General features: G+C 40.6%; 1 protein-coding gene across 2 annotated transcripts; it reads left to right on the forward strand.

Annotated features, from left to right (window-relative positions):
- The first annotated feature begins 6,054 nt into the window (after positions 1–6,054).
- On the forward strand, positions 6,055–47,042 carry LARP1 (La ribonucleoprotein 1, translational regulator). Of its 2 annotated transcripts, none has more exons than XM_072400473.1 (19): positions 6,055–6,419; positions 24,608–24,669; positions 24,781–24,846; positions 26,174–26,333; positions 27,167–27,292; positions 27,477–27,623; positions 27,750–27,912; positions 28,747–28,891; positions 30,297–30,468; positions 30,876–31,048; positions 37,903–38,289; positions 40,323–40,446; positions 40,560–40,765; positions 41,387–41,493; positions 41,962–42,119; positions 42,206–42,350; positions 42,669–42,778; positions 43,128–43,255; positions 43,680–47,042. In XM_072400473.1, exons 1-19 carry the CDS (start codon positions 6,227–6,229, stop codon positions 43,875–43,877), a joined length of 2,970 nt encoding a protein of 989 aa, XP_072256574.1. In that variant the 5' UTR covers positions 6,055–6,226; the 3' UTR covers positions 43,878–47,042. The 2 variants fall into 2 exon arrangements, with proteins under 2 accessions (XP_072256574.1, XP_072256575.1); XM_072400474.1 differs by having other exon boundaries at positions 37,906–38,289.
- The last annotated feature ends 25,047 nt before the right edge of the window (positions 47,043–72,089 follow it).

Consider the following 72,089-nt stretch of genomic DNA (forward strand, 5'->3'; position numbering starts at 1 on the left):
AAAAACATAATGTTAACAAAAATAATGTTTAATAAATACATTTAAAAAAATGTAAAGCTTCTTCATACCCAAGTACATGGACAAGAATGCCAATGGACATATCTTGAGTGCAAATACAAAGTATTGTTCTTTGATTTACAGTTAAAGCTGAAAAAAACCTTCAAAGTTAAAAATTTGTGACCAGGCAGGTCCCTTATTGCACAAGGGACAGGTGATGTCCCATCTACATTAAAATAGTCTTACCTGCCTGATCACAATTTTTTATTGCACTCTTCTGTCTTTAAGTACGGGCGCTGCCACCTTCACCCAACCTTTTTCCTGGTGTCTTTGGCCATCTTGATTGGCCGATCCAGGATCATATAATTCAATAATTTATTACCTGGTGGGATACACATATCCCGGCATCCTGAGCTGCACATGCTCAGTGATACTTCATTTTACGGTGTCTTTATCCTCAGAAAATATTGATTTGTTTGAGAGTTTAAATGTATTTTCATGCACAAAGTGTGCATTTCTGGTTCGTATATTTTCTCATGTATAACATACCAAATTCCTGCATAACAAACCCCAACATAGAAGCTTGTCAAATACAATGTAATTACTTAAAGTCAACCTATACTTTTCTCAAGCAAAGCAGCTTTGTATATTATCATTATTTCACTCTGCTAACATAAAATTAATTGGTTTATTTAATTGAATACAGCTTTGTCTCTTACTAAGCCCCATAAACATTTACTACTCTAATAAGATATAATACCAGCCTGTTATTATTGCTGTCTGTATCCCTATTGAGCAAATTTCCCTTTATGTTTTTTTCTACAACAGATACAATAGGATGTACAAAATGTACAAGGTAAATCATACTGTTGACATAGACCACTAAACCAGGTGCCCTTTTTGGAAGAACAAAAACTCAGAATTGTTCAAAAATCAATCAAAATAGTGCACTATAATTGCAGGTATCTACTTCAATTGTTATTAAATTGTAATATGAATTGTAATATTGACTGAAATAACATCACAAAGTGTATGGCTAGGATTACATTAATAAAAAATAGAAAATAGTTTGGGGTGAATTTTATTTACAACTGTTTTTAGGTGTATGCCATTTTATTCTGTAACACTGCAATATGGGCACTAATCTCAATGTGTGTTTAGGTCAAATGTGCTTGAACAGTGCACTTCTTGAGACCCCTTCAGCACTACAGGAATTAGAAGTTACGCGCACAGACACCCAACACTCCTGGAAGTGTTAAAGTGGAACTAAAGTTCCGCTTTACAAATGCTTGATCATGGCAGGCCATTGTTGCAGAAATGGACAGGTGATGTGTCTTACCTACCTGATTGCGCTATTGCAAAGCATTAGCTTTCGGTGCTTGGGAAACCCAGCAGTCCCGGTTTCCCTTGCATGTGCCAAGGATAAGTGTTCTTCCACATGCCTACGTGAGAATTACATTATTCCACGCAGCCAATCAAGATGGCTGAAGATCTTCTATGAGAAGAAGAAGAGAAGGAAGATGGCAATCCCATGTGATGGAATGTGGATAGGTGTGCCATGCAGCTTTAGTTCTTTAAATGCCAAAGACCGTGGAGACTGTAGCACTGGAATGGTGTGAAGACAGGAGACCTGGGCTGCTGGAGAGCTTAGTATACCATATTCAATTGTAGAAAGCTGGTTTTACGTTTCTGAAAACCTGCTGGAGTCTCCTTAGACCACCTTAAAATGTAATAATATAGTATCTTATTTTAGGGATTCTGTTGGTAAGATCTCTATTCTGAGTTCATTGGTCTTCATATTTGCTGTGACCATTTTGATGGAATGTGATATATGTTTTATGTTACAAAGAATAAATCAGAAAGAGCCAGAACAGATGAAAACCCAAAAACAGGGAGTCAGGGTAAACATCACAAAGATATTTAAGGCGACCTCTGGGTTAAGTGCAAAAAGTGAGGCCTCTCTTGCTGTAAAGCATAAATGTCCATTTGGTCCAGGGGTGGGCAAACTTTTTGGCTCAGGGGCCACAATGGTTTCTAAAGTTTGGCAGGGGGGGCGGGCCAGGATTAGATAGATGGAGCGCTGAGACAGGTGTCACTCAACGTGACGTCATGATAACATAACCCCGCCCACTCTCCCATTGCAGATCTGAGCCCACGATGGGAGAGGGATGGGTTGTTCCGCCCACTCCCCCGAGCCCGAGATTTGTACAGGGAACATAGTCCACCTTTGGCTGGTGCGGCCCCCCAGCGGGGTCCTTCTCCTGATCGGCCGGAGTTTGCCGACCCCTGGTCTAAGCTTACAGGACTAAGCAGCTACTTTCACCTTATTCCTCACTTCCCTGAGTGAATGCTCTGCTTTGATTTATGATGCTCCAGTACGTGGGATGGTCCTCCCTGTTCTCATCAAATCCTTGATTGCTGCTTATATATTATATGTGAGGATGCTGAGGAGCCAGTGACCTGCATGGAGGTGAAGAGAAGCATCTTTAGTTGACAACTAGTATAATGTGGAATAGGATAGTGGAAGTGAGGAATAAGATAAGTATAGATGTTTATTGCTCTACCCCTTGACTAAATGAGCATTTAATGCTTCTATTTCTCCAATTCAAAGGTCATCTATCAATAAAAGTGGTGAATTTATAAAGCAGTCAGTCTGAAATTCACCAAAACATTCACTGGCAGAGAATCAGTCACTGCAATAAAAACACATAGACTAGAAAGATTCTACACCAAATTTCACCGAATGTCAGATTCACAGCTTGATAAGTAGACCCCAAAGTGTATCTCTAGACAAAACTTTTTTTTTACCCCTCTAGTTCTGATATCTGATAAAAAGGGTGAGCAGAAATCTAAAATGTTACAGTTGTTCCCAAAACAAAGATAAAGATAAATCTTCCAGTGGGGGCACCTGCTCCGAGAATAACTCTACGGGGTAAAAATTGCAATGATTTTGGAGAGGTTACCTTTCATTTCCTGTGGCCTCTGTAGAAAAGGAAGTGAAGGGAAATTGCTCATTAATCAAGGAACCCCTAGCAATTTCTGGAGGAACCCTGATTGAGAAACACTGGCTTGGAGGATCCAGACAGAAGGTAAATGCCCTGATAGGGGTTTTATCCCTTTCTTGATCTATACCAGGGGTGTCAAACTGGCCCTCAAGGTCCTTTTTTTTGGCCCCCCAAAGAATTCCGAAAATAACTACATCTGGCCCGCCCGCCCGGGTTACCATCTCATATCATCATTTTCAATACATGCAATACATTGACATTATTCCTGTACACCCATTGTGTGCATGACTACCAGGGGCATTGTGTTTGTTTGAATCCATTAGAGACTGCATAGTGTAATATTTAGCGTCAGACAAACTTGTGATGAACAACACACAGCTTGCATAGATAGATAAAAATTAGTCTATTCAACCCTAAAGTGTGTGTGGAGGGGTTTGTTTTTGTTAGGTATGGATGAAGTAGTAAACTTCCTCAATTTTTTTCAATAAATTTCAAGTTTGGCCCCCGACTTGGTCTAAGTTTCTAATTTCGGTCTTCTATGAATTTAAGTTTGACACCCCTGATCTATACAAACAAAAAAAAAAAAAAACGAACAATTGACTGGACATACACCTTAAAGGGAAACTAAACTCCAAAAAAAAAAAAAATTAAAGTTCTTTATTGCAGAAGGGCCTGGCAATTCCTCTTCTGCAATAAAATAGACGTACGTGTTTCTTTACTAAAACTAAAACTAACCTCCCCTCGCTCTGTCTTGGGTACTGGCATCCTCACCCGATCCTCCTTTGGGTTTTGGTCTTCTTTTGGGTTTTGGTCTTTTCAAGAGTGCAGGATTAATTCCCAGCACACACAGGGAAAGTCAAATTGCCAGGTATCCTGCCAACCAAATCATGTGCAGCTCAGCTTTTTTTCATTTGACAGATACCTGGAGTGATCAGGCAGGTTGGATGGAATATTGTTGAAGGGTCTTTGCAAGAAGAATTTATAAAAATGGAATTTTAGCTCTGACTTAGGCCTTCACTATTGTACCCAAAACTAAAAAAACTGAATGATTGGTTTTACATATAGTTTAACATGCACTTCATCTTCTAAAGGGGAACTAAACTCAAAATCCCCCAAAACACAAAAATGACACTTACCTTCTATTCTGTCACCAATGTCGATTTATGCAAGTTACCCGTCCTGAGACCCGGTCTGTACGGATGGATACCTTCTTGCTGAAAACACGATGACAGGTAGTTTTGAAAACTTGTTGCTAGGGACAACAGGTTGACTATACTAACTAACTGTATAATACAGGGGAGATCAGGAACATACCAACACATAAATCATAAGTAAGCTGTTGTGACAGCACACCTTCAATCCCGCAGGGTAGTCCGATCCATGCGGGGGTGTCCTCCATCAGGTCCTGCCTGGTCTCGGCATTCGTCTTCGAGCTGGCGCTCTTTGCCTCTTCTTCCAAGTTCCTCTTCCTACGTCACCCGACCCAGGCGCGAGATCGGGTAAAGTAGGTTGGAAAGAAAATTGCTGATCTCACTGTGCATGCGTGAGATTGCCAATTTTTTTCCCTTTTCACGAAATGCTCTGGCATGCGCAGAAGAAGCACCCAAGAGCCTCCTGGGATAGGTGACGTAGGTATCCCAGGAGGCTTTGAGCTCCCATTCATTATTAGGGAGCTGTGCTGCACCCTTTTTTTTTTTTTTTTTTTTTTTTTTTTAAAGGGTGTTGCACTTAAAAAGAAACAAACAACAGAATGTTTACCTTACATTAAAGAGTTCTCTAACCTTTTATGTAAAGTGAAAATTCTGAGTTTAGGTACGCTTTAAGCCTAAATCAACCCCAGTTTAAATCATCTGAATATATTATAGGGGGACACAATATAAGGATTTAAATAGTAGTAAAATAAGGAACAGGAGAAAAGCAGGATTTTTGGTACAATTAATATATTGTATTATATTCAGTAAATGATAGCACAGAACATAACAGTTCAAGATAGGCCACAATACCTTCTTGTGGTCTATGTAATATCACTTTGTCCCTAAAGGGCACTAGACATACAACATCTAGCCGGTTATACACATTATTCACCATACATGTTTATAACTTCCAATCATAGATAATTGTCCCTTATTTTACTACTGTACTCAATAAGGGTTGGCACATAGTTCTAAAGAACTATTACTAAACTATACCCACCACTCACACTTCAAATACCCCAAGGATTTAAATGCCTTATAGGTTATTTTCTTTTCTTAGGGTTGGTTCACACAGACCTACGAGCCCATAGAGAATGAATGCGGGTGATGGTGACCAGCTGAGTACTACCTCCTGCCTATTCATTATCATATATTTGTTTCCTAACAGCAGGAGACGTAGTTGTGGTTGTTGAATACCTGGCCAGGTCAATGCCATTCCCATTGTCTCTGTAAACAAACCCCTGAACAGCCACAGTCTGGGTAGAAAAGCCTTTGTGTGGAGTATTTGTGTCACGGTCTGTATTCGTCTGTCATTTGCACCCCTTATTTAATGTACAGCGCTGTGTAAAATGTTGGCGCTATAAAAATCCTGTTTATTAATAATAATAATAATAATAATAATAATACTTCTGTTATAAAACCCAATTGCCCTGGGCCCCAACTTCTCCAGGGACCCCAGCTGGCAGGGGTGTATGAAGCAGAATGCTGTACATTGGGGGCCCCCTTTATATTTGCTCAGGGCCATTCTTCTATAAACTTTATTGTCGGACTTTGCACACCTTTAGTTTTATAACACCTGACAATTGCAGGTATAGAGGAATATAGAGGATAGCCATGCTCCTCTATTTATTATGTCCCATCATTGGAGGAATATTATTGGCTGCCTCCTGCAATGCCCCTGGCTTGGCTCCCCTTAGTCTGAGTACATTTGGAAATGTTTAATATGGTAATTACATTCCCTCCAGCGGATGAATGGAGCAGCAGCCTCCCCCCTCCTCTCTCCTCCCCCTCACACACACCTCACGGCCCCGCCCTCCTCCTCCCCTCTACGTAGCCCGCGCACGTCGGCGTGCCTCAGAGCTCGTCCTCGCACTGCCTCATCGCGTGGTCTTCCTTGGCTTCCATATTGCAGCGGTATAACCTCGGCAGGGCCGCCCGGTGACTGAGCACAGACAGCGCCCGCCGTTTAGGCCGCAGTCCTTCGCTTGCAGAGTGAGAGAGAGGAGAGAGCCCGCCCGGGGGTGGTGGGACATGGCAACTCAAGTAGAGGCCCCGCTCATGCCGCCGCCCCTGCAGCAGCCCGCAGCGGTACCGGACTGTGAGGCGAGCAAACAAGAGCTGGCACCGGAGGGAGACGAAGGACGCAGAGACTTTGTGGACGCTCCTCTGCCAAAGGTGAATCCCTGGATCAAGAGCAGCGGGATGAACGGGCAGCACATGGCAGGTGAGTGCAGCGCCCCATGTCCGGGCTATTGGGGGCACAGAGGCGGCCTTACCGCCATGAGGAGCCATGACACACGAGCAGGGACCCATCACCTGGAATGTGTGCACATCATTGCTGCAGGCTGCATGATAGGTCAATCCTGGCATGGCTGTACACAGGGGGGCCTGGACACTGCCAGGGGGGCCTGGGGCACCCCAATACTGACCTTACCACCCATCACCAAGGTGGGGGGTCATAGCATGGGCACGGTGTGCTACAGGGGGAACCCCAATACCCAGCTATGGATGGAAGGGATTTACTGTGCAACCTACAGACCCTCCCCCCCTCTTATATATAATGTGTATTACATTGCCTGGCACCAAGGCCTTCCATCCCATGGGCACAGCAGCTGTAATAACCCCCCTGGGCACAGCTTGTATTCTGTGCCAGCACTGCCCGGGGGTAATGGCCAGGCCTGACCCTACTATACAATAGCCGGATTGTTTACAGGGTGACAACACTGCTTGATATTCACTAGAGGTGAAAGTGTAGTCACCTTGTAAAGGAGGGGGTTGGCAATTTGTTGCATTTATATAGGAGTGCACAATTCTGACTCTTCCTCCTGTGTCGAATATCATATATTGCTACTTTACAACAGTGACATAACTACCGGTAGTGGGGGCCACAACTGGTCCCATCCACACAGAAATGGAAGCCACTACTTTATGCCTTTTCTGGGTGGATGGAGGCATTTTGTAGCCGCCCCTGTCATGTTTTTGTTGGGTAGATATTGTGACAGGGTCTCTTTCCAGCTGTCTATACATCTGTGATTGGTTGATAAAGTTGGAGAAGGTGATTGGGTTTGTAGTAGGGTTGGTTGTCCTGGTTGGAGTGTACATGGAGGACATTTGAAGCTTTTATTTTAGTGGTGACCTCTGTATTGTGTAGGAGGTGCAGGGAGTCTCTGGATTTGGGCTGTAATGACAATCAGGAGGGTCGGCCATTGCTTGGTCACCTGCCTGATCCCCTTACTAGACTTGTGACATGATCTGTGAGGGGCGGGGACTGGAGGAGGGTGGCCATGGCCTCAGTACACCCTTTGATGACAGTGCAGTCTGCTGGGTGCTGGGCGCCTGCTTCTCCCACAAATCTACTGACGGAGGGGGGGTGGTGTGCGGTTGCCATGGAGCCGGCGGGTGAAGGGTTAATGGAATGTGCCAGTCCAACATTCGATCTGTAGAACGATCAGCGTTCTATTAGCCCCGCCCCCGCCGTTACCCAGCATTCTCCATGCAGACAGGCAACGTGGGTTTGTGCTTAGGCCTGCTGCAGCCTGTGAGCACGTTGTGCGGCTCCATGTGTCAGCCGACATGTAACCACCTTCCATGTAAAACACGTGTGTGGCCCATAGATGAATGGCGCTCCTTGCCTGTGCCATGATCCGTGTCCTGCTGGCCATGCGAGACCGGCCAGGCTCTGAGCAGTGCGGCCTCTCCCTGCACTGTGTGGGGATCAGGCATGGGGCTTGGTTAGGCCTTTGGCGTGTCTCCCATCCTCTGTCTGGCACGCTGCAGGCCTGCTGTTCTGTCCCCACTGCTCTGATATAAATAGCCCCCTGTGCTATTCCCGGCCTATATGGCCTTCAGTGGGTGCAATTATAAGAAATCCAAATATTTGTAGGGGGGTGAAGGCAGCAAAGTAAGGAGCAGCCATTGCTTCTCTGCACCTCCCAGATACAACTTACATTTTTACATACAGTCAGGTTGTGATAGTGATGTTTGCAGGCAGAGCAAAGTGACACTTCTTGGGCAATCTTTTACTCTGTATCAGTAGGTCACAAAAAGGATCTGTCCAAAATTGTTATAAATCTAAGCTGTGAAATGGTATAAAAACCCAAAGCTGAACTCTGGGTGGAACTCTCTCCTCTAAGGATAATTATTCTCTTTGCCTAGAGGATGTTGAATAATGTGATTATTAATGTTCCTCTCTTCTGTAGCTTTTACCCCGTTTGAGTTATCTATCCCCCATACCCTCTCCCCATGCTCTGATTCCATTTCGGGCCGGTAGTCTTGCATTGTACAGGGGTATCCCTATGGCCTACCCCCATTCTGGGCCAAGGGGCAACGATGGCTGTCAGGAGTGGCAATAAGGTACGTATATTTACATAATTATCAGCTCCTAGGCAAAACAAGCAGTTTGGGTTTTCTTCCCCAGATTTAAACACATGTAATTTAAAAAGTTGTGTTGCCCAAGACTTTCTGAATGGAGTTTGCAGGTTCTCCCTGTGTTTGTGTGGTTTCCTCCCATGTTTCAAAAAAATGCAATACGATTAATTGGCTTCCCCCCAAAATTGACCTTAGACTGTATATCAATGACATGACAGAGGTAGGAATATTAGATTGTGAGCTTATTTGAGGGGCAGCTAGTGATGTGACTATGTACAGCGCTGCATATTATGTTGGTGCTATACAAATACTGGATAATATAAGTATTTTTAAGAGGTGCTGACAGCTTGTCCTTGCAGGGTAAAGTGATATCATCTATGCAAAGCGCCACATGCTCACCTACACTCAGAAGTGGTGGGCAGTATCACTTCTGTTATGGGGATGAGGACTGCCATCCTTTATGCTATTTAGGTGACAATTTTGTGGCGGGGGTAATACAGGTTGTCCAGGTATTGCCCATTGTTTCCCCCAGCAAGCTGGTTCTAAACAATAATTTGCAACAGATGCAGAGCAAGTTCATGTAAACAGGAAGTGGCTCAGAAAAGTTGAAGGATATCAAATACACCAGGAAAAGATATGTGAAAAAGTCAACTTCTTATAATATAGTGTTCACTTTATATTCACTTTAACATTGGCTCTTGGTAAAGCAGATTACTAAGTTCAGCAAAACTAACAACCGGATGCTATCAGGATACCTACACATTTCTCCTGCTTCCCACAATGCATTGCTTGGGTCCTGAACATCAGTTTTCAGGCCTGGGTAGTATTAGGTGGGTTTTGGGGGAAGGGGTGGGGGGGGTTGGTCTTATGTTAATACAGCCAGGATATTTAGTATGCGGAGGATCTTTGTCATGCAGAGTAAAAAGAACCTGAATACAATGTAGAGATCGCCATGCTCACCTTTTCTAGGTGCTAATTGCTTTGATACTTTAGATTCCTATTCACAAAAGGTGGCTGAAACATTGTGGTGGTTGGGAACCCCTGATATCTAAACTGCTAAGCAAACTTTACTATAACAGGAAGAAGGCTAAAAACCCTAGTTGGGACCTGGACAATAATGGAGAAAGCTGGTTGTGGGTTGTTTTATTTCCATAAAGTATAACCCATCTAGGTGTTTTATTATCTTTTAGTGAACACAGTACTGACCATGCTTGTATCTGCCTTTCACCCCAGAAGAATAGTGCCATATTTGTTTAGGTCTTATTAAGGGTCAGCAGGCATAGAGATGACATGGTCATGTGATTGATTTTTAATTTTTTTAATTTTGAGTTTTTATGAATGATACTGCTGTGTATATTGTGACATTTCTACAATTCATTTCTGAAAGCTCAACTCAACACCCCCAAATATTACAAAGTAACACTTTAAATAGTTCTAACAGCTGTTCAATGAAATCTCCCAGAATTCTAATCTGTTTACCTTCAGATTGAGGAATTCTGGGAAAAGCAACATCTGAGGTTGCACAAGATTTGAGTTCTGTTCCATAGGACACGATAACGTGTAACTAGTGAACTCCTGTCAGCTGCAGCTGGAAACAGCCAAACAGCTAAAGGACAACTTCTGACTGTTTAGATAGGGGTTTGTGCTGCAATCCCTAATTACAACCAGTTAGGACATGCTACTTATTTAGGTCTTGAGACAGTTTATATATATATATATATATATATATATATATATATATATATAATTTTGGACGTGGTCACTAAAAACTTTCACTTAATGCCTGGAAACAGCAGCAAATGCTGTTTCTAAATTATATTTTTTTTTTACTTTTGCCAAATTGAAATGCTAATTGTGCGTTTTTCAAAGTGTTGTACAGCCCCACCCTGAGCTAACAATAAGAAGTCACCTCTGTGTAGTTAGTATCAAAGGGAGGACAATTTACTAGAGAGTCTGCATTGAATTATGTTGTCACCTCACTGTTGCTTTGGCTTCTCTGTCTTTAAGCCTCAGGCAAGAAGTGTCACCTGCGGGAAGGAAAAAGAAATGGCTCCCCATTTGCTTTTAAAGTCACCACACCTCTGGGTAGTTTGCTTTCTCTGTAGGAGGAGTGCATAAGAATGTACGGATACTGCTTGTTTTGTTTAAAAAATAGCATTTTCTGATAACCTTTGCAGTGATTGGATTTGGTATTAGCATTATATTATGATGAATATGTAAAAGGGGCCCCTCCTCCCACCCTATTTTTGCCGCAATAGGAGTAAAGAATAACCCATGTAAAATAAAGGCGCTATGGTGTCCAGTCACCTGACTTTAGTGGGAGGAACCTTTGGGCTGCGGGTACAAAATGGCTCTATTGCCACCCTTTTCATCTGAGATCACATGATCAAATGCCTGAACCTAAGCTCACATGGACGGTGTGCAGTTTGTGTCATGGGAAAGATTTGTTGTCTCATGGCTACGTATCTCATCTTCACTATATTAAAAGCTGAAATCCTCTTGTGTAAAAAAGCTTTTGTGCTGTTCATAAAACCCTTACCTGTCCTCCACATGTACAGGGATTTCAATATATCTTCCTCTGTGTAGCCACTCTCTCAGTATGGCATTGCTGATCTACTAAGTGAGAAAACAAGTCTGCTACAATTTTTTAATAGGAGCTCCTGCTGCTTAACCTGGTGAAAGCATGGGTTCAGAGATACACCAAAGTATTGGTTGGTAAACTCCATATTAGTCTTTAACTCTTCCACTTCTGCCAAGACCAATATTTCAGACACAAGGTATAGTTTTCAATTAGACTACCAGGGTGGTGTAAGCCACAGCGTCAACTGAAATTTCATCGGTTTTAATTTTTGTAGCATAATTTGAAGGGAAACTACGTTTTGAAATAGCTTGGTAGAAAATTTGTTATATGGGTAACTAGGGCTTGCATCTTTTTTTGGTGCCTCGGGTGGCTTATAATTGATCTGCTTTAACACGACATAACGTAAACTGGTGTGAGGAATCGCAAGGATCTAAATAGACCCTAAAAGATTTGGTTTTCTTTAAGGATTACAAACTTTTAAACTGAAGAATATTTTATTTTTATACAAACCTTCCTTCTCTGGTTCCCCTAACCCCCCTCCCAATCATAAAGAGGACTAATATGTAATGAATAAAAGGTGGGCCAGGGACATTAAGGCTAGAATGTGGACTTCAATGGTAAATAGAACTTACCGGAAGGGGTTTGAAATGCTATTCAAATTCTTGATTGCTCTATACAATATGTGGTAACTGAAACATATTTGAGCAGTAACAATTTGTCCACTGTCTTAGTAATTTAAAAAGATATAGTATAGATATTTAGTTTTGTGTTCAGTAAAATGACTTGCTAATGCGGTCTAACAGGTGCTTTACATAGTGGGAACCACGATTATGTGTTGAGTTCAGATAAGCCCTTAATCTTCTCCATTCCAGTTAAATACATCGGCTGTACAGTAAGGGCCGCAGAGCATTCTGATGCTGCTGACGTATGCTCGTTCCGCACTTTTAGATTGTAGCCAAGGCAGGAAAATGTTAATTATATCATATTGCTAGGTCATAGCTGCATATAATAGACCTGCCATGAAATAATTATGTGCGCTGCCATTGAGGACCTGTCCTGGGAATGTTGGTTTGCTGACTCGTGCTGAAGTTTTGGCTTTATTGTGTTACAAATCGCTGACCTGGAGCTAGGTGAGAGCAAAGGAATTCTGACACTCATTTACAGGTCCGCTTGTTCCACATAAATGACTCAAGACAAACTTATCCAGGCAACTAGTTGTTTTTAGAACCTTGATAGCATCAGAAGCTTCTGTAGTTGCATTATAACTTCATAAAGTTGCATTACTTGAAGCTGCCTTCTGGTCCTATATGTCTCTAGGTAAAACTTTATTTAAAACTTAAAAAAGTGATGGGTTGGGCATCCTACTATATTGGTGGCCCCATGTGGAAAGAAAAAACATGGTTGCATGGCTTCCCAAATTTAGACTCATGGAGAATCATTTTGTGGATCTCCTTAGGTACAAGCGTTTTAATCAAATGAGCAGATGTCTCTCTTACAGCTCTTCATGTAAGCATTTCCCTTTTGTGTCCTGCCTTGATAAAAGGGTAAAAGTGCAAACCTCCTTTTACTGAGATCTTCAAAATACTCTGCACAGTTCTTATCTAATAACAGCACTCTGTGGTGTTGTAAGCAAAAAAAAAAAAAAAAAATAAAGGTGACGGAGTCTGTTTCACTGTAACTTTTATTGAATGCCAAGCAGAGTGCGCTGGATCCTGGTGACTGTTGTGATTGGCCGGGTTTTCAGTCTTGTTGCTCCGTAACTCATCATTGTTTTGTTTATGCATTTCCTTGACACTGCTGTGGCTGGCCCTTTCTTGTATACCTTTTTGTTTGTGTACATTTTTTTTTTAGAGGTTGTGTTGTATCATTCCTCTAAGGTGATCCTTCTTTCATTAGAAACTGCAGGCATGTTTTTGGCAGGGTGTGTGCACAGGGCCTTGGTATACAGACTTTTGGCTTTGCTTGTACTGCATTGCCTGTGTGTTTGGGTGGGGGTTGCTGATAGTGTGACCTGGTCTAGCTGTGGAGGAGGGGAGACCCGTTTGACCAGTGTTTCTTTAAGATATTTGGAAGCACAAGGTCACCTTTTGTCACTGCTTTCTGACTGGCCTATTTGTTGTACATTTCTTATTTTCCTAAAGGTGCGTACACACTTCCAATTTTTATCGTTCCAATCGAACGACGAACGATCGATTGGGCAAAAAATCGTTCGTAAAAAAGTAACCAACGACGCCGACGAACGAGGAAAGTCGCTGGAAACGAACGACCGGACCGACGGATCGGATTGGACGACGATCGTTGAACATCGTTCGTGTGTACGGTCGTTCGTTGATCGTCCATGATCTGAGCATGCGTAATGAACGAACGTCCGTTCACTTTCCTGTCGTGCAAATAGTTCCTCATCGCTCAAACGATCGTATCTATTGTATGTACAATATCTACGAACGATCGTGTCGTTAACTCTATGTGTAGGATCGGTGCTATACGATCGGTCGTATATATCGTGCATGAACGTTCGTCGTTCGTTTTCCAACGATAATAATTGGAAGTGTGTATGTAGCTTAAGTTTAAAAACTAGCATTGTTAGATTATTGTACTTTTACTTAACCTAAGCCTAATTTGCTATCTGTAACTCTCTCACTTAAACTGACTTGAAAGGTACAAGTTGCTCATGGCTGAGAAACACTGCTCTAGATGCAGGGAAATTTTCTCGAAAGGCCCTGATAGAAAAAGTCAACCCACCTGCAAGTCTGTAGGAAGACTGCTCTCAATTGATGCCTATAAGGAACCACAATCTTGCCTGTGTTCTCAGAAAAGGGCAAGTACTTTGTCATGGATGGCATTCAGTACACTCAGAGTTCAGGTTGCTCTGGACCTGCATAACAGGGCAATACAAGTAGAAGCAGTCTTTCTGCTCTCTTCTATCATCCTTCTTCCAAAGAAATACAAATTATGCCTTGTCTGGTTGAATAGATGAATTCAGTAGGTAGCCTAGACTCTCTCCCCTTATTGCATTTCAAAGCTTACCTTTCAATTTAAATTTGAGTAACTTTTAAAGAAACTATCGCTATATTGCAAAAATAAATGGATTGCAATGATTAGTATTCCTATTTCATGTCTATTCCTGCAAACTGACATGGAAACTATAACACACAACATTAAGCGAGTGTGGACTTGTTGGGAAAGTGTTGAGAACCGTTCTTGTGTCAGATCCAAGTTTGACTTGTGAAATTAGATTAGTAACTTTTATTAACTGTGATGACTATTGGCTCATTTTAATTGGGGATTCCTATATTTTTTTATTTATCATCAATATAAATACAGGGCAGTTTAAAAGGCATTCTTAAAAAAGAACTTGTAATGTACAAGCACCTCTGAGTTACACATAGCATAAAGGGTTTGGTACTTCCTGAGTCTCCTTCCTACTGTTCATTGGAACAAATCACCATTTTAGTAGATTTCCACAATCGGCTGGTAAAATGAACCTGTGGGGATGCAAATGTGGGACCTGTGATTCCTAAAAAGACTTTAATGAGTAGGCTTCATGCTCTTATCCTAATCCTGGCTTGTGTAAGATGTCAATGACCCTAAGCATGCAAGGTAGAAATTCAGATGTAGGTGACTATACTTATTCAAAATCTAGGATCAGCATTCTAATGGCTGCTCCCATATCTTAGTCCTACAGCAGCACCTACCAACAAAGCTACCGGTATTTGTGTCGGAGTAAACCAGAGCCCCTGGAGGCGACTCTTAAAAACTAAAAAGTATCTGTAAAAGTATTTAAACAAAGCCCCAGAGCTGCTAGAGATAAATGTTAACCACGGATTGTAAAAAAAAAAAAAAAAAAAAATGTTTTTATGGTGCTAGCCACTTCATTACCATGAGCATTGGACAGCAGTTCTGATATGCAAGCAAATGTCAGTGGAGGAATAATGTAGCTAGTCAGTATGCTTTAGGATTTTTGTGGGAGAACCAGAGCAATTGTAGGTAAACCACAGGTAGACTGGTAATAATCTTTGCAGGTTAAGGGTGGAAGAGTTAGGGGGCCACAGCTAGACATCACTGACACATTGGTCAAGTTATGCCCTAATTGAACAATTAAGAAGGAATGGACAAGTGAGTACATGATACAGATGCAAAGCATCACTCCCTTGGGAAGTTGATTAGATGTGTCAAAAAAGCGTTGAAAGATATTAGCTACCTTACTTCCTGGATATGTATGCTTCTTGTGCAAAGAGCAATGCGGTAGAGTGCAACAAGCCATAGCAGCCAATCAGAAATCATCTATGAACTTTAATCTTGTGGTTTACTGCACTTTGCCCCTTTTTACTGCTTTTGTGTGTGTTGCAATAACTCCAATTGTGGTATAATTTACACGGCTGATTGCTGTTAACTGGTGCAAGCTAAACTTCAGGTAAATGGCTAAATATACTGATGAGCTACATACATACTTAACCATTTGAGACCTCGGACAGGTGAAATGAATACTATTGATACAGTAGCACAAGGCAAGTAGTGGGGTATATTCGGCACCTACAGAACAGGCAGCTCTTATTACTTGAGGTGTATGAAGCAGGAAATGGGCAAACATAAGGATCTGGTCATCTTTGCTAAGGGTCAAAGTGTGGTCAAAACAAGAGGTCTTGTTTGCTACTGCTTATGATGGGATGCTTTGTACCTGCACCTATTCCTTCATCTAAAAACAAATTGTCTTTTGGTCTGTGTTCTATTAATTAATGGATGAAAAAGCGAGGATGATCTATTAAAGGAAATCTATTCACATCAGCTGATTCTTACTATGTTAACTCTCCCCATATGTTTGATTGCTCCAGGCATATTTACACAGCTGTGAGTGCTCTTCCTCCTAGCCCTGTAGATTAGCTTTGGCTAGTAATAGACTGGCAGGTTAGGCAAGTTTACAGGGCTGAGGGATGTCATGAAATGTGCTCAATAACCCAAGCTGCAAAGCTCTGAGTGCGACCTGGTGACAAATAATCTGGTTATATTACAGCATTGCTGGTCATCTGTTGCAGATTTATCAGTTGCCATCTTTGTTGGGAATGGATGCAGCCTTACATCTTGCTCTGGGATTCGGTGAGGCTCCTGAAACCCTGGCAGAGGCAATGCTGGCTTTTGCAAGCTGTGAAGCCACACTTTTACTCTTGTTAGCTGGATCATGTACTGCAGTGAATGTTTATTTTCAGTAGGCTGAGCACATAGTCGCTGAGCCAATGGGCGAGGGAGTGACTCCGAGGTGGAGCCAGAGCTTCTCAGCAGCTTTGCACAGGGTTTGTAGATTCATTGCTGAGCTGGAGCCCATTGATGAAGACCTCAATCAGCCAGTCATGCACGGTAGGGTGGGGTTAGAAGAGGTGGGATCTTTACACCTCCATGGTTTACAGGGAGAATTGTTAAGATGCATATTTAATTGCAGGAACCTTTTGAGGGGTCCCATACTGTAGTATTGAGCTTTGATGGGCAAAGTACATGCATATGACTTATACCACTTACTAAATGTCTTTGTGAATGTTTTCACGCATAAGGGCTGCAAGATTGGTGCCAATCTCTTGGGTATCATTGGGTCTCTTGTAAGAATGATCATCCTGTGCAGTATTGGTGGTGTTAGGAAAGTGTCATATTCTTGTGCTATTGTTACTTTGTCTGTTAAGGTGGCATTTATATACACTAAGGTGGGCATGCCAGATCACAGCTGCAACCCACTGACCGAATTTCTGTTAATCCGAGTTTCCAATCTGTCTCCGCATCTGATATTTTGTAATATTGGAATGTGATCTTTAAAAGATTATGTAACCCTGCAAACTCCCGACAAAATAAAATGATAATTGTAATGATTTTCTTTGGTTTTAAATGACCTTTTCCGACAGTGTGGATAGCCACAGTGGAATTAATAGTATGGTATGGTTAATGTTCATATGAACATGACCTTACAAATAATATAGTTGCCCATGAAGAAATATGGGGGTCAGCGGGCACCTAGATTGTTCTGCTTTACTCATATATATCTATCCCCTACAGTGCACGCAAGCTTTAACCTATACAAAACCAAAATGTCCATATATTTAAGGTTGATTTGCTATACACTAGGAATCTCTTCTGGAACTGTAGAAACTCCTGTTTTGTGTTGCTAAAATTAATTGCTACTTTTTTTGCTTCCTTTAGAGGTGTAATATATGAACACTAGAGATACTCTGTAAGGTTTCTGCTTTTAATGTCTTATGAGGTCTATGTAAGCTGTTCTATTCCAGCTGTTAAAAATCTATACGCTGATGATTTAGCTGATCCTTCTGGTTCATCAGCCAAGTCCACCATTTATGCCTACACAGCACAAACCATTTCTAGTAATTTATTTGGATTGTTTGCATTTTGCCTCAAATGCCAGTTACCCAGGTGGGTCTGTGCCTGCGCTGCACAGGGTATAGGCTTTCCTATCACCTGCCATATAACCCAAAAAATGCTGGAGCAGCATTCACGTACATGAGGATTAGGAAACCTAATTGCCACAATTTCTCTTCCTGAAAGCCTTTTAATTTTAGTGTATCATTTGTATCGAATGTATTGCTCAGGGTGATGCAATCTCTAAGCAGGAATCTCAGCAGTTTTCAATGACGCTTCAGTTTACCATTACGCTGCATGTGACAAGGAGGAACATGTGATCTGTACGTAAAGATTAGCGGCCCCTTTAACATTTTCCCTAAATAATAGGCAGATGAAAGCAAATATGTTCAAATGTCCTCTATGCCTTACATTTATATAGATGCAGGGGAGGCAGATGTCAGTGTATTAGAATCTCATAAAAGCTTTAGCAGGTTAATGTATTTTCCAAACTTATTTACACTCTATTAAATCTTCAGGTGTCATTAAAATACTTTCTTGCAGCTTTAAGCTAGGGCTACTTCAGTGATTTTAATCTTAGGTTGAATTAGGTCACGTCTACACAGGTGATCTTTATTGCTATCTTGTAAGAGAGCATTCTCACTTTATAAATTTTAATTTCCCGGTTGGGGATTTTCTTGTACTTGATTTGATTCAAGGTTGCAATAATTCTTTCATCTCTTTGGGACCCCAAGTAAAATCTCCCCAAAAGGACACACATCACAAGAAATGCCAGTATTCCTAACGTCATCTGAAATGTAAAATATTCTTTAGATTTAGTTTGCTGTTTGATAGGTTTTCACTTCAAAGCTGCTAGCAACTTTGTTAATGAGTTGCTGTGTCTTAGTTTATAGAGCAGGAGCAATGCAAATTATTTATATATTTTATGCATTCTACTCGCCAGTGATTTTATGGCACAGCCGGACATGTCTAAAAACGTTGAAATGGACTTTTCCATGCACTGCCAGAGACAGTTGGCAGCATAGGAGGTTGTTGAAATACAATCTGTAAATCTTCTTACACCTGAAAAATTGTTGCATGGATTTCCCCCAAGCAAGAAGCAAGCTTAATCTGTGTGAGAGCAGAGAATGAGCTGTTTGCTTTGGATTGGCTTGGCACACGCAATAGTGTTTTGCCTTCTTGTCCTATGGGGTTTGCTGTTCTTCCCAGCTAGCAGAGGTCGTCACATGAATCCGCAAGCGACATTGAATAGCTTCTCTCACCTGCCAGGTTTCTACCTGCAACCGTACCATGGATAGATTCATGAGGTAATCAGGATACATTGTTAGTATGTGAAGCATGTTGCTGTCCCAGCTGTAGGAATAACACTGCAGAAATGCTAAGGTCAGTATGAGTTGGTATGGAAATGTTTTAGGTATAATATATAAGAATGTTCTCAGTTAGTATCAGTACAGTAAAAAATAACAGGGAACCCCTGTGAGCCCCCCCCCCCCCCCCCCCCCCCACACACACACAGAAATTTACTTGGGGGGCTTTTTCTGATGCAGTGATAGAAAGACCTGAAAGAACTGAATTTGCTAGTTTTTGCTAGAATTTTAGTGATGCAGTCTAGGAAGAATAGTTTGTGTTAAACCAAATATTCATATGACATTTCTATATTTTGTACATTGGCATGAGGGCTTCTGGTATAATGGGTTCGCTGTCAATATTTCAGCACGCTAACATTCAGTTCATGAAGGAGATGCACTGGAGGCAGGAAAAACAGGCAAGTGTGAGAACCAAAACCACTTTGACAAGGTCCAATATTGTGATGGTTAGGTGACTGGGTCAAATCATCTTCAAAATGGCAGGTCATGTATTTTTCCAAGTGTGCAGAGGTTATGGGTGACAATCCCAAGTGCCCAAAGTGCATGGATGCAGGAGGTCGGCCCATCTGATCCGATAATCTCACAGGAGTTACCAGACATAATGTTGAGAAATCTAATTCACCATGAGAGAGAGGAAGTGCGACTTAAAAGATCCCCTTCTAATATTTTAAGGTGACTATTACTGGGCACTATTTTAGAGGTCTTGGAGTAGATAGAACAGTCCCCATGGAACAGAATTGTGATGATGCACAGTGCTCATTCCTCTTCTTGTCATTGGAAACATTTACAAACAATTATTTCCAGCAACAATAAATCATCTTCTGCATGCAACTTAGATGTTCTTTTGTTGTTAAGGCATCTCTTCAATCTTAAAAAGTATTTATCTGGGCTGGAACAATCCACATAGCATTAAAATATTGATGCACATAAATACAGATTAGCTCCTATGGCTTCACTGGCGGTCCTTTTTTCCTTTTCACACAAACTTACTGCTTGGATCAGTATGGCAGCCAGGTGATGAGCATTTTCAGGTGGTTGCAAACATTTTGTGCAGCTGCTCGTCCCAGCCCAGATCATTCTGGTGGCAGTGCATGTGTTAGTAGAGCATTGTGATCACCCTTCTAGAATTGCTTTCTGAGAGAGCGTGGTAACGCAGGTTTGTCACCTGCAGCTGCCCGATCTCTCCAAAGGCCCAGTGTTTACCCTGTTGCTGTTTATAGGCAACCTGGAGCAGTCTAATGGGGGCAGGGCACTCTCTGTAGCATGAAATTCCTTTAATCTCTTCTTACATGTAGCTTATACTCTGACCAAAGCCATAGCGTGAAAGCGTCCGCTCCAGGGGGAGGGAGAATACTTTGAAGCACGGAGAACGCTCATATTGACTCAGGTGGTGGTTTTCAGGGTCACCCGACTTGTGGAAGAAGTGGTCCGTTTTCCAGCTATCTTAAAATAGCTCTCCCTTGGAGTGCTGTTTTGATATCTGCAGCATCCAATGTTCCTGAGACACGTCTGTTAATATATCAGTGAGTCACTTCACGTGCATGTGCCCAGGTGTGCACAGGACAAAAGGACGAAGTATGTGAACCACTGCTTGGTGCTCCTTATTGGGGCTCATTCACACCGCAAAGTGCATCATCATATGCATTTGTCTGTTTACGCAAATAGTGTACAGATCAGGGAAATGTCCCTATGTCATATATATTGTATTCTTTACTGTGTTATACCATTATCACACATGCAGTTTTGCTTGCTTTGCAAAATTGGGCTGAGTGAGCCATATTGAAAAGTTTTAGATGTATAGGATGCACTTTCATAAAATGGTTCTGTAAATGGAAAAACAGTCATGTAATTTTTCAGCAAACCTTTTTAATTCTTTTATTTTTAACATTTTGTGTCTGGCAGACTCCATCTTTCAACCACAAAGCACTCGATACAGATACTAAATCGGTGTGTGCAGGATCTCATGTTCTCATCCTGCTTTGTCTCCTGTCTCTCCTAAACTGCATTTATTTATTTTTTTGCTTATGTAAATGAACCAAACCTTTTTCCTGTGTCTCTCCTCCCCTTAGCACAGGGAGCCATGTTCTCTGCAATTGGTTGCGTCCTTCGTGTGGCATTTTATTCTTATTTCAGCCGCATGGTCATTTATGGAGTTAATTCTTTCAGCATCTGCAGTGCTGTTCCCTAACATGCTTGTCATGTGCTCGGCAGCTCCCAGCCCTTCTCCACGCTGCAAGCCACCCCCACCCAGCAGCCATGTGTGCCGCCGACACACCCCTGGCACTGTCACACGCTGTGGATTGTCTGGTGGCCACGTCACTCTACAAGCCTGACCCATATGTTGCCCTGAAGGACGCCATATTGCTCATTGGCTGCGTTCCTTTTTTTTTTTTTTTTTTTTTTTTTAAGCGTTAGCAAGAGCTTTTAATTGGTTCATTTTTGTGAAGTTTGAATGTTTTTGTCAACAAGGAAAAATACGCTTGCTATAACTGCTTAAAAAGTTGTAGCTGGAGTTGCCCTGTAACTTGCCACTTTGCAATCAATTTTGTCTGTACATGTATATACCTGATGGATATGACGCTAGCAAATTGCAACTCTTTAGATACATGATACAATCTTAAACATCAATAAAAACCTATATTACCCAATCTAAGATTGAAATTTGATGAGCATATGGAACTTGGTTATAAAGACTAGAAGTTTATCATTAGATTATAACCCTCATATTTTCTACAGGTCAGAAAATAAATGAACATTTCCATTAGCTGAACCACACTTTGCTTACTTATCACCTTTAAGGGTGAACCCTATTTTACCTTATATTCCCACTGATCTCTTTATTGCTCCACATCTAATAAATATATCTACCATTGCCAGCACATTAGCTCACAGTGGCCTCTGGATTGCCAACACAACCAATCCGTAACAAAGCACAGGTAAGGTTGGTATAATGAGTTCCAGGCTTACCCCTTGATAAAGAAACGGTCATCTTGGCCTGAATAGACATTTCATCAACATCCACCTAAAACTAAAGTGATTATTTTCATGGACTACATTATGGAAAGACTAGGCATAGACTTCCCATTCTTGGTTTGTGTAGTCATCTAATTTTGGATTACCTCTGACCTTTCTTGTGTTGGGAACTGACATTCCTAGGACCACTTGTCCTGAAACACAATGATAGGTGCAGCACTGAACAGATTTACTATAAGAAATGTCTGCACAATTTTTACTTTGCTTAAGCAATGACAGGTCGTTTATTGACTTCTTAAAACAAGTATCTTATACATCAGGTCACAATTTTAGAAAAAGCCTAATTGGTTCACTCACATTTATAAATAAGAAAAATCACAGCTAATCTTTGAATACTTGTGGGGCATACATTCTGTGCAAAAATTTATAGATGGATATTCTGATATTTTCGTAAAACATGATGTACACTTTTAATGGACAAATATTGTATTGGATTTTGAGATGGAGTTGGTTTCTACTCCATCCAGGGCCTCACAGGGTTTTCATGTAAGGAAGAAAAAAGGCAGCAGCCATCAGTGCGACAACTTCTGTTTTTTCTGTGTATCTTTGACCATTATGATTGACCAGGGTGACTTAACTCAAACGCAGGGGTTCATTCATTTCCAGTACGTACGGGGAAGCCAGGATTGCAGAATATCCTGATAACCCAAGCAGATGCTGCGCATGCGTACCTTTGCTCCCCCCTCCCCCAGATACCTGCATCCATTAGTTGTTCAAGAAGCTCCAGTTTAAAAGAAGTATTCTGCCAATAATTTGTCATCTTTGGTTTATCTTTTTCCCTCCAAATGCACAAAAACCTTTCAGATTTTAATATCTGTCTGATTTTGTATCCAGTGACCTTGTCTGCAATGCAGATAGATTAGGTTTGGGGGTGGGGGTCGTAGGCTGTGCTGTCCTTCCTGAAAACAGGAAGCTGTGGTAACATTCATATGGGATGCTTAGTTTTTAATGAATGAAATAAAATCTACTGAATAAAAATGACGGGCCGGGGAAAGTAAAGTTGTTCTGGATGTCAGTTAGGAAGTAAAGTGGTCTCTGTTGCACTACTATGTACAAAGTGAGAAGCATGTACACCTGTACAAGGCTGAGGATAAAGCCAGAGTCCATTAGTTTTAGCTATATATGTATGCAGTAAATTGAAACCTAGCAGCTGCTGCTCCTTGCAGGATGCTATTGAATAATCCCCATATGTTTTATTTGCTTTCTTGACAAACCTGTATTTTTGTGGGGAAGGAACGGGCCTTTTGTTTCTTAGCTCTGTTATAAATGTGGGGATATACTGTGTAAATAACACATTGTAAACCATTTTGTGGAACTAGAATACTAGTCACTTGAGCCACAACTAATATTTCAGTTTAACTGCAAAGCTAGTTTACCAGGAACTAGTACAGTATTAGAAATCTAGTTATCTTCTACCCTTTCAGCTTTATAAACACATTTTCATGCTATTCCCCTCGCCCATGCATGTTTAACACCGACTTAAGGTGCGTACACACTTCCAATTTTTATCGTTCCAATCGAACGACGAACGATCGATTGGGCAAAAAATCGTTCGTAAAAAAGTAACGAACGATCGTGTCGTTACCTCTATGTGCAGGATCGGTGCTATACGATCGTTCATATATATCGTGCATGAACGTTCGTCGTTCGTTTTCCGACGATAATAATTGGAAGTGTGTACGTAGCTTTAGCCATTCTGTTTATCTTTTTTAAGCAATTCCCTTCCCTTTTGCATCTTATTTATACTTAAATTTATCTCATGTGTTTTCAGTATTATACTGATGTCTGCTAGATGAACATTCATGAATAATCTACATTACAACACTGCCCCCTGTTGTATTACTCTGCCTGAATGTGTTCTGGCAGTCACATTTTTCTGCAGTTTATTTTCATTCAGAATAAAACATTTATATGTAGACTTACAAGTGTTTTCCACAGCCCTTTCCGCAATGGTGCACTTGTAGTAAAAAAAAAAAAAACTAAAAAAAAATCTTGCAGCATCTTTGATCTGGTTTAATAGGAGTGTGCATTACATTATTTTTTAATTATCACAGCAAACGTGGTATGTCTGTGTGATATTTTTTTTTTTTTTTTAATTTAGTAGGAAGTTTTTTTTTTTTTATATGTACCTGTAGTTTAAAGAAACATGATGCAAATGTATGTGAGCAGAATTTTTACATTTTATTTCAGTGGCTCTTTGCTTCATACCCTTAGGCACCAACTACTTGGTAAAGTTTGCCATCAGTAACTTATCTGTTGTGCCTAACTTGTTGTTACTTGCATTTTGTTACTGGAGGTACCTTTTTGCCTCTGAAAATTTTTTTTCTATAAAAAAAAAAAAAAACTTTTAAAAAGCTAAAGGTATGTGAGACTCATAGAGACAGCATACAGATGGGGTGTAATGGCTAGCACTCTGCAACACTGAGGTTTAAATCCCTACCAAGTATTACTGCTATCCAGGGCTTCAGTAAAACTATTTACTCAAAATTATGAAGAGTTCGGGATATGGTGCATGAAAAGACTATCCTGGTAAAGGATAAAACTATAGGTGGTATTGTGTTCAAAACAGGCATGCTTCCTCTGTAAAATGTATTGCTCAGTCCTGATGTTTTATAGTTGCTGGTTGTTTGATGATTTTGTTTTGATAACACAGTATATTCTGGCTTTTCTAGAAAAATAATAATAATTTTTTTTTTTTTAACCTTGCAGACCCGCCAGTTCCTGCCAAGGTGGTGAAGGCCGGTATTCCCCGAACAAGACGAGGCAGCAAGGTAATGTCTTGTCTCAGATACTATGCTCCATAATACATGCTACAGTTGAAATTAAAAACTAAGCCTCAAGTACGAAGTTAAATCTGTTTACTTTGTTTTTATTAATTTCAGGTTGGAGATTTTGGTGATGCCACCAATTGGCCGACCCCTGGAGAAATTGCCCATAAAAGCACAGCGGTAAGAGAACCTTAAATTTCACATTACCCATAACTTGACATGCTAAAGTATGATTGAAGCTGGAACATTTGCTGCTGTTTAGCATTTAAACAGGGTACAAATATGAACTGGTGGTGTAGGTATTGTGTTGGCATGTAAATTTACTAATGGCTAATCGCATTGACATACATTGGCCTTTACTCGACTAAAACTGTAGTCCGTTTCTGAAATGCTGATTTGTGCTTAGTCTTTTACAACAATTTGCCAAAGTGCATTGATACGGTACTTGTATCCTGCAAAAATGTACAATTTGCAGTGTTTTGATGTGGAATGCACCAGAATACATTTGTGATCCATGCACAGAGAAGAGCTCCCGTGTAGCTGACACCAGGAATAGCACACAGGGTCCCCCGCAAGCAGGATTTCCATTTAGGGCTTCCCTCCTCCTGCCAGGTCTGTCACTGGCCGCCTCTATTCTGGGACTGCTAGCCGCTCGTGCAGCCGGCAGCACTGCTCTTTGGGTGATGGCTTCACCTCAATGTTTTATTTTTAGGCTGCCAGGGTAGAGTAGCCTGGCTTGGCACATGTGCTGGTTTCGGGTTTCATTAGCTCTTTGAGGACACAGGTAAGGGAGATGTGTGGACATTTGTTCAAAAGAGAAAATCTGTCTTTTAAACAGCTAAACGTAATTTACAAAGCTGATGTTTGAACGTCGCTGTGCTTAATGAGTTCCAGTTCACCACCTAAATATGATTCCTGTTGTGTGTAAAGTTGTCATAGCTTTATACTTGATGTGGGGCTTTTTATCTTGAGGTTATTCTGCAGATTATGCATCCCCTTACTTCTTGGGCTTGATGGATTTTTGACTCAGATTTTCTCTGTAGAAACGAGTATTTTCAGGAATGAGTATAATCCTTGCCAGTGAATAGCTTGTTGCTGTAGCCCTCATTGGTTGCAGTTTGTCATTATTAGATTGGTTGTACATCTAGTGGTTTGTCGATCTGGCTAGCTCCCACAGAAATAATTCTCTACTCAGTGAACTTTAGATGCATATATTTGAATGCATATTATAAAGCTGTTGGTAGTTTTGCAATAAAACTTAATAAAATGTATTCAAGAGTAATGATTAAATTACATTCATGTTATTTTTAACCTGTAAACATTCAAGTGTACATTTTTATAAATCTTTTTTTTGGGGCAGGGGAGGAGGAGTTAGAAGCCTTGTTGGAGACTAGTTGTCAGTGTAGAAAGCCATGGGAAATCTTCCATTCTACTGAAATGGGAAGGAGTTTCCACCTAAAGTTTTAATCATGCTAATGTTTTTGCTACTTTTGTGGTTTCCTCACAGCCCATTCAAAAACTGCAACCATCCAGGAAGTCCTTTGGAAGGAAGGAGATGAAGGAAGAGAGCGCAGATGGGAAAGAGAATCAAAGAGTGAAGTCTGATGAGTCCAGCGAAGAGAAGAACGGTGATGATGATGGCCAGAGATCAGCTAATAAAAAGAAAGGTTGTTGGCAATTTTTCATATTTTTGAGGGTTTAGCAAGCCTTTGGTTGTTCATTTCCCTGCGTATTTCATTAAGCCTATGGTGCCTAGACTCCATTCACGCAGTGCTGACATTTGTTCATCTAAATTCACACCTTTGCTTTAATTAGATTGATTTACTGAAAAAACTATTATAATTTACTTCATACAGTCTATAGGGCAGGGGTGCCCAACAGGTGGATCGGGATCCACCGGTAGATCGCAAAGGCAACATGAGTAGATTGCGGAGCCCCTACCTTTCAAAATAAACTCTACCGTGCACAGGAATTAAGTAACTTTTTATTGTTGGTAGATCATTTTGACTTGGTCATTTTAAAAGTAGCTTTCAAGCCAAAAGTGTGGGCAGTCCTGCTATAGGAGATACCAGATTACTGTGCATCTTGTAGCTCCATATAGCACAGATATGCTTCCATGTTTGCTGTGGTGAAAAAAAAAAATATGCAAGGGCTAATGGCAGGATCCTCAGGTGTTTTACAGGGGATTAGGAATTCAAGACACAAGGATTTTTTTTTTTTACTTGCAGAAACACAAATGTCTCAGTTTCATTTTAAAGACTTGCTGTACTTTAAAACAAAGTTAATATGAAACGGGGTTCCCTGCCCTAACCTATTGTAAGCACTCCTCTAACACTAATAGTTTAGTTACTTTTTTAAAATAAATTGTTAATTTTAAAACCATTTTTACAAGATTATATCACTAAAAGAAAGCTTTGTCATTTTATTTAGGATGTATATAGGGGTAAGTTCATTGTTTAGTGATTAATTTTTTTTAATAGCTGTTTTTTTCCATCTATAGGAAACAAACACAAATGGGTTCCCCTACAGATTGAAATGAAATCTGAGGGACCACGAGACAAAACCACCTCTAGGAACAATCGTCAGAATGAACAGCGTCACTCTTTGAACCGGAGCGACCCAAAAGGTATTGGCTGAATGGGGGAATTCCCTTTTTAGATTTGCTTTTCTTATGATTGCACATCCTAAGAGATGTCTTCTAGAATAATATTGCAATACAGTTCTTGGATGTTTTGGGTTAGTGCTACTCTGGTAGTGTCATGTTCTTGACCTTAAAGAAGGTGGTGTCATGTATTTTTTTTCTCCCTTAGCTTGGTATGCAGATAAACAAGAGAGAGACTGGCCGGATTATGATGACACCTCTAGTGTCAAAAGTGAGGGTGCTGTACGAGGTGGCTTCAGAGGACGTGGTCGTGGACGTGGCAGAGGGAGAGGACGTGGCCGAGGAGGCATGCGCTGTAAGTGCAAAATTCAGTCTTTAATGAACAGATTAGGAAACGTCCTGCAAAAAATACATTCATAGTTAGTACTCACAAAAAAGTGTTCAATAATGATTTGTCTTTTGTTTTTGTTTTTTTTCACAGCCCACTTTGATTACCAGTATGGGTATAGGAAATTTGACGGTACAGATGGTCCCCGAGCCCCGAAATATCCTAGTAATATAACTTACTACTATGACAACATGAGCAGCTCAGATTTGTACAGTGTGGACCAGGAGCTACTGAAAGATTACATTAAGAGGCAAATGTGAGTGTCATAGTTCAAAACTTCAAAAAATTTGGAGAGCACTGCTATTTTGTATTTTTAACTCCTCCAAAGCCCATAGACGGAGACAAAAGAATTAATGGGGCACTGTGGATTATCTAAGTGGACAGCAGAGCTGTTTACTAGGCAAATTGCCTGATTGAAATCTCAAACTTAGCCTTTTGATAAAGGATTCGTAAGTCATTTTTGTGAGTAAATTTTACCTTGAGCTAACTAGTTCTACAAATTGAATTTGTTAAAAATAAATAAAACAAAATATATTAGGTTACTAAGGGCAACCATAGACATAAAAGCTAAGTAGCAACACCACCTAGATTGTAAGCTGTTCAGGGCAGGGTCCTCTCCCCATGTGTCACTGTATTGTCTGTCATTTGCAACCCCTATTTAGTGTACAGCGCTACATAATATGTTGGCCCTATATAAATCCTGTTAATAATAAAAAAAAAACATCCAAATTTTATCTTTCTTTGTATTCATTATGCTGTATATTAAATACTCTGCACGATTTCACATTGAATGCTGTGCTATAAGTTATGTATTCCATAACCAATTATCACAGCCCTTTCACAGGTAATTATATGAGTAGGGCTTGTAAACTTATTAAAGCTGTGTACTTAATACATTCAGCCTTTCCCAACCTTTGGAATGATCAATTCAGTAAATATGTTGAGAGAGGTTAAAAGGTCACATTAATTTATGCATTACAGTTTTTGGTTAAAATCAGACTTGTGGACTTTTGGAGTAGTTTTGTCTTGGGTGAGCTTTGTTTCCTTTGTGCAGATTTAATGGTTGGCTCATGTTTTTATTATCGTGCAGAGAATATTACTTCAGTGTGGACAATCTGGAAAGAGACTTCTACCTGCGTAGAAGAATGGATTCTGAAGGTTTCCTTCCAATAGAGTTAATAGCCACCTTCCATAGAGTGCAGGCTCTCACCACTGACGTTGGGTTAATAGTCAAGGCAAGTATGACAATCTGGATAGTACTTGAAGCTTTACTGTCGACAAAATGTGTTTAACCTCCCAGTGTGTAAGCCCGAGTGTGGCTCGGGGGTGGGGGGTTGGGGTCAAACAGCTGAAAGCGGTAACCCCAAGCCACAACCGGGGTAGCTAAAAAAAATAAAATAAAACCTTACCTGGTCCCATCAGCGTCCTCCAGTATCTTACCATCCTCTGGCCATGTCCTCTTCATCAACCTTTCCCCTGGTGAGTGCGCTGACATTCCCCGGGAGTTCCCGGTGACGGTGTGTGCAGCTGTCGCTGGGGGTGCAATGGGAATTTCAAATTATTTTGTATTAAATTCAATACAGAATAACTGTATTGAATGCAATACATTGGATTTATATGTCTAAAAGCGGTACATTGTCTTATGAAAATTTATTTTAAAGTATAATAAAGGTTGAAACACAAAACACATGTCAAAGTTTTACTAAATTTATTTAATATTTTGACATGATTTTGTTTTTCAAACTTAATTATACTCATACTATTATAATATTGTAAAACAAATTTTCATGAAAGGCAATGTACTGCTTTTAGACACAATACAGACCGAAATGAACCGCCCAGGAGTTTAAATACCCCTTTACAAGCATGCTCATATTTGTGGGGTCACGTGAAATTATTCCGCTGAATGGATTAACCTTTTAGTCCATATTCTGTAGTTTAACCACCTCCTTGATGCCCAATAGTGAGAGTACAATAATCTGCATAGTCTCTAGAACACTGTACACTACTGCAAACTCTCAGACCAGACTGTTGCTCCACTTTAACTACTGGAAGCCATTTAAATTGGTCCTGATCGAGTGATCAATATGCTAGTTATACCAGTATTCACATAAAAGCTGGAGGCTAAAACTTTGTAATGTTTTTAGTCTTCTATGCACTTCCTGGACTGGTGATGACTGAAGCCTGTACAGTATTCAGTGCTAAAATATAGGCTTCACCTTGCACTCCTTTTTAAACACAAGATTATAGCTGAACAGCTGATGTTTGATAAAAATACAGGTAGTTAACGCGAAACTCCTAGGAAACACCCATATATATTTAAAATATGTTGACTGAGAAATGATTTTAACACGTTTACCTCACTACACAACTAGACAAATAGCCATTCATAATAAAGCAATTCATCTTCCCAATTCAGCTACAGGTACCACTACTCTGCCTTTAGCCTCCTCTCTGTGTCTCAGATTTTATTTCGGTTAATGAAATTCGCTTTATTTGTCCTTTGTGGTTATTGTCAGTCAAGTTGTCTCCAGAACAGGAATAGAGAAGAAAAGGCCTGTTTTATTTAAACGAGGACTTTCCTCTGTGTCATGTATTTGCTCATGTGGATGTAACCCTGTTTTTTTTCTTGTTCTTTAGGCTTTGAAGGACAGTAAAGTGGTTGAAGTTGTGGATGAAAAAGTTCGTAGAAAGGAGCAGCCTGATATCTGGCCTCTTCTAGGCGCTTCAGCCGATGCCTCCCAGACAGATTTTTCTCAGCTCATCAACTGTCCAGAGTTTGTACCTCGGCAAGGATTTCAAAAAGAAACAGGTAATGTGTTGCGGTTGTGTCTTGATTAAAACTTGGTTGGTTGGTACTTTAAGGTCATTGCAATTTACAAGGGGACTTTGAGCCAGAAGAAAGGTTTGACCTCCATGTAAAAGTACTTGATCTAGTAGAAATAATGTAAGTACTTGATGATATTTTGCTGTAAGAGGAAATTAAACCATTTAAAAGGGTTATTTGCTTCCCCTAGATTAGGTATGAGTTTATCATTAGGAGTTATTTTAAATATTTTTGGTTAAAATAAATGTGTTTTTGTTTGTGTGTTTTTTGATTTTTAATCCAAGCTATGTACTAAGTCATTGTTTGGTACATTCATGCCTAGGTTAGGATTATAAAGTGTTAATGCTTATTGCCTTTTAGCACTTTTCTGTAATATTTTTCTCTTTTTGCAGAATCAGCCCCCGAATCACCAAGATCCTCCAGCCCTCCTGTGCCCTCAAAGTCAGAAGAAGTTAGTAACCTGAAGTCTATGCCAAAGGGTCTGTCTGCAAGTTTACCAGACCTGGACTCTGAAAGCTGGATCGAAGTAAAGAAAAGGCCACGACCTTCTCCTGCCAGGCCAAAGGTTAGAACAGTCAATGGTCAACACATTGAAGTGAAAGAGAGCATGTTATCAGGCAGTGTGCAATATTTACTTTTGTAGTGACTGACTGTTTTGTGCTGTTATATACCTGGTATCATATTCTTGATGACCTAGTGTTCCTAATTTTTATGAATTGTATTTTATTTTTTTATGTTTACTTTCTTTTGAGTGTAAATTTTTATTGAAAAAAAGGAACATTACAAAAACAATTACATAACATAAAAATAACAAATTAAGTGATGCAACATTCAGGTTCAGACAGCTTTAAAATAAACATTGTCAAGATTTTGTACGTAAAAGTGTTCACATATATCAATAACATAGCAAAGACTTTATATCTTAATACGGTATTCGTGAGCAGGTCAAAGTTAAATGCGTTTTATCATAACAAAGCCAGCAGTTTCTTGCGTACCTAACATCCTACATCTCTTTATTCCCGAACACATAAAACCAAACGTAAAGCGTTTGTATAGCACAGTGATGGCGAACCTTTTAGAGGTCGAGTGGCCAAACTGCAACCCAAAACTCAAGTATTTATAATAGGAAAAGTGCTAAGTGACAATTTAACCTGAATACTGAGGTTTTAGTTTCGGAAAAAAAAACTCGTACATTAATATCTTTTGTCTTAGAAGAAAAACACAATAACAGAGCTTTCAGTGATACAAACAACTTTTTATTGAAAGGTAAAAGTTTACATTTGCTATGCTTTTGAACTATTAATGTGATTTTTGCCTGTAGTATGCATGCTTATAATTTGTCTAACCTTGGCTCATACTTTGTAGGTTTGGGAGCAACACATGCAACACTCAGGTCATCTGTTAGTGAATTTCTGGTGTCATATTTGATATAATTCAAAGCTGAAAACAGCTGTTCACAAGCATAAAATGATCCAAAGTAAGGAAAAGAAAACCCAAATGCTTTCATTGGCCTAAAAATATGTCAGAGAATGCCACATTTTAAGGATTCATTTCCTAAACTTATAACTGTGCTGTCATTTGTTATCCCTTCTATTTTCTCTAGTGTTTCACACAGGGTTGTCTCCATCTTACTGAACTGTAAAAAATCTGTTACTAAAATTCACCTTGGCAGCTGCTACAATGCCAAAAAATCCCTTGTTGATTTCCTGGTGGCTTGTAGGATTGTCTGCAAATGATGTAGAATTTTCTAAATGTGTTTTTAGATTTAGGAAATGTTTCAGCTGGTCTCTCAAGGCAGGCCATATCAGTAAGCGGTGGATATTCATTCATAAACAGCCTAATTTCATCCAAGCACACTACAAATCTCAGCCTTGCATGATTATATTCTGTGCTTTCATCCAAGCACATGGAGTAACAGGCTGCCTTTTGTAAGTCAGTGCTGAGCTGCTGACTAACATCACTTGCCATGCGCTGGACTCTATCTTTAACAGTATTTCTGCTAAGTGGCATCTCGGAGATGTGTTGAAAAATGTTATCCTTTTTTTTTTTTTTTTGGAAATCATGAAAATGGCAATTACTTCCAGACAACATGGTCATTTTCATAATATCCCTATTGGAGTGGGGCTTGCTATGTTTTGCTATGCACAGTGAAATTTGAAAACTAGCAGCTGTCAGATATGTTCTAGAGAGATAGTTGGAAAAACTAAGATACTGGGAAGGATAATTCTTCATTTTCCCTTCAAAAATTTTTCTTTCAGTTTCAGCAAGTTTGAAAACACTTTTGTGTCTGGTGTCAGTGACGTCTGACACTTGATGTGCAACACAGAGCACTCTTATTACACAGAATACATAACGCTTTCCCATTGAGTTCAATCAATCCAAATTATTCTGTCCAGGCCTCTTGGAATGATCTTCCACTATCTGTTTTTGCTGTACTCATTTTTGATAGCTAACACTGTTAGTTAACTGGATATTTCCTAAATTAACAATCTATGGCAGTGATTATCAGCTGGGGTTCATTTTGACTTTTCTGACCACCAGCCCAAGAGGGCAATGCTCCACTGACCCAGCTTTTGGCCTGCTCCGAAAAAGGCATCTGAGTGCATTTTCTTACCTCCAGTGATTCATCTCCACCATACATGCGTTGGACCTACTTCTTGGGGAATTCGCATAAATAAGATGAATTGGAGGTATGGCATGCATTTCCCATACACAGGAGTCGTGCAGATCTCAAACATCCATACAAGCCTATTTTCCCATTAGCAGGAGCCCAAGTTGGTTCCTATGGTCAGAAGCCAATACAAAGTTCTCCCTGACAATCTCGGTACAATGAGTGCCATGTCTGTCCTGTCCTTGCATATAGCACACAGGCTCTAGAGGCACACCAAGCATTAACTAGGTCATGTGATGTTCAGTAAACGCAACCTGCTGCTATGCAATGTCATTGTAACGTTTCAAGTACTGGACCCGCAGAACAGATGTCAATAGGTGTGGATGTCATTAATGCTAAGTACAGCCATCGCTCTCTGTCAGAACCAATCCATAAGCTGACACCAGTAATGAGCACCAACTTGATAATACTGATAACTAAGAACACAAGAAGAACCAGCTGGATCAGGCCAATGGCCCATCCACTCCTGCTCCTGTATCTGTGACCCACATCCATATTTGGAGGTAGCACAGACCCATCAGGGCTAGTAACCCGTGATGGACTGTTCCTCCAGAAATTTGTCCAATCCCCTTTCTGAAAGCATCTGTGCTAGATGCCATCAACACAGTGCAGGATTACTGCCTTCATTTATTTCTGTCACTAGGACAGAAAAACATATTCCCAGTAGGGTCCAGACAGCAAAAATAATATAATAAATATTATTTATCTCCAATTACAGGAATGGGAGTTTTACAGGCAGGGAGTTTTACTAAATGCATAATAATGCAGCACATTGCACACTATTTTTTTAAAACAATGTGGTCAGCAACACACTTACAGGGTTCCCGTTACATTCAGCATGCACTTACCTTCTACCACAAGCTTTGTGTTCACGTAGTCTGGTTCTGATTGGGTATAGAAGACTGGCACTCCTGTGTCTGGGCTGTTGAGCTCTGTTCAGTGTCTTCAGCTTAATTCATACTGTACTTCCCATAACTAGGACAGAGCAAAAGAAGATCCTTCCCTAACCTTCCTCTCTCGTTCTGTACTTTCGCCCTTTTAATGCTGGATCAGAGCACATCAGCTGCCTCCCCTCCCCACAGCCTGGTATTCTGAAGGTTAAATGATGACTCCAGAGAAAGGAAATTCTGCAGGTAGCAAAGGCTAAGTCCACCCCCCTGGCATGCAGTGACATGAGTTCCAAACGTACCTGGGAGAGGAGCTTATTGACAATCCCCCAAAATGGGATGATGAGTGGGCAATCTGAGAAAATATGCAACAACTTTCCTACGTCTCTCCCACATCTCCAGCATAAGTTACTAGATGATGGCTATATGGCATGTAGGCGCTCAGGAGTGTAAAACCAGTACACTATTATTTTATATATATTTTCATGGTATATAGTACACCGGGAACTTTTTGGGGCACAGTCAAGTTATTTGCCATATCTCCATCGATATGGATCTGCCTAGGGTAATTTATATTTATTAAATATATGTCAGAAACTAGGCCTCTTCTGCCTAGCCCACCTATGCATGTTCCTTCAAAAGATGGATGAGCATTACCTAGCCCTAGTCACTCAGTTAATGAATTGGCGAAATTTCGTATCTGTAGATATCTGTAATACACTTGTAATTTTAGGTTTTCCTTTAATTCTTCAAAGGATAGCAACTTGCGTGTCCTGTGGTGTTTAATTTGTCTAAAATGAAAAACACCCTTCAAGTTCTATGGCATAGTCATTGGTATGTTTAAGCTGTCGGACATTAGAAGTGTGTGTAGAAATGATGTCTGAGGAGATCTATCAGTTGTCAAAAAATACTTGCTCTTACATTTTAGCCAAATTTGCTTTGTAAACTGGGTGGGAGCCAGCATATCGATTGTTTGCAGCTCCACAACACAATTGTTTGCTCCTCCACAAGAAAAATAAATGTAGGAAAGACCTATAGTTGCTCCAACTTCATCCAACGATTTATGTAGGAGCATCGTGGCCCACAAGGGGCAGTTGACGGAGGTGAGCAGCATAATATTTCAGAAAATCTGGGACACATTCTTTAGGGCTGAATGTCGGCAATCTCATCGGATGTGATCTTACAGTTCAGGGATTCCACCGCCGACTGAGTGAGCAGGGAGCTATGGGATAGGTATGCGTTAATTTTGGAGCTTAGCTAATGGTGCATAGCATGTTGATCTGCATGAACTGTAGTGTGTAAATCCTTATAGTATTCACCAAAGACCTGAGCGATATGCTCCACGTTATGCCGCAATGCCCACTAATTACTGCCTTGTGAGCCTCCCATAGTGTGGACACCTCGAGAACTGAATTGGTATTTTCAAGAAAATAGCGGTCCAATTGTGATTGCTACGCCATTTTAGTGGGGGCATACTTCAGAAAATAGTCATTCAATCTCCAATGACATTTTTTCCAGGACCCTGAACCAAGTCTCGCTCCCTCTTTCACAAATTGGGTGTGTTCAGTAAGTTTGTCACCTCCAAAAAAAGCAGAGACATGCAGCAAAGTTTGTGTAAGTTCAGGATTTTATTGGTTTTGTTTTAGGAACGGTAATGAGGTATTAGGAGAATGTATGTTACTTAGGATAATGGACATTGAGTTTTTTATGCCCATGCAGAAGCACATAGCAACCGTCTCAATACAATATAGATCGAGTTAGAGTAAATGGGGTCCTAGAAAAAATCATTATGGCTACCCCCAATGATTTCTTTTTTGAGGTAGTGGTAGCATAAACAGAGGGGTAGTACTGTTTAGCTAAGCCATAGGTGCTAGGATCTGCTAACGGGATCTTTTGTAAAAAGAAAATATCTGCCCGGGAGAGCGCCAGCCTACTCGTGCAGGGGGAGTTTATTCCTTTAACATTCAAAGAAAAACACTTAAGCATTTATATTAATAGGTAGTATGAAAGTATACAGTTTTAAATGCGTTTAGTATGTGTAACCCCTGCCAGAGGGGATTACAGACCCCTTCTTTAGGGAATGGAGTATCTTTGCAGCAACGGTCCACACTCATGTCATCTGGCAAGGTAGCAGTGTTGGGGCCATTAATACAAGATGCATGTGCCTGGGACATCCAGAGGGATCTTGTCACTTTAACCCTCCTAGCAGTAATCCTGAGTGTGACTCGGGGTTGATTTTACATGCTAAAAGCAGTAACCCCTAGTCACACTCAGTCACTAAAGACACTAAAAAAAAAACCTTGTTCCGTTGGTCCCTGCAGGTCCTCGCGACAGGTTCTCTGGGGTTTCCGGGTGACGTTGGTGCGGGCAGGAGGAGCAGCGGCAAATTCAAATGATTTTATTTTGGATTCAATACAAAATAGATGTATTGAGTCCAAAACAAAGAAATCGTTAATATATAGAGAGATAGATCTGTACAGTTATATTACAGGTTTCTGTGTTTTGTTTTGTTTTTTTTCAAAGTTTATTAATTGTAATAAATATTGGACATTTTTCAGTGAGTTATGCTTATGAATTATATATTTTCATGCAATAAATGTAACGCGTATACGCACAGAATTAAAGCGCTAGGGGGTTAAGATGCCTGGGGTATAAAATCTTCAGTGTGAGCCTGGAGGGGAAGGAGAGCGCTGTATATTCATCCCTGACCAATCATGTTCAGGGGAAGCTGTGCAGGACAAAGGCTGTGGGGAGAAGGCATCTGGCTGCACAGCCATGTGTGCGGCCGGCTTTTCAGGTGCCATCTTGGACACGGGGCTTGCCGGTGTCTGCTGCAGAAGGGCCAGTGTAGTTGATAGCTGAAACTAACTTGCCTGTCCTCGGTACCTCCATGCCTTGGGGTCTCCCTGGTGTCTCTGCTTCCCCATTTTCATGTCCTGGCTCAAAGCTGGAAGTCCCGGTATGCGGGCCAGGTTGGGAGCTCTGCAATCACACGTCCACCTCTAAAATCATGTGGCTACTTTTTCTTAAAAATGTCTCTTACATTACTGAACTTGTTCTGATAACCTGTATATAAAGGTGTCATTTAGTTTCATTAGTTCATTCATACACCTAAAACATTCATGCAAGTAGACAATCCTGTATTATTAAAACAAATAAAAATACCATCAAGCTTTTCATGGAAACTGTTAGCTGTTGATTTATCGGTTTGTTGCTTAGTCTTGTAGTTCACTTTAAGCTGGTGATGTTTATGAAAGTACATTTGCCTTTTTCCCTTATTCATTTACATGTACCTTATTCATTTATTATTTACATGTATATTTTCCCCATATTATTAATTGTAATGGCTGAGTGTTTCCTAACCCAGTCTTGTGGATTTCTGGATTCCACTATTTCTCTGTAACCCCTAGGGTGTTGCTAGCAGGCCCCACAAAGGTAGCCTTATAGCTACACAAAAGACATCCTGTTAGATCGGGTGGTTGCGGGGGTTGTGGCGAAGAACCAAGTTTCCAGGAGTAATGTCATGACTGTACTTTTAATGTTTCACACCCCCCACCCCACCTTTTTTACAGTTCACAATTGTAGCAGAGGCCATACATTCTACTTGATTGTGGCCAAAAATCAATTGGTTCGTTCTTTGGGTTAAAATGAAAGGATCTTCACAGGAACACGGACCATAAAAGCATGCATGTGGTTCTAACCCCTTCTGATCTGTGTTGTGTGTAGAGGGGCCCTGATAATATATAGGGTTACTTGTTCCTGGTATGGATGAATGACTGTATATTCCATGACCCTCATCCCTTTCCAGCTCTAGGATGATTGGCTGGTATGTTTAGTAATGCCTCTTTTGCATTCATCTAGAAGCCGGAGGATGTGAAGTCCCCACAGCAGACGATTACCCCTTCAGTGACGCCTCAGAAACCCTCAAAAGACCAGGACGAACCAGAGGAGCTTGACTTCATGTTTGATGAGGAGATGGAGCAGATGGATGGCCGCAAGAATACTTTCACAGACTGGTCAGAAGAAGACTCGGACTATGAGATTGACGACCGGGATGTTAACAAAATCCTGATTGTCACACAGACCCCGCCTTCCCTGCGCAAGCACCCCGGAGGAGACCGCACAGGAAACCACACATCCCGGGCCAAGATGAGCTCCGAATGGGCCAAAGTAATCAACGATGGCCTGTTCTACTATGAGCAGGATCTATGGACGGAGACATTTGAACCAGAGTACTCCCAAATAAAGGTGAGCAAGGTTTCAGCTGTTTGTTGTATTATGTGTCACATTCAGGGCTGGAAAATCTGGAAAGCCATTGCATCAAGCCATTTGTTTTTAGTAGATCTTTGGTGTCATGTACAAATTTTTATAATTTGCATTATTGAAATATGTGCTTGTAATTTTTATGACCTACTGTTTCTGATCAACCAGTCTTGCTGTTTATAATTAATCTTTGCCAGTCAGGTAACATCCTGTGTATATATATATATATATATATATATATATATATAGTATTGGTTACAGTATGAAGTTTATCTGGAGGTTTCATTTAAGTTCATCATTATTATGCATAGCTATATATCAATCATAGTGGGTTCTTGGGGGAGGATATTAGGGGTACAACATTGTTTTGTCATTCCTTATAGTCCCCCTATTTTAAGTGCCTACTGGACTATATCCTAGCCATCAATATGCAGTGGTTTTCTTAGCATTAACAAGTGTATCCAGTACGTGGTGTCCTGAGATATTTTGGTATTTATGATTCCCAGATCAGGTTAGTTCCCAAGTGGTGTTTGCAGAGGGAACTATAGTTAAATCCTATTTACTGTCCCAATCTAGGCATCAGAAAAACTGGCTACTGCTTACAAGGCATACCAATATTGCAATAGCTTTGTGAGTTGTTTTGTGTAGCCTCTGGATGTAATGTGGGTTTTAGGACAAAAAAAAGGAAATTATAAATACGGCTGATCGAGAAAACTTTATTGTAAGAAAGGAAGGTTAACAAGGCTCATCTATCTTCTGGTTCTTCCACAAAACTGCACATGTGACTGGATTCTGTTCTCTTTGCTCCAGTGTGTGCTTGGTCAGCTGCCTGCTTGTGTTCTAGCAGGTTCTAGGTCCTATTCTGCACACTGCGTTGTCCAGCTGTGACTCCTCTATGGGTACATTCTAGGCCTAGTCAGTGGAGGGTGGGACTGCTGGACAGGATGCAGCCAGCTGTGGAGGGGTTATTGTGCATGCTTGCCTCTATTTACCACAGATAGTCTGGGAATTTTGGCCTACTAAAGATAAGTCACATCATTGAACAATTACTTCCACCTTTATATTAAGGTATTTAGATTTGGTGATGGTAACAGATCCTGTAAGTGCAATCCTGTTCAAGTATGTGTTTTGCTGTTTGTTAGTGTGACTTTTTATATTGACATGTTGCGTTTTGCAAGATGGTGTAGTAGTGCTTAGCAGCAGATTTATCATGGATACTCATTATTTTATAGAAGAACGCATACCTCTTACTTTTCATGCCTAAACAGATAAATCAACAGGTATAAGTGCAAGCAAAGCTTTCACTGCTTTAAAGTATTTAAAAGGGCTTTTCTGAAAGGTAAATGGTATTGTTATACCCCTTTATACTGCTGTCATTTGTCTTTAACCAGGGTAGCACTTGGCAGTCAGCAGGGATTGGCAGCATGGGGGGTGGTTATTAACCTTTCATAGCTGCATGTTCATTTACCTAAGGGATTTGCTAATTCCTTGGTGCCAGGTACCAAAGGACTTCTGCAGGGGTTTAATTATGACTTCAAAGGCATCCATAGCTTGGAACTCATGGAAATATGTGGAAATGCAGGTGTCCTGACCATATATACATCTGTCTAGAGTAGTATTTTTGTCGGAAAAACTTTCTGATATTCATTTTTTTGTCTCAAAATTGGTTTGCTGCGGAGGTTTAGAGCAGCCTCCCTCATTTGAGGCTTAATTCTCTCTCTGAAAGGAATTGGGGGAGGGACGGCACACCCTCATATTTAGAGGCACAGGGACACACACTGCCTTCTATAGAGGAGATCTGATTTTTAATGTCTTTTCACAAGTAAGGGGGAGCATGAAACTGGTGAATAAATTGCACGGGTGCGTGCATTGTCTGACTTTACCATCCTTGGAAGTGTGAGCACACTTGGGCAAAACGTGTTTTGCCTTACCTACTCCACAAATATCCCACACTTTAATACATAGATGCAGTTTTGATGTACCATTTTCAAACTTGTTTTTTCATCTTCTTTCTTTAGCAAGAAGTGGAGAACTTTAAAAAGGTGAACATGATCAGTCGAGAAGAGTTTGACACCCTAACGCCAGAACCTCCAATTGATCCTAACCAAGAAGTTCCTCCAGGACCACCAAGATTTCAGCAAGGTAATACCATGTGGTGACTTCCAAATACTGTGAAATTCACTTTGAAATGTTTCCTTAGTTCTATAGTAATGTTTGACCATTTATTCCGAACTTCCTTTTCTTCTAAATTATAGTTCCCACAGACGCCTTGGCGAATAAGTTGTTTGGTGCCCCCGAACCTTCCACAATTGCCCGCTCATTACCGACCACAGTCCCAGAATCTCCAAACTACCGAAATGCTCGTACGCCACGAACACCTCGCACCCCCCGGTTAAAGGATCCTGCGCTCACACCTCGATTTTACCCTGTAGTGAAGGAGGGCCGAACGATTGATGCAAAGGTAATGAAGTTAGACTGGTGTAATATGTTCTAACTCTTTTCAGTATTACATTTATTTTTAAAATTGCTATATAAAAATTGTGACATGTATTTACATAGTATTTATTTCAGAAGCTTTTCCTAAACTAGTTTCTAAACTTGATATACTTACAAAAGGATGGGCTACAATCCAAACCAAAGAGACCTGATATATTAAAACTCCCCAAAGCTGGAGAAAATAAACTATCATGGGAAAACCTGAATGATTTAGCAAATCTGGAAAGTATTTCCTAAAAATAATTTACTATTGGTAAAATTCCATTCCTGGACCAGATTTTTCTAGGTTTGCTGGATCACTCACATGTTTTATCATCTCCAGTCTTGGAGAGCTTTAATAAACCAAACCCAGTATGTCAATGCATTGTATTTAATTTAGTTGGAAATCTTTTAGTTAGGAAGTGCCTTTGTGCATAATCTAATGCAAAGACAGCTTAATGAATTCAACTACTTTTTAAAATGTTTTCCTATTAAGTATTATGCAAAAATTGGACCTTAGATGTAGTATGGCTGCCCTGCTTAGGCTTTATTTTCAATTTTAAAGTCACTCCATACCATTTCATGAATGTTTCACTAACTTTGACAGACTCCAAGGAAGAGGAAAACGCGCCACAGCTCTAATCCACCCATGGAGTGCCACGTGGGATGGGTGATGGACTCGAGAGAACATCGACCTAGAACTGCATCTGTGAGGTAAGATTGCAGTAGATAAAACCATATTTTTCAACTGGCTGTAGATAAAACAGGATCACACTAGTGAATCAGTATTGGTAAATCTAATCGGTATAACAGTATTCAAGCTTGCACACTATTGATGCCACTTTCTTGATAGGTGTTCACACCAGAGCACTGCTTGCAGGTCATAATTACTACTGATAATAATGAAGGTAAATGCATGTGAGCTGGGGTTGTTACCACAATATATCAAAGCTTGCCTATTTCTGAAAAATTATGTTTTAATAGATCTGACAGTGTAAAGTATTCCTGACATCTGTTTGAGTTGAAGCAACATTCTTTTGTTGTCTTCAAGAAATAAACTGATATCCCTAAGCCACAAAGCAATACAGCAGATATGAATTCCAGTAGTAGTAGGTCCAAAATAGCTTTGTTATCTCTGGGGCCAGTGGAAGTACATCTGTTTGAGTTATCTATTTCCTACAGCTCCAATGCTAGCCCTTCTGAAGGAGCACCAGCCCTGAGCAGCTATGGATGTACACCTCAGTCTCTGCCAAAGTTCCAACATCCTTCCCATGAGCTGCTGAAGGAGAATGGATTCACACAACATGTTTACCATAAGTACCGCCGACGTTGCCTTAATGGTAAGAATTAGCCACCACCTAATGTTCATGTGAGATTTGCTAGACCCTCTGTGTCAGATGTCTCAATGTTGTTATTTATTCCTCAGAGAGGAAGCGACTAGGCATTGGCCAGTCCCAGGAAATGAACACGCTGTTTCGCTTCTGGTCTTTCTTCTTACGGGATCATTTTAACAAGAAGATGTACGAGGAGTTTCGGCAACTTGCTGTAGAGGATGGAAAGGAAGGATACAGGTAGGTGGCAGTCTGCACAGCTGTTTGGATATATCCAGAAAAAAGTGCGTGTTTAAAGTAATTGCACATAGGACATAAACAGGAGGGAAAAATGGTTCTCAGTTGGGCAGCTAAAATCTGCCATTAGTTTGTAATGAGCAGGGAAGTGAACTTTGGAGAGATTTAGCATAATTTTTTTTCTGTTCAAAATAGGTTATCACTGGATTTAAAAAAAAAAAAAAATGAAATAAAGTGCTAGCAGTGATTTTTTTCGTTGCATTTCACGATTCGCCATTAAAGTCTAGTTATTAAAATAATACAATGGCCATTTCTTCTCAGGTACGGTTTGGAGTGCCTTTTCCGATACTACAGCTATGGTCTAGAGAAAAAATTTAGAGTGGACATTTTCCGTGACTTCCAGGAAGAAACCAGAAGGGACTATGAAACAGGTGAGTCCGGTAATTTCTGTAGTTTCAAAATGAAAGTGGTGGTTAACAGATTTATAAACATCCATCTGAGAAGTAGCTAAAAAAATTATGATAAATATAGAACATTTGCTTTAGTGTGGATATTGTTCTCGGTGTGACCACTGTTTGAAGAGGGTCCTTTACTACTGGTCTGTGGCAGTAGAAATGTTTGGGTGCCAAAAACGTTACTAGCGTTAGAGCGTGCTGGGAAGAAGTGATATAGGACAGACATTTTCTTTAATTCATCCTCTTGTTAAACATTCCTTTTAAATTTGTTTGCCTTTAATTTGTTATTCCAGTAATGCTCATTTTCTACTTTTACTCATTCAAGGTCAATTATATGGACTTGAGAAATTCTGGGCCTTTCTTAAATACTCCAAAGCCAAAAACCTTGATATTGATCCAAAATTGCAGGAATACCTAAGCAAGTTCCGCCGGCTAGAGGATTTCCGAGTTGATGTAAGTATATGAGAACAGTTCTTATGATCATCAAAAGCCTTAAAGTGATATAGTGCCTACAAATGTATTTTGGATCTCAAGTTAAGTTTAAAAAAAAAAAAAAAAAAAAAAAACCCTCAACCAGATGAAAGCATCAATAATGCTTCTCTGCCACAGCTTGCTGGGATGAAGAAATGGCTTATTAAATACCCTGCACTGCTTAGTAGGGATGGTGACCTCCTACCATAAACGCTGTGGTGTACACTTTGGTCTTGAGATGGGCTTTAAAGAATTCACTCTGCCATAAATGCCAGGAAGCCTTCAGATAGGACATGATGAAGGGAAATTTAGTACTCCAAAATAACAAGAAAGTGATATTCTGGATTCTGTTAAAAAAATGAACATCTGGTAATGCAGCATTATAAGGATGTATTTCTTATTTCAGCCTCCAATTGGAGAGGAAGGTGGGTCCCGAAGGCGCCCTTCTGTGTCAGAGGGCAGAAGAAGGTATCCTTCACAGTCTTCCAGCAAAGGATCCAGTCAACAGTCTGCATCCCACAACCCAGCGAAAGAGGATGTCAAAGGCCAAAGCCAACCCACAACTGCCAACCCGGATTCCCATACACTGGGAGGGGAAAAGTAGTACAAATCTATTTGGAGAGATGGAGGGTTTTGGGGAGGGAACCTGAGGGTAATTTCCTGGAGTGAAAGTGTGGGCGAAGATGATGGTTTAAACTCAGAATAGATTCCCCTCTACTACCGAAGGGAAATGATTCTGCTTTAAATAGACTCCTTATTCTGGAGATTATGAACTGTTCCCACAGCTTACCTGCCAAGGTGGCGGATGCTCATCCTGCTAAGGAAGAGAATCTTAGTTTGCTTTAGGGGTATGAAATTTTAGTTTTTTTTTTTTTTTTTCCTCCCTAGCAGGAGCCTGGAGGAAAGGGCTGGAGGAGTAAGGAGGCAGGATTATTTTTTTTTTTTTTTTTAAATTATTGAATTGCTGCCCTCCCTTTGTGCAGGGGTGGCTGAACAAGTGCAGGACTCATCTCTGCTCTAACTGCTGAACAAAAGAAGCAGAGGTTTGCTGTTACAGGCTCTAAAGGATAAAAACATCACCACTCCTGTCTACATCGGAGCTTCTTATACTTCACTCTAGACTCCATCTTTTCCTGTGGCTTATGGATGAATGGATTTATCACCTGGATACAACGGAAGATCTGACAATCGGCCACTGGGAGGCGCTGCTGCTGCTTCTGTACTACAGCAAAACTTTTAAAACCCCCTTGGCACACAGCCCACTGCTTTTACCACCGCCTGCATCTTATTTTTTTTTTTAAAGATATATATATTTTTATTTGTTTTGTTTTATTGTTACTTCAGACTGTGAAAGAAAAAAAAACTACAGAAAAAAAAAAACTTAATGGCAAACAGCTACATATGAAAACAAGAAAAAAAAAAAAAACTTTGAAAAAAAACTGCCTTTACTTCCCTATCAGATTATACTAAGCGATGAAAAAGCAGAGTACAAAATGTTGCCTTATTGTAACCTTGATACTCGCAGAGATCTGCTGTTTTTGCAGAGAATTTGGTGGCTGATTGAAAGCAGGGATTACAGAAGTTGGGACATTGCATGGCAACAAGTGAGCAGTTAAATTTTGTTTTTGTTTTCCATCACTGCCACTTAATTTAACAGAAAAGGACCTGTTGAGCTTGGCTGTAACCCAGGGTGAAATTACTGGGTGTATACAGCAGAATATGCCACTGATTGCAGAGTGAGACTGTTTTCCTCCTTCTAGGGATGTATAGAATTAAGTTGATTGGGTATATACTGTGCGAGGGTTGGTTGTTCATCTGCGGTGTCACTTTTGGGCATGATAACAGGGCTTCATTTATTATCAAATGTTGGCAAGTAAAAGCTGGCTGTGGGGATCCTGGGTTGCATTGGATATTTACTACTGGGGAACTTCTAAAATGACATACCATTATGCTTGTTTAACCATATCACTGCCACAATAATCCGTTTGGCTCTGGAGCGCCTATGATAAAATAGATAATTGTTGGTTGTTTTATATAAAACTTCTTTCTCTCTGCCCAACGTTGGAGAGATAAATATTAGGAAAAAGTTGATCTGGCAAGATCATTAACTATCATTTTTTAATGCAATGAACTTGTCATTGCAACATAGGGGAGTAATTGGGGGCAGATCTGGTTACCCTAATGTCAGGGTTACTAGATTAAAGCCTTTTGGAAAATGTTACATTTTCTTTCCTAAAAGAAAATGAGTCCTCAAACCTATACTTTATCTCAAAGACTTTTTTCAGAATTGGTTTATGATACTGGGCATTTTGTCAGAGTCACACATTCATAGCATTTGTTGTCCCCTTGTTTTAAATACTTGGCCTATTAATATAGTCGAAAAGACAGAGCTAAGCAGTAATCTAGGAAAAAAAGGAGTCTGTTTTTAATGAATTGACACCACAAAGGCAAAATCAATTTGGTTGCTGTGGATTGCGTATTGTTTCTTTGCTCTTTTACTGCAAGGCAAAAAGACAACAGGTACACTTTGAGGCAGGATTGCCATATTCACTTTTTCCCTGATAGTAATACTGCTTTATTGCTTTTATACCTGCGGTGGATGAGTACTAGTCCCGCACATCATTTCACTTAGTATGCAGCATGACTGCGTAATGTACAATGTATTTAGGGCTGGATCCTTAAGGACATGTTGTTTTTGACACACACATACACACTAGTAATTCCCTTTGCCTTCCCTGTATTTGTATTCACCATTGCTCATGTCTGGGTGCCAGCAGCTGTTCTTCCCCCCCCCCCCTACATTTCATAGCAGCATGGTCCTATCTCATTGGGAGAATGGGGGAGAGGCAGGAATGAGGGTCTGGAACAACCAATCCTCTACAAGTCTTCGTAATGGTGCTTTAAGATAAGCTCTCAATAGTTCTCCTTTTCTATAATTTATGCAGTGAAAAGGGTAAATTCATAGCCCAAAATATGCTTTTTTTTTTAAATGTATATTTGTGCTAAGGAACATATATCGCATAATATATAAAGATATAAATATATACATATATTATATCAAATCATGGTTAGCTGCTGACAAGCCTTACTTGGCCTTCCTTTCGTTTTTATATTGGGATTCAACAGTGTGTTGTGTTTTTTACTTCACCATTAAATTTGGTTTTATGCAATTCAGGGAATACGTAGCCTGGTCCCAGTTTTTCACCTTAACTAAAGTGAATTTGCCAGATACAAGCTGAGCCCCAGCAACTAGACATAAAACTGAATTCCTTAAAAAATACACACTTGTGGCTCTTTGCTTCTGTTTCCTGAGTTTTCACTAGGCTGTTTATATTTACAACTTTCATAGTTTAGACGACGTTCCCTTAGCATTTAGGAACCAAGAATCTGGTTGTGTTTTTTTTTTTTTTTTTTTTTTTTTTAATCTTTTCCCCACGTTCCTTTGCCAACTGTGAAGTACCAACACCACCACAGGGTCGCTGATTTGACATTAACACAAGCTGCTGCCCCATGTCATGGAAAGTTTGTAATCTTGCCCATTATAATCCAACAAATCATAAGAGAACAGAGAATCGAGTAAAAAGAAAAAAAAAATGTAAAATACTTGAATGAGCGCTTGTATTATAACATTAATATTATTCAGAGTATCCATTCTTATTGCGTTTATGATTTGCTTATAGCTGTGCTTTAGTCATGGTAATTTGTGGTAATTCTTTTTTCCTTTTTAATACAAAAAAAATGTATAAAAATAAAAACTTTAAAAGACCAAGTTGTTTTCTTTTTCGTGTTTTGTTTTATATCCATAGTAGGTATGTTAAATATATAAATATGTATGTGTTGATCATTTACCCTGAATCATTTTGGCAAGGTGTGTTTTTCTTTTTCTCCCTCTATTCTATATTTAGCCCTTAATTATAGTTGACAAGTAATGAAGCGCCTTCAGCACAGTTCTGTCATCTTTCCTCAGGCAAAACATTAATTGTTGATCTTCCTGGACATAGAATATACTTGTGCTGTATCAAATCTTAAACATGAGCTGGTGGAATCAAGCTGTAAATTTATACAAATGTATTTTATGCAACTACGGCAATTACCTGAATTTGATTAATCTGCCTTTTATAGTCCTGTTTGTAGCTGTACTCGTGGACTGGTAAAGGGAGTGACAGGACTCGCTGAAAAATAGTGACAGAAGTGGTCGGAAGGTTGATTTCCTTAGCCTTTTGCTGTAGGATTGTCAGATTGGGGTCAGACCCTGAAAATACCCTTTTCTACAAACTTACACATTCACTGCATACACTTTTCTACATACGTTGCTTTCCTTTAAATCACTGAAGTAATATTTAGTTGTATAACTACTGTTTCTGAGAACTGCTGCACTTCTGTTTCATGCAGTTGACAAACATTTGGTATTCCAGCCCAGGATGATTGGCCACTCCATAATGTCAATGTTGGTCTGGAACCAAGACTTTGCTGATTGATTGGTAAGTTTGGGGTCATTGTCTTGTTGAAACACCCATTTCAAGGACATTGCCTCTTCATCAGACTTAACAGCCACACTCCAGTTTAGGTAAAACTCACAATCTAAGGTAGATAGTAAAACTACTCCAAAAGTCCACAAGTCTGATTTTAACCAAAAACTCTGTTATGCATAAATTAATGTGACCTTTTAACCTCTCTCAACATATTTACTGAATTGATCATTCCAAAGGTTGGGAAAGGCTGAATAAGCTTCAGATAAATCCCTTATGCTTGTTCTGCCATCAGTGTACTTTGACTTGAATTTAGTGTTTGGGGGTCATCTGACAAACTGTCTATGGCCCCTAGACCTAAAAAGAAAGATTTTGTTTTCATCAATTCACAAAATGTTGCACCATTTCCCTTTAGGCCAGTCTTGTGTTCTTTAGCAAACTGACCTTTTCAGGACATCTTTTTTTCAACATTGGGATTGGGAGCGGGCATCTCGTAATTGTAACAGTACTCACAGGCAACTTTAGATCTTTGCCATCCATGATTCTATCTATTGAATTGTAGTTTTCACAATTTTCTGTCACTTCTTTCAGGTTTTGGTAGCTATTTAAAGTGGGACCGTTTTAGCAAATCAGCCTATCATTTTCTGCATTTTTTTTTCCTCTCTCCAAGCAACTTTTTAATCAAAGTACGCTATTCAGAAATTTTTCTGGAACAACCCATTTTTCTCATACATAAAAATGCACGATTATCAGCATGTACAACATTTGCTGTCTTCCTTAAACAGGGGGTGTGATTGTAACCTGTTTTTTCACAGAATGAATCATCTCACTAATTGATCCCCCCACTAAACACACTGATATAAAAAGTGAATACAACTGAACAAACTAATTGTCATAGCTTCTTGCTTTTTTTTCTTTTTTTTTATGTCACTATTTTTCATGTTTGTAGAATACTTTGGCAGTGACCCTGGACTGCAGATCACGCATGAGGGACCCCTGTCCACTTAACAGTTGACTTTAGACCTCCCTTAACTTTACTAGCGTTTTTCCTGAGTGTGGCTTGGGGTGAATTTTCTATATCAAAAGCGGTAACCCAGAGTGACTCATGGGGTGGAATTTCCAGGAAGATTAAAAGTCCTACCTTGTTCCCACATTCCACCGGTGCCTGCGATGTCTGCCATCTTTCCCTGCTGAGGCAGCTGGGGATCTGTGCAAGCTGGCGATGCCCAGCTGGCATCTGCATCCCTGGTGTGTGAACCTTGGGTATGCAAGGCCAGGGGAAGCATATGCCAGCCGGGCATCTGCTCATGAGTTTTAGGCTGGAGGGCGAGACCAGGTCAGAAATTTAAAATGGGCATTTTTAAATTTACTACTTTTGCATTTAAAAATCCTCAACCATACCACCAGGGAGCTTAAAAAACATAATTTCCAATATCAGAGATAGGATTTCTCATCTTCCTCAATTGAACTGATAGTGGAAGTAGATAAACAGCCATTTTGTTTCTCAGGTCTTTAAATGAAGGGGTTGGTGTTTTAGAGTGTAAATCTACATCATTAGCTTGCAGCTCCCGGTCAAGATCCTCCCAGTTTCCTGCTTCAGGGAAACCCTATTCCTGCTTTACTGCCAGAGTTTGTTCAGCCTGTTCATTGTTGACCTAGAAAGTGTCTGCTTATTGCTGGATCCACATGTCCTAGAGGTTGGTTATTTCCAGTGAGATCTTTGCCCCTCCTTTACAGTGCACCCCGCTAAATGTGGAAAACTAGAACCACACCACTAGAACCAGACCACACTTTCCAGATCTGCCCACTGTTATCTTTGCAAATTAAAGCTATTCTAAGAGTTTTGCCTGATCCTGCTCTAAAAGTGAATGTAGCTGAACCTATACCCTTTGTTCTCATTGTTTATTCTTATTACAATACTAATGCTAAAAATACCCCTACTGACATAACTGTTGTGCAAAGTAGTATAGGAGGATAACCTACGACTGAAGACTTTGAGAGTGGAAGCCACTTTGTTTATTTAGGTCGCTGGATGCCAAATAAAATTTCCCTTTTCCTTTTCTCTGCTATATGTAAAGGCAATGCTTTGAAACTACCATTTTTGTGTGCTTGGTGCAAAGCTGTTTGCACTCTTTCCAGTCAGCATTAAAGAAGCATTTCCCAGATGCTAATCCTGTTTCCAGGAGTCCGGATCATCTGTCTGCTCCGACTGACCACCTATGGTAACTTTAGTAACCCCTAGCATTATCCTGCAACAAGATATTTTGGGGCATTCTTTGGGCATCTTGTTATAAGCTCAGCCTTATGTTATGACAGGGCTAATTTTAGATTTGGGAGTGTTCCTATGTAACATAAGACCCCAGCTCATATTCCTATTGGGTCTGGAGTCGTTTGGTGTTTGTCCTCACAAGTTGGTACGGGCATCCTGCAACCTTGTCCCCCATGCTAGAGGTTGGACTAAGTCGTCACCCTTTAAGTCCAAGTCGAGTCCCAAGTCCAGTCTCAAGTCGCCAAGAATTCTTCCAAGTCAAGTCACTTCATTTATCATCTCCTTTGCAAGGCCTACTTAGTGAGGCTTCTGTAACACCACCTTCCTCCACGCCCCTTCAGCTGTCCGAGGAGAAAGCCGTGGACTTAGAATGCAAGGAAGGCAGTTTTACAGAAGACTCCCCACCTTCCTTCCTGCCTTCCTTGCATTCTAAATCCACTAAGTTTGGCTTTCTTCTCTGACAGCTGAACGGGACTGGGAGGAAGGCAGTGAGGCTTTTGTAACACCGCCTTCCTCTCCATCCCATTCAGCTGTTCGCTAAGAAAGCCAGAAGTGGAGCTGCAAGTCACTGGGCAAAACCCCGAAGTCGAGTTGCAAGTCGTTCATTAGGTGACTTAATTCTGACTTGAGTCCAAATCACATGACTCGAGTTCCAACTCTGCCCTACGCTAGGAAGAACTTTACCGGAATTTCTGGATAGGAAGCATAGAAATAGTAAAGCCTTTTTTTTTTTTTTTTTTTTTTTTTTTTTTTAAAGCACACCTAGTTCATCTGTGCATTATTCTTTACAAGATATTCGTTGAGATGACGTTTAAAATGCATGGAACTGCAATGGAATGAAACTTACTTTTACATATACTTTTTTATTTTGAGAGAATGTCCTTAGTAAAAAAACATGAAGAAACCACAAGTTTTCTAAAATGACAAATGCCAAAAAATTATATGTATCAGTTCTTATTATAGTTGATAAACAAGATTAAAATGGGGCTCAAAGAAAGTGACATCAGAATTGCCCAATGTTTGGTTCTTAGATTTTTGTTTTGGAGCTTTTAGGTGTGTGTTTTGGGTAAAAACCCAGTTGGAGGTACCTTGACTTGCAAATTAGAGCTTTCTGACTATGTTTCTAACTTTCTGACTAGTATGTTTCACTTTTGATAATCTTGATATTTCATCATTTCCCTTACAGACTGGCAAAGCAGTCCTAAAAAATAAGGCTGTCTACTCCAAATTTTACAGTAGTTACAGCGTCCTTTTCTTTCAAAGCTTCATTTTTTCCATCTGTAGATCTTGAGCTGATGTGTTAAAAAAAAAAAAAAAAAAATATTTTGTTACATTTGTCCAGTGAAAATTCTCCCAGAAATTTTGTGGCCTGTCAATTTGCATTTTAGCTGACTTTTTCTTTAAGTCCTCGTTTCTTATGCCACTGTTCCAACTGTTACTTTAAAGCAACATGCAGTTCTTTTGACCTTTTTTGAAAGTTGAAGTTGGCCCTTTTTTTTTTTTTTTTTTCTCCATTCCCCCATTGTGGAGTTATTTTTTCTTGTGGAAGCTGTGGAAGTTTAGGTCCAGTCCCTTTGACTTTAAACCTAACATTTATAACTGTTGTCACAAGAACATCAAGCTATTTAGAGATGGTCTTATAACCTTTTCCTTTACCATGCTGATCCTCTTTATTATTAATAAAAATAATAATTGCTAGCTGGCATCATGACCTGAATGGCGTGTTAGGAATTCCACCCCAAGTTGTGGTTTTCCAGAAAATGGCAGGCAACATGACAGCAGGCAAATAGGATTTTTGCGTGTTGGACAGCGCCCAGAGGGCAGCATAAACATTAGGACATTGAGAAAGGCCACTAGCAACAGACTCTGCTGTCAAAACAGCAGAAGAATGCTTTGTTATTTAATGTACGCACCCCTATTATTTTACATAGCTGCATAATTTGTTTACGCTATATAAATCCTGTTTATTAATAATGATAATAATAATAATAATTGCCAGCTGGCATCATGACCTGGATGACATATGTTAGGAATGACACATATAAAGTTGTGGACAAGTAGTGCAGTGACATTAGGCAAAAGGATGGAGGACCAGAGACGGAGCGTGGGTCAGCGAGAGCAGTAGCAGTGTGTGGCGTCTGGTCAGCTATCGCCAGGGAGACCGCATTGGTAGGAGTCATGGAGAGCTGGGTGTAGTGCATCGTCAATGCCACCCAGAAGTGTACAATTTTAGTGAACGGAGTACTGACAGGGGGCAGCAAGAGGAGGCTTTGGGCCCTGAGACGGAGTGGGGGTTACCGCTTTGGTAACTGGCATCTTGAGCTGGGTGTAGTGCATCGTCAATGCCACCCAGAAGTGTATGGAGTACTGACAGGCAACAGCAGGAGGAGGAGGCAGAGAGCCCTAAGACAAAGCGTGGGCCGCATTGGTAACTGGCACCTAGAGCTGGGTGTAGTGCTTCGACAATGCCAGCCACCCAGAAGTGTGTAAAACAATTTAGTGAATGGGGTACTGACAGGAGGCCGCAACATTAAGAGGAGGCGAGCCCTGAGAAGGAGTGGGGACCACATCTGTAACTGGCATTTAGAGCTGGGTGTAGTCCATCCTCAGAAATTTAACTGTACCAAACGGTCTTCTTTGGTAAATAGGAACAGTATCAAACACTAAAATATCAGTATTGGGGCTCCCCGATGTTTTCTGGTGAACGTTTTCTGACCTGTATTATTGGGAAGAATATCACAATTACAACCATTAATGGAAGATTCCAAGGAGTTTTACTTGGTGCAGATCACACTGTTCTCCTGAATAAAGTCAAGAATTTGAAGACTGGTGAAGCTGTGCGAAGATCAAGGCTGTTTTTTGGGCAAAATGTTCTAAATGTGGAACCAGTACAAGACTCAAGAGGCCAAGAGGTTGAAAGAGAGACAATAAAAGAAAGATTCTGCATCTCCAGACATCTTCACCATGGGACCAGAGGTCTTTAAAAATGGTCTCCAAGTGGTGCTTGAAGACTAAGGCATCCTAAAAGTCACCCATGACTGTCGTTGGCTAGGAGATATTTTGTCCCACCAATATGGTGTGTTTTTGAATAATGCTTTTGATACACAGGTGGGTGATGTGTACTTGTTTTCCATGGATTCTGGTGGTTTTCTTCCTCATCGAACATCTACTGTGAAGGAATGAAAGGAAGAGAACTACTGTGAAGGAACTTAAAAGGAAGAGAACTACCGTGTTTCCCCGAAAATAAGACCTACCCCGAAAGTAAGACCTAGCACTATTTTCTAAACCTGCCCTAATATAAGACCTACCCCGAAAGTAAGACCTAGCACTATTTTCTAAACCTGCCCTAATATAAGACCTACCCCGAAAATAAGACCTAGTGTAAATCTGTCCAGTTCAGAAAAAAAACCCACCCAAAGCTGTAATTCAGCCTAAAAAATCTAAAGCTTAATACCCCCATCTAAAATTTAAAATCCTAATCTAAAGCTTAATAATCCGCACGCAAGCCCTAGCGCCCGCCCCCCCCCGTCCCCCCTTAACAGCCAGCCCACCCCTGCTCAAGATCCCCCTTAACTACATACAGCAGGTCAGAGGAGAAAAAGAAAAGAAAAGAAAAGCATACATAAATTAAAAACCGGAGGACAGTACTCACCGAGTCGTGTTCTTTCCCTGTGAAGGCAGCGGGACACTGAAAGAAAGCATGCGGAAGTGCACACTCCGGAGCCGCACAAGCCGATGCTTTCTTTCTAGTTCCGGCTCCTGTCACAGGCGGAGTGATACTACATGCACTTCGCCTGTCAGAAGCCAGAACTCGGGCTCGCGTCTTCCGAAAGGTAAGTTTTTTTATTTTTAAGACCTACCCCGAAAATAAGACCTAGTGTGTTTTTAGGAGCCAAAAAAAAAATATAAGACAGTGTCTTATTTTCGGGGAAACACGGTACTCTAACAATGATACAGTTGTATGTCTGCTTAAATACTTCAGAAAGTCCTGGCTAGAGTTTATTTGTTTGTTTTATTAATACATTTATATGTGGGGAAAATTAAGCACAGAACAACTCAATGTGCCTCTACTCTATTTTTGGGTTTCAGCATAGTCTGGTAAAATGTATCATTGTAAAAATTATAGCTACTTTAGTTTGTTCAATACAACTGTTTCAAATATTGAGCATTTTGTACAATACTGTACATTTGTCCATTTCCAAATAAATTGCTAATGTAGGTTAAAAAAAATCTGTATTTTAAGGTAGGCCAGAAATTTCACTGTACCAAAGGTCTTCTTTGGTAAATAGGAACAGGTATCAAACACTGAAATATCTGTATTTTTTTTAATAGTAGGACAGATTTTTTTTCTGTACCAAATGGCCTTCTTTGGTAAATAGCAAGAGGTATCAAGAACTGAAATATCTGTATTTTTTAAGAGTAGGACAGAAATGTTTTTGGCATTTGTGGTAAATAGCAAGAGGTATCAAAAACTGAATTATCTGTATTTGTTTTGGGAGTAGGACAGATTTTTTTCTGTAGCAAATTTGCTTTTTGGTAAATAGCAAGAGGTATCACACTGAAATATCTGTATTGTTTTTACAATAGGACAGAAATTTTTCTTCAGCAAAATGTATTTTTTTGGTACATAGCAAGAACTATCAGACTGAAATATCTGTATTTTTTTGACAGTAATACAGATATTTTTCTGGCTTTTTGGCTAGATAGCAGGAGGTATCAGACTGAGATAGCAAGAGGTATCAGACTGAAATATCTGTACTTTTTGGAGAGTAGGACAGAAATGTTTCTGTCTTTTTTTACTAGATAGTAAGAGGTAGCATCAAAAACTGCACAATCTGTATAGTTCCAAATATACAGAGGGCTCCTAACCTGTCCCTGTCACAATCCATGTCTCCCCCTGCTTCCTTCCTTCACACAGAACACAAGATGGAGTGATTAACCCCTCCTTCCTTCCCTGTATATATATGCCTGTGCTCACATCTCTCCTGATTGGGCTGCTGGGCCTTGCTGTGCATCCTGGGAGCAAATTATTCGCTCCCAGCCACGCCATTCTCTGGAAATAGTCGCCGTTCCCGCCCCCTGAATTTTCCCTTGTTTGTTCGTCGAGAACACGACCTCATGGTGTATTACAAGGCTGTTCTCACTTAAATGTTCGGTAAGCGAAAAAGGCCCGATTCGCCACGAAATCAAAGTTACAAATCTCGCTCGCTCATCCCTACTTACACTGATACCACACAATTTCGGCTTATTTTTGTAGAATAAGCATTACTTTTATTTTTTTCACACTTGCTTTTTTTTATATATGCATGACTTTTGATATGACATTAGGTAAACTGGACAGTAGTTTAATGAGCTGTAAAAGAACCAACACGTTTGTATATGGAGAGGTGATTAGTCATTAAAAAGGACAATGTATCAAATATTTATTTTCAAGATGAAATAAAGTGCACTACATTACAGTTAATCCTATACCATTCGTTATATTGTACCATATATAACAAAGAAATTTTACAGTTAGTAAAAAAATAACATTTTTTTTTAAAAATATAGGACTGAGTTTGCTATATTTTCATGTTCATAAACCTTTACTTTGCATGACTAAAGATTTTTCTTTTTGCTTTGTTACTTCCAGCTAATGTGACTCTTAAAATAGATGTAAACTGTATTGCTGTAGCTTAAAAAAAGAGTCCTTTAACCCCCCTAGCGGTCTTATTCTGGTCGTAATTCCATGCAAAAAGCAGTACAATTTTTATGGAAACATGGAAATTTATTTTACATTGTAGACCTATAATTCTTAGGCATAACTCACTGACACTTGTAATAGTTAATACATTTAATAATAAACTTAAAAAAAACTGTAAAAAAAATAAATAAATAAAATGTTTAATGTAATAACTGTACAGCAGCATATATATTATAATTATTTATATATATATATATATATATATATATATATATATATATATATTATATAAATCTTTCTTTGTATTGGATTCAATACAGCTATTTTGTATTGAATCCATTACAAAACTTTTTGAATTTCCGACGTCACCGGGAGTCCCTGTAGGACATCTCTGCACTTTGCAGCAGAACTGCAAAGAACTCCTCCGAGATATGCACAAACTATATTCCCACATGTTGGATGGTGGCTTCTATTTTCCTCCGGGAGCTCAGTTCTCTATTAAGAGGGGCAGGGATCCTTAAGAAGGGCAGGGATCTAAGACGGCCTGAATCTTATTGTCCAATATCCTTGATTAACCTGGATGCCAAGGTTCTATCGAAAACCATGGCAAACAGACTGGAAGACCTGCTGCCAGGGTTGATATCACCCTCACAGGTCGCTTTTGTCTGTGGTCGTTCTTCAGTTGCTAATATACGCAAAGTATTGATGGCCTTGGAACATGCGAAGACACATCCGACCGATGATATTGCAATTGTTAACATTGATGCCAAGAAGGCATTCGTCAGTGTTAATGTTGAATGGCTCTTCTCGGTACTAAGTAAGATTGATTTATCTGGTCCCTATTTGTCACTTCTTCAGGCAATGTACACCTCACCGCAAGCCAGAGATCACACTCCAGGATTTCTATCCTCTAACATACCTGTGGAAAGGGGGGCCAGGCAAGGTTGCCCCTTTCCCCTTTATTATTTAGTGTGGCTATTGGGCCATTGGTATGATACCTGAAAGCATCTTACACATACAGAATACATGTCACAGCTCCTCTAGGGCTGCGGGAGTGATCAGGGGAGCAGAGCTGTCAGCATAGTAAAGCTCCGCTGATTGCTCTGCTCCCTGATTGGCTGAGGAAAGGGAAACCCTGATGATGCTTGAGCTGTCATCAGGGTTTCCTATTTTTCAGCCAATCACAGAGCAGTAGAGGAAATGAATGGAGATAATATCTCCATTCAACCTCTATGGCCCTTGCATTGCCTGCGGTTACGGTTGCGGAAGGCACCTGCTTTCAATTAGCTGTGCCCGCAAAGCTCCCACGGTCCAGGAATCCCACGATTCATAATGTCATTGTCGGATAACCTGTAAAATATAAAAAAAAAACAAGTTAAAAAAAAAACACATACAAATAAATTTAGGAAAATTTTTTATTTTTTTTAAACTTTTTTTTTTTTTTCACGAATTTTTGCTGTCGAATCCCGAATTTTTGCTGTGTTTTTCGGGTCGGGTCTATCCGAATTCGAACAGCCAAATTTTGGGTCAAATATAAGGACAACCCGAATTCGAACATCAACACTAGTTATTGGTGACCTGGGCCAACTCACTACCTCCAACATTTGACATAGTTATCAACGCTATTAAAACTGTTTTTCGGGGAAATCATTGATGCAGAAACACAAGTTGACAAATTTATAACTAAATTTCTATCTCAATGGTACCCCTACATGCAACATTCCTTTTGACCTACACAAATATTGGAGATCCTGAAACCATTTTACCAATCCACATGGTATATTCTCACCTTTGTACAGTAGTGCTTAAACTTTGGGCCAGAGTGCTGTGTATGTCAAATTTGTTCAGTTTTATCTAGTTAAAATTTTGGAAGTGTCTCCCCGTATAGACACTTTGTTATGTTCAGGATATATGTAATATATTCTACTGCTTATATGATTGGTGTTAACCAAAGTTATACTAGACTTTTCTTTTTAGTAACCAAACCCCCCACCCACTCCCTTTCCCCATTCTTCTGTTATTTATGATTTAATGTCTTGATTTTGTTAACTTGTTTTCAATTTCCTTGTGATTTTGTAGGGGTGACATTCTTCCAACTGGCCAGCAATGTAAGAGGCATTCTTCCCACTTGCCACCACACTATTGTACTATCATGTGTGGATAAAGTCAATATAGCATGGGTTCCCAAAGACCTAAAAGTTTTTTAAAGGGTTACCTCATGTTAAAAAGGTAATGAAAGGCTGCTCTAAAGAAACCCTTTGGTTCCACTGAACACTGCTTTATAGCAACTTTTAGCTGCAGTTTGGGATAAGTTCATGAGATGTTGATGGACATACTGACTGTCACTTTAAACAAGCTGCTAGCAGACTTCAGTCTTGAGAAGAAGGTGGGTACCTATCATAAAAAAGTAACTTTGCAGATACTTGTAAAAGCTTCCTGTACACATGGGCCCAGGACTGGCTAAATACTGCCATTGGTAACATGAAAACACTAGTTGTCTGGCTATCACAGTAATTGTGCCAAAAAAGGGAGACTGACCCTGATTATTGTAAAAGACTTTCCAACTTCAGTGGTGGCACAGTCTGTGTCTTGGAAACCAGTAAAGCCAAAAGCATCAATGTGGATGAATTATCTCTCTCATGTACATTTAAAATGTATTGATTGGGTATTTTTTTTAATAAAGTTACTAAATACTGAATTGAAATGGGAGGCATTCAATTATCCTGATTTTCAATCTGATTTCTTCATAGGCTCAGGAATGCTTTGAGTCAGAGGGATGAAACCCTGCAGTGAGATGTCTGTCATAGGCTTTGGTTTGCTTAAAATCCAGGTCTGTGCCGTGTAGCCAGGCAAGTATTCTGAATACACCATAACACTGGTTGGACCTGAGTAAACATAATATACAATTGTTTATCATGCCAAATGTAAAGTAAAAGTGCAGTGTGTAGCTGGGGTTTAACCCTTCACAAAAGCTAAAAGTAAAAACACCCCAAAATCCAGTAAATCTCTGCTGTTTTTCCAGCTCAGTGTTAATATAAACAGCTGCTTAACCTACCTGAGGTGGTGGAAGTCATGACATTCTGAATATGGCAGGAAGGGAAGGTGGTAGCCACAGTGTGTAATAGTAGCAAATATCAGTGCAAGACAGAACCATAACATATTAGTTGCTAGATGAGGGCCCATCGGCATTGGTCCAGTCATGCCAGACAACATGATGCAAATCTGTAATTCAGAACAGGGAGATTATTCAATATATACTTTGGTACACAACAGCTTCTCAGATTTTCTGGGGCACAAATGCAGTAGAAGTATTTGCTTTCTGAAATGGTCCTAGAAATTGATAAGCAGCATTTTAGCATCCAAGCCTTGTCCTGGCTTCTACATTGTCCATTATTAGACAACCTCTGATCATTTTGCTATTAGAAAAAATCATTCATGATATATTTTATTTTAGGTTTTGGAGAGAGTGTAGATTGGTTAGAATCTTTATTAGTTTGTTTTAGTTTATGTTCAAAAAGTGTAAAAGGGGGAGATAGCAAAGCTGTGCTAACTGGTCCACAGATTCAGTTTCTGTGTTACAATAAAAGTCTTATCAAGAATTAAAAGTCACATTGTAGTGGGTATATCAATAAATCTTCATCAGGGATAAGGTTTATCAGTGAAAAACTCTTTTATCTTGGAATTTATTACATAAAACATAGAAGCTTATTCAGTTGAATTGTTTAGTAGCTTAGACAATCCAAATGGGTGAGTTTCTAACAGGTAACTGGGGTTATGTTTTCACTACAGAACATTCATGCTCTGTGAGACTTCACTTAAGTCTCAGCATTGTAAATAAAAGTTTGTGAATTTTAATAAGTGCCATTTATAAAGAGATTTTCTTTTTCTTGAATGGTCACTGGTACTATTTCCAATAGAAAAACTATTTCCACGAAGAAAATGAATATATACAATGAAAAATTTTAGGCCCCTTGGCAGCTAAAAGATGAATTTTCTTTATCTTGCCTTTATTAAGTAATTGTTTAAGTTGTGCCTAAATCACCTTTGAAATGCATGAAAGGGAACTGTTATTTGTAAAGAGATTCATCTACTGTCACTTGGTTGCTCATTAGAACATGTACTTGCAGCAGTGCCTGATTTGTTATAAAGACAAAATCAAGAATTATAATGATCCATTGAAAATATATATATTTTTTAATTCATATAAACAATATCTACCTTAGATTGTGAGCTTTACCTAAACTGGAGTGTGGCTGTTAAGCTTCAGATAAGTAAACAAAGACATATTGCCTCATATTGAAGGACCAGTTGTATGATTACTCACCCAAACAGTATATGGTTAATTCATTTCCACCATAGTAGCTGTGCAGCTTAACCCATTGGGCCTGCCAGAAGTCGTCTGATGCTCCAGAGAAATGCTGAAGATGCCTAAAACAGGGATAAAGTCCGGAAAAATATATAATGGGATAGCTTGGGTTCGGGATGTCAATATATGGTCAGTGAGACAAGTATTTAATTACTGCAGCTACAATCATCTGAAATAATGAGTTGTTGCTTAGTTAGCAATTTGATAGTTGAACTGATAGTAGAAGAAAATTGTTTCCCAGACCCCCCAAATCTGGGTCCAGTTCTTCCTGGAAAACTAGGGGTTCCAAGCCTACTCCAGCTTCTGATAAACATTTTTCTGCTAAGAAAATGCTTAGCCACTTTTCTAACTGGTCATCTTGTGTCCCAGATCTTTAAGTGAAGGTGTTGATGATTCAGGGAGTGATTCCTGTGATATTGTGGAAAATATTTTGTGTGATATGGTGGAAAATATTAAGTCCAGACCTCCCCTTTAAAATTAACAAAGGGTCTTCCTGTGTAGAGTCTTAGTGCAAATTGAATTCTCCCCTTTAAAATGACAAAGGGTCTTAAGTTTTAATAGCTTGCTGTTAATTAATTGTCGGTAGACAGTGTGTCTCCAGTTTTGTAAAAGAGTCTTGTGTCCCAGGTGTCAAAAACCTCAGATAAGGCCAGACAAAGCATCTGTGATATGTATTCTGAAATGCATTTATTCCTAATCTTTATATTTCCAATATACCATTCTGTATAAAGTAATAGATGGCAGATTTGTAGCTGGATCATTATGGTGAGCATTTTGAGACCAAGAACTGGTTTCCTAGGCTGCAGGGAAGCCTGGAAACCATATTTAGCCTGCTCTGGGGAACTATAATGTGGTGTATGTTCTGTTACCAAAACAAACTACAGGCTGCCTGGGACGGACCGTACCCAATCACCCAGCGGCTGAATGAGGTAACCTACATAGTAAACCTTGGTGGTAGGAGGTGGTAGGAGGCTTTTCATGTGAATATGCCTAAATTACACCATTTGAGAACCGCTTATGTCATGCCTGTATGCAGTCAGCCTGAACAGGGAGAGGCCGATCCATTGCTAGATTTGTTAGCTGATACCCGGGAGGTGAGTAATGAGCCAAGCCCCAACTCACAACTCTCCCTCCTCCAGAAGGATCAGCTGCTGGAAGTGTTCACCCCGCACATTCACTGCAAAAGCAGGGAGAACGTACCTTGCTTTCCACAAGGTGGACACAGGCACAGACCCTCCTATGAGATAGACGGCCTACTGTGTCTCCCAAGAGGTACTCTCTGACATGTGAAAGGAAATTGAGGAGATGTTGCAATTAGGGGTCATTCAAAAGTCCCACAGTGCTTGGGCATCCCCGGTAGTTTTGGTCCCCAAAAAGGTTTGAACCACCAGGTTCTGTGTGGACTACGGAAAACTAAATGCCATCACCTCATCTGATGCCTACCCAATGCCTAGAATTGATGAGTTGTTTGGATAAGCTGGCAGGTGCCCACTATCTGACAATATTGGATCTGAGCCAGGGGGTACTGGCAAATTCCCCTATCACCGGAAGCCCGGGAAAAATCTGCTTTCATCACCCCCTCTGGGTTATTTGAGTTTTTGGTTATGCCTTTTGGGATGAAAAATGCACTGTAAATGACCTATTTGATAGGGCTGGGTGAATTCGCAGTTGCCTATCTGGATAATATAGCAGTGTTCAGTAACACCTAAGAAGAACACCTTGATCATCTGTCAAAGGTGCTGGACAAGATCGCATCTGCCAATCTGACAGTGAAACCCAGCAAATGTCGATTGCCATGACTGAAGTCCAATACCTGGGACATCAGGTAGGAGGTGGCACCCTGAGACCAGAGACAGGAAAAGTTGAGGCCATAATGACCTGACCTACCCCAAAACTAAGAAACAGGTTATGTAATTTTTGGGAACTGCCGGTTACTACTGAAAGTTTGTACCCTTTATAGCACCCTGACCAAGACCCTGACTGATTTAACCCAGAAGAAAAAGCCCAGAACTGTGGAATGAACACTGAAGTGTGAGGAAGCTTTTCAAAGTTTGAAGAAAGCACTTCCAATGCTCCTATTCTTCTAGCCCCTGATTTTACCTGCCGGCCTTTAGTACAAACCAATGCATCCTCTTATGGCTTAAGTGCAGTTCTAAGCCAGGTGGATCAAGCAGGAGATGAGCATCCAATTTTGTACCTTAGTAGGAAATTGCTTCCTAGAGAGGTGGCATATGCCACAATTGAAAAAGAATGCCTTGCAATTGTGCGGGCCCTACAGAAGCTGCAGCCATACTTGTATGACCGAAGCTTCACAGTCATTACTGATCAGTTGGCTGAACCCTACTGCCGGAGACAATGCGAAGTTGCTCCATTGGAGCCTGATTCTTTAGCAGTATGACTTCACGATCCAACACAAAAAAGGCAGCACGCATGCTAACGCGGATGGTCTAACTCGCCAGGCCGAGCCAGTGAAGGACAGTTGCGCTGGGAAGGATCGAGTAATCCCTCCCATGCTCTCTCCTATTGGGGGAAGGTGTGATATTGTGGAAAATATTTAGTGTGATATGGTGGAAAATATTAAGTCCAGATATCCCCTTTAAAGTTAACAAAGGGTCTTCCTGTGTAAGGTCTTTGTGCTAATTGAATTTATTCTCCCCTTTATTTTTTTTTATTTTTTTTTATTAGCAACCAATAAAAACAGGCAATTACATAACTCAAACCGGTATATACAAATCAAAACATCAAACAAAAACTTGAAAGGGCATACAGTTTTATAGAAATAATCATATCTAATAGTTTAGAGATAACAGATAGCATGCCACGTTATGACAAAAGGAAGAAAAAAAAATTATACGCACACAATAACATTCCCGGTATAGCAGTAAGCAATCTTCTATTAGGTTTCATTGGTTACTGATTTTATATTAAGAAGTATAGAAAAAGAGAGGGGAGAATGAAAGAAAGAAAGAAAGAAGGAGGAGAGGAAAAAAAGGGGCTGGCAAGGGACATAAAAAAGAGGGCGGGAGGGAGGGGGTGGGGCTTGATAAGCAGTGGAGGCACCGTAATCTCATGGTAGTGAGCGGAGCAGCCGCAAATAATCTGCAGTGGTCTTGAATTCGTCCCAATAATACCAGGTACGTATTGGTCTGCATGTAGAACGGTTTCCTGCACTCACAAGCTCCTCCATATGTTGAATATCGTTTACCCTGGTCAACCATTGCTGCACAGTGGGCGGAGCAGTTTGTCTCCACAGCGGGGGGATGCAAGCCTTGGCTGCATTTAACAAATGGCCCAGCAGCGACCTTTTATAGCATTTCCTCGACATTGCAGATACATGAAACAGAACAAGCTCCGGTTGAATGAAGCTACACTAGGGCAGGTCCAAAATATGTGTAACAGCTTAACCTATGTGTTGTCCACAGTGCCAACACTCTGAGCTAGTGTGTGGAAAGAGTTTCGCCAGCCGATCGGGGGTTCTATACCACCTGGTAAGCACTTTGTAATTAGTCTCCTGATAACGATTGCTAATAGAGGCTTTGTCCCCGTAATATAACATACACTCTATTTGATGTTTGGTAAATTTAATACCTATGTCTCTCTCCCATTTAGTGACAAAATATGGTGTTGAAGGGTCCTGGGCCGTTAGTTGTATTTTATACGTATGGGAAAACACTCCTCTCAAGGGATCGCTGTTTACACATATACTCTCTAGCATGCCAAGGAGGCGCCCAAAATCCTGTGCCAGTGGCAGTGCCCCAATAAATGTGGAAACTGTATTGTCCTCCAGTTACCCTGACTTGGAAGGGAGTGGTCTACTTGAAGCTGGTCCGTAGTGGACCAGAGGGAATGGTGTAGGAAATGGATAGCCCGATAAACACCGCTCTCAATCCAGATCCTATATACCGGGTCTCTCCTGCTAGTCGGAAACTTGGGGTGACCTAGGATGGGGGACATAGGGGAGGGGAACACAGTAATTCCTTCCATGCGGAAATACCTCGCCACCACTCTAAGTGTCTCACCTAAAAGAGGGTGTCGACACAGGGCAACCGTGTCCTCAACTGGGGACCATGCCGCTACACTTAGCATTATAGGGGTTTGCGCGTCCTCCAGGGTCACCCATTCCTTAAAGCTGGGTGTCTGCACCAGTCTACCAAACGGGTCAGATGTACCACCCTGTGGTACAGTATTGGGTCCGGGAAAGCCATTTCCCCTTGATCCTTTGGAAGTTGAAGAATTAATTTGTTAAGGTGAGGTTTTTCAGTGTTCCAAATAAATCTCAGGAATTCAGAGCAAATTTTATGCAGTAAATAAAGAGGAATACGTACACGTAATGTTTGCAGTAAGTAGAGAAGACGTGGCATGATGTTCATTTTTAAGATATTGCATCGGCCAAACCAAGAAAAGGTCTGTTGTCGCCATCGCTGGAGATCGCTGTGTATGACGTTAAGTAGTGGTACAAAGTTCAGTTCTACTACTCTTCCAAGGTCAGCAGGGATATTAGTGCCCAGGTATCTGACAAAACATCGAGCCCATTTAAACAGGAAGGAGGGTACTAACGCTTTCGGTGTCTCAGGTGGTAAGTTAATGTCCAATACCTCTGATTTTTGGAGACTGATTTTATAGTTGGAGAGCTGAGCATAACGACGCAACTCTAGTAGTAGGTTGGGAAGGGTCACCTGGGGAACAGTAATATAAAAGAGAAGATCGTCCGCATATGCAGCCACTTTGTGATCAACGGAACCTACCCTAACACTCTTAATATCTGAATTCTTGCGAATATGGCCTAGTAAGGGTTCAAGGAGCAGAATAAAGAGTAAGGGAGATAACAGGCATCCCTGTCTTGTGCCATTTGCAATAGAGAGCGGATGGGAAAGAAGTCCACGTAAAAAGAAGTCCACGTAAACAGCTTGCTAGGAATGCCTATAAAATTAAGGACTTGGTGCGATCGAATGCCTATTCGGCGTCTGCCGAGAAGATCATTGAAGGAATTTTGTGTACAGTCACGTGGTGGATCAAGTTTAGCGTGCAAGTAATGTTATCCCTTGCCTCCCTAAATGGGAGGAAACCACTCTGGTCTGAATGAATAAGGCAGTAAAGGACAGGTGTTAGCCTTCGCGCCAGAATGCTAGAAAAAAGCTTAGTATCACAATTCAATAGCGATATCGGGCGATAGTTTGCACACAACATAGCATCTTTGTCTGGTTTCAGGATGACTGTGATATGGCCCCTAGAGGAGTCAGCAGGTAGCGGGTGTTCCTGAGAAAGTGCGTTGAAGGCCGTCAAAAAGGGGCCAGAGAGTTGAGGAAAAAAATGCTTATAATAGGCAAGGGTAAACCCGTCAGGGCCTGGGGCCTTACCCGCGGGTGCTTTCGTTACAGCTGCTTGTAACTCCGCTGAAGTAATAGGAGCATCTAAAGCTGTCAGAGCCTCTTCCGGAATCTTAGGGATGCCGGAGGCAGCTAAGTATTCCTGTATATTTGTCCTAACTGCATCTAAGGAACCTGTCTCAGGATTTCCCCTTAAGTTATAAAGCTTGGAGTAAAATTCCTGAAAGGCATCAGCTATATCCAGAGAACGATGCAGAAGGGTACCAGCACTGTACCGGATGCAAGGAATAAAGGAACGGGCCCTTTTGACTCTTATGGCACGCGCCAGAGCTTTCCTACATTTGTTATTATATTCGTAGAAGAACGCCCTGCATTTGTCTAGTTGGGATGTGTAGTCACGCTCACTAGGGTGCTGTAGTCTCCAAGTGTCAGTCAGCTGATGAACGTGCAAGAGGCTTTTCAGGCGTCGTAAGACAAAACAAGGGAGGTGGGAAGCCCCCCTAGAGACATCGTGGGCCGGGTCCAATGCTAGGTTAAAATCGCCCCCTATTACCAAACCTCCCTCTGCAAACACATCAGCAACCTCAAGAAACTCCTCCAAAAAAGACACTTGGTTAGTATTAGGGAGGTACAGATTAACCAGGGTAAACAATCTAGTGTGGATCCTCTCCTTAACTAGGAGGTAACGCCCCTCAGGGTCTATCTTCAAAGTAACTAACGTCCAAAGGAGGGATTTATCAATCAATATGCTAACACCTTTGGACTTGATGGGTGATCCAGAAAACATTGAATGGATTTTTAAAAATCACTTTCTATTTGCTAGCAAATGTTTTGAATCCTGGACCAGATCCATTTCAGGTTTGCTGGATCACCCAGTTCACTTCTGAAAGTGTATTCTCTCCAGCCTTGGAGAGCTTTCATAAATCAGGGTCTTAGAGTCAGGGGGATGAGCCATGATTCGCTGTCTGAAATCGACGGTTCCTAAGTGAAGGTATCTTATCGTGAGGGAAATGCGTTTCTTGTATAAACGCTATCTGACATTTTGAACTATTGAGGGAATTCAACACCACTGAGCGTTTGGTCGGGGAAATAAGACCTTTCGCATTATTAGATGTGATTTTTAGTGACATGTAGGTGCTGAAGTATTCTGTCAACTATCGTATGCTTCCACTACTATCAAAAAAAACAAGAGGGGCGAGGGGAGGACACGAGAGGGTAAGGTAAGGTCCAGGACCACACAAAGGATGGGGAGGGGCAAGAAAAGTGGGGAGGACCAGAGAGGAAAAAGAAGAAAAATAAAAAGGAGAAGGGGGGGAGGGAGGAGAGGAACAGATACAGGGGAGTAAAATAAGAAAGAAGGGAGGGGAAGAAGAGACGAAATGAATAGAGATAGGGAGGTTGAAAGTGCACGGTCAAGCAGCCAAAGCCCACCAGGTAGTATAATACTCATCAATACCTAGCTCTAAACCAGGGTGAGGAGCAGGCTAGTGGGGGTAGTGGAACTCGACAGAGGCATGGCTCCACCAGCCTCCACCGCAGCTATTTTATGAACTAACATTCCAAAATCCACCTATATTGCAGACTCAGAAAACAATTAAAGAATAAATCAACATTGCTTTCCCAGGTAAATCAAAAACAAGGAGGAAACCAACTAGGATAGCACATCTATCCCCAAAAACATACATCAAACATATAGTTATGTATAGACCCGTATACAATCATTAATTCAGAGTAGTCCATGGCCAGCAGCGCCCCCAACGCCGCCATCAGTAATAAGCAATCAGGCTCAAACAGTATCCATTGCTCCACCCCGGGGGTACCCAGTAGGTTATGTGAAGTCTGAGGCACCGCCCACCGTGGACCAATCAATCAGCCAACCAATATGAATAATAAACATACCCATATTATGGATAAGAGCACTTTTGCATGTACCACAGCAAGAGCCCTGAGCTTCACTGGGCAAAGAGGCACAAAGCAGCACAGGTAAAGCAGTTAATCATCATCATATGGCCGTCACCCCATTGCGAGCACATTAGGGATCACTCTCACCAGTGCCGAGCAGTAAGGAGGCAAGCTGTAATTCAACATGGCCTATATCAGATTCTAGGGTAGTCACAGAGGATTACATAGCACTAGCAGGAGGATCCACGGTTATTACTCTAGTATCAACTCCTGACACCTTTTGCTTAACTGCTTCCAAATCTGCACAGGTGGAGCTTGCCAGCCTGGCCAACATATTACAAAGGCACAGAAAAGTACCACTAAAGCAGCCAATTATTATTATGTGGCCTTCGCCCCATAGCAAGCCATCCATTGTACAGTGGGTCGCTAGACCCGCCACAGTATCCAGGAAATAAGGCCATGTAAATAGCTAAATAAGAAGGGGCCACAACCGGCAACCCCCCCAAGGCACTGAAGACACTGCCGCAGCTACCGCAGTATGATATCCCGGTCCTCCAAGGCTATCTAACTATTCCCAGATAACATCGCGGAAGTCAATGGGAGGAATATAAGTCCTATGACAGGGATTGCATTGCAGAGCACATCCTAAAAGCATCCACCATAAGTACATGCCTTCAGGCTAGTGAGAAAACATATTACTCGCCACATTCCAGCATTACAATGTACCACATATAAACAATAAAAAGGGGTAACGAAAATATAAGTGCATTTGCAGAACAGGCATAACATTACCGCAGGAATCAAGTCAACAGTGGGCAGGCACAGAGTACTCAGCTAACAAGGCAAATATCCCCCCCAAAAAACATATTAGCAGCAGTAAAATTGCATTAAACATAAGTCATAGATCAGTTCAGCTGCAATGGTAATATTATATCCGTCAGCAGTTCCCATGGGGACAAACCAACAAACCCAGATAGGTATCAGGCACAATAGGGTGAGAATAAAAGTTCATTGGCTGTAGGGCCCAGTGTGATCCTCTCTCCTTGTGTTGCAGCACGCCCAGATCTCCGGGGAAATTCCCTCCTGCGGTTCCGTTGCAGAGAGGCCGCTTCTTCTGTAGGAAAGTCCAGCCAATTAGGAATTACAATTGGGTCCACACCTACCATAGAAAATAATGCAGGGAGCTGTGTATGGTGATGTAAAGCAAATGTCTCTCCTCCTTTCGTCACTATTACATGGAATGGGTGGCCCCATCTGTAAAATGCCCCCGCAGAACGAATCCATTCCAGAAGTGGGCGGAGAACACAGCGCATACAGAAGGTCTGCACCGAGACATCTGGCAATAATGGTATACTGGCACCGTCAAAGTCCACAGGACCTAGTCGCTACGCTTTTCTCATGATCTCTTCCTTTAAAGGGTAGTAGTGAACCCGCCATAAAACATCATTGGGTAAATTTGAGCTGCGGTCACGAACACTGTGCACTCTGTGTACCCGTTCAATTTCAATGGCCGTATCTAAGGGGTGGTCAAGAAGCATGTTAAAAATGGTAGTCACAGTGGCATGTAGGTCAGCATTAGCCGTCGCATTAGGGATCCTACTAGATTACTCTAGTATGAACTGCTGAAACCTTTTGCTTAACTGCATCCAAATCTGCACGTATGGAGCCTTCCAACCTGGCCAGCATGTTTTCCAAATAATTCTTTGTGGGTAATGTAGCAAAAAGTTCCTACAGCATAGCATGAGAGATAGGTATCTGCTGTGCTGCATTATTAATGCTGGGCTCTGGGGAGGCAGAGTCCCGAGAGCCTTCTGCAAATAAGGCTGGACTCCCTGGAGTGGCAGGGGAGGGAGACATGGAGCCTGCAGGAGCTGTTGCAGAGGTTCCCTCGCTGAAGGAAAGAGAAGAGGAGCTGGCCGACGCCATATTGGGCGCCACGTGCTTTGTGACAGAGGAGCCGTGAAGGTTGAAATAGCGGGCTAAGACGGTCTCCTTACCTGCTTTCCTGGGACCCAGCTTTCTCCTGCCTCGCGGCATGTGACTGGTGGGGAAGAAGATCAGCAGCGGAGGCTGCCAGACTGAAAAGTGCAGTGGAAGCGGTGGGAGCTCAGAAGAAAGCTTCCTCATGCCGCCATCTCGTAGCCACGCCCCCTATTCTCCCCTGTCTTGTGTCCCAGGTGTCAAAAACCTCAGATAAGGCCAGAAAGAGCATTTCTGAAATGTATTCTGAAACATAATTATTCCTAATCTTTATATTTCCAATATACCATTCTGTATAAAGTAATAGAATAATTTGTAGCTGGATCATTTTGGTGAGCATTTTAAGAGAAAGAACTGGTTTCCTAGGCTGCAGGGAAGCCTGGAAACCATACTTAGCCTTGTCTGGTGAACTAAAAGTCCCAGACATACCTAGTTTGGTCTTTATGAGCATCATATTTTCTGGTGATAAAGAATCTGGGGGTTTGCAGTTCATAAAAACCTGTACTTATGAAAATATTAATAATGCCCAGAACCAGGGTATTTTGGAAGTGTCTATCATCCATGTGGTCATAGCCCCTCAGACACCCCCACCCTGCTATTGTTGGATGGTCCTATTAGTCCCACCTCTGTTGTTGGCATATAAAAACCCATGTAAGCCCAGCAGAAGGAGCTCTCACTGATACCATCATGTCGCTAAGGACAACGGCACTGACACACACATTGAGCACTGCAGGGAGCCCATTGACTCTGACTAATAACTTGGACTTTACACAGCAACCTGGATCAAGGAAAACAAACTCTACCTAGGTATTATTTCACAGTTTTCCCTTTTTATTTTATGCTGTTGCTATTGTTCTGCTAGTGTTCGGTTATTATTCTTAGATTAGTGTTTACTTTTTTGTATTTGTTTCTGCACTGTTTTTGTATGCTTTTACTTATAAAACCCTATAAAAAGTGTAAGCTGAACCCCTGAATGCTCTAAATAGAAATAGTGTAATTTTCAAACCTGAAGCGCTACTATAACATTGTGATTTCTGAGACATCCCTGTCTGGAATAGCAGCGGGTGACCCTACAGAAGCAGAAGCACAACTGTGGTTGTTAAGGGTATTGGTGCATGCTTCTGTCCAAGCACGTGGTGGCAGTCTACCTGTTAAGGTGTGTTTGGCAAGGGTTAACAGAGAGGTAACCTTGCCCCGCCTGCTGGTGCGTGGACTGTTGCGTGGGCCACTCATAAGATTTAGCTCGGCATTGGCCACGTCTGGCATTTCCAGCACTCCCCCTCAGCTGTACTTTTCCTTGCTACTCCAAGGCATGGATTTGAATGGTTGGGTTTTCATAAAAGAATATTGTTAATATTATTGTTAGCCTGTGCAAAAAGGTTACCATTGAAATTTAACTCAGAAGGCTACAAATATAGAAAGAGGCTAAGTTTTTTTCTTAAATAAAATAAAAAAATTCATTTTATGCTTTCTCTATTTTAATCTTGTTCCAGTTTGAATGTGAAGCAAAACATCTTTGTCTTAAAAAAATTTTTTCAATACATTGGAGGTTCAATTAAAAAGGTTGGCCTGCGACTTTGTCCTAATGTTGGCCCTCTGTGTATTTGAGTTTGACACCCCTGGTCTAGAAAGTTTGTGCATATTGCTCTACCTACAGGTCCTAGAGATTGGCAGAGTAGTTTCCAGTGAGATCCCTGCCCCTCTTTTACAAGGCACCCCACTATGTCTGGAAAACTAGAACCATTACTTAATGGTTACTCTTTTACCTCCAAGTTCCTTTTTGGGCTCCTGTTTTTGTTCCCCCTTTCTGAGTATCCCCTCTCTCACACACATACATACTTAAATATTACTTTCAATTTTATTCATACCACACACTTTCCTGGTATCTCTATTGGCGGAATAAATCCACACGTTTCTAACTGGCTGCCCACATGCTTCTGAAGGAATAAAATCTCTGTACCCTAGACCAAAACCTTGACACTCAAGTGTAGATGCTGGAGTTAATTTTTAGCTGAATCGTAGGAAACACTGTTATCCTGTGCTCTAAAGGCTTCCTGGGATCCTTTTCTAATACTTTCAAGTATGCATGGCCAATATTCAAACATTTGTTACTAAAGTGTTGCCAAACACATTGCTTACATTAGCACATCTTACTCCTAGTATGCCAGTATCACTTCTGTGATCTAGTCAGAGAGCGTGCCTGGATTAGGACTACATGTCCCATATACCTTCCCTTTTTCCTTGACTCTGCTACAGGAAAGGTAATGATATGAGACTACTGTTGTCATGTGCTAGTGCCATACTGTTCACACTCTTTATAATCATGCAGCATAAAAGAAGCGTTTCTAGGAATCCTGATCCTCCATCCAGTCCTGCTGCCCACCTATGTTAACTTTAGTCATCTCTGGCACATTTGGTGTCTTTAAAAATGCATGGTACTGCACCACAGTAATAAAGCACACTTTTTACATTTGCATTATATTTGAGGGAATGTCAAAAAGTTGGAGAACCCACAACTGTTACTTAAATAGCTTGAAAGTGTCAGTGATCAATAGGATTTATATCGGGATTCAAAGACGGCCATATAAGAGAAGTCCAATGATTTTTTCTGTGTAGGTATACACTCGACAGTGGCTTCCCATTCACTCGCATGGTGAGCCTAATGAGCTGTAAATGTACCAACACTTTTGTATATGGAGTGGTGATTGCATTAATCATTAAAAAGACAAGGAAAATTAGTCAATTATTTATTTTCAAGATGGAATAAAGTGAACCATTAGGTTACTATTATTACAATTATACCGTGCATTATATTGTACT

This window comes from Pyxicephalus adspersus, chromosome 2 (genome assembly GCF_032062135.1).
Source record: "Pyxicephalus adspersus chromosome 2, UCB_Pads_2.0, whole genome shotgun sequence".
In the NCBI taxonomy this organism is placed as follows: Eukaryota; Metazoa; Chordata; class Amphibia; order Anura; family Pyxicephalidae; genus Pyxicephalus; species Pyxicephalus adspersus.

Excerpts from the sequence above, each read along its gene's own strand:
- LARP1 (XM_072400473.1), top strand. The coding sequence starts at position 6,227 with ATGGCAACTCAAGTAGAGGCCCCGCTCATGCCGCCGCCCCTGCAGCAG. Across the intron at positions 24,847-26,173 it reads TTGCCCATAAAAGCACAGCG|CCCATTCAAAAACTGCAACC; the intron begins GTAAGAGAACCT and ends GTTTCCTCACAG. Across the intron at positions 28,892-30,296 it reads ACGTTGGGTTAATAGTCAAG|GCTTTGAAGGACAGTAAAGT; the intron begins GCAAGTATGACA and ends CTTGTTCTTTAG.